This window comes from Cupressus sempervirens, chromosome 7, assembly GCF_028749045.1.
Source record: "Cupressus sempervirens isolate cs-2001-9-10 chromosome 7, ASM2874904v1, whole genome shotgun sequence".
Classification (NCBI taxonomy): domain Eukaryota; kingdom Viridiplantae; phylum Streptophyta; class Pinopsida; order Cupressales; family Cupressaceae; genus Cupressus; species Cupressus sempervirens.
Genome location: NC_143124.1, coordinates 389,902,653 through 389,974,741, shown reverse-complemented (window position 1 = coordinate 389,974,741; position 72,089 = coordinate 389,902,653). Strand labels below are relative to the sequence as shown.

Here is a 72,089-nt window from a genome sequence, read left to right as displayed (position 1 = left end):
GTTGTGTTACTTCTGCCTCTTTTTCTGTTCTTATTAATGGTCAACCTTCTCAACTATTTGGTTCTTCTAGAGGCCTCCGCCAGGGTGACCCTCTCTCCCCATATCTATTCATCATCATGGCTGAAGGCTTGGGCAGATTCATTAAGCATCAGGTGTCCCAAAATTCTATTCAAGGCTGGCGGTGGGGTAATGGCTTACCTTCTCTTTCCCATCTTCAATTTGTTGATGATTCTGCTCTTGTTGGTCTTGCTAGGATCAAGGAAGTTGAAGCCTTTCAACATGCTTTGGATGTTTAACTGGCAGCTTCAGGCCAGAAAGTTAATGAGCACAAATCTTCCATTTACTTTTTTAACACTCCTGATTCTATTTAGCACAGGATTGTTGGTATCCTACGATTTCAGATAGGATCACTTCCTTTGACTGATCTTGGCATCCCTATTGCTGTTTCCAGGAAGCCACGTCTCTTCTGGAAAAATTTGATTACCAAGCTTCAGGATAAGGTAAATCATTGGACTCATAGATGGCTTTCTACTGCTGCCCGGGTTACTCTTCTTCAAGCTATTATCCAAGCTCTTCCTACTTATCGAAGCATGGTTCACACTGCACCTATTTACTTTCTCAAGGAGTTTGATGCTCTTTCTCGACAATTCCTTTGGAGTGGTAATTTGCGTAGTACTAAATGGAGCTTGGTTAATTCGGCAACTGTTTGTAGGCCTAAAAAGGAGGGTGCTCTTGGTCTTCGATCTGCTCTATTGAGTAGTCAAGCTTTGGCTGCTAAACTTTATTGGTGATGGTGCTCTAGACAACATCAACTTTGGGCTAATATTATCACTCATAAATATTTTCATGGCGCTGATCCTTGCTCTGTTTCTCCACTTCCTCTTGAAGGTCGTGGCTCAATGGTTTGGCATACTTTGAAGACAGGTGTGATGTTGGTAAAGAGGGGTCTATTTTGGATATGTAAAGGAGGTTCTCAGGCTTTGTTTTGGTCTGATGCTTGGGATGGATTCCCTTCCATTTTATCCATATACCCTCATCTTCAGCCTCTTTGTGACTCTTTTCTTGCCACTGGATAGGATAAAGTGGCTCATTAAAAGACTCCTTATCAATTGGGACCTGTTGTTGGTTATAGATGGAAGCATTCTTCTGATTGGCCTCCTAGAGGTACAGACATGGATCGTCAGGAGCTTTCTCAAATTTTGGCCTCTAGAGAGTGTTCTTCTTTGCTTGGTCCCGATGTTTTGGCTTGGGGCGGTACCTTGTCTGGTAAATATCATGTCTTTGCTAGGTATTAGGAGATAACTAGACAATTATTTGGGGATGCTGAGGTCCCTTGGTGGAAGCAAGTTTGGAATAAAGTTTCTTGGTCCAAGTGCAATTTTTTCATGTAGCTAGTGGCTCACAACCGTTGTCTTACCTGGGATAATCTTTGTAAACGTGTATTTTAGGGCCCCTCTTATTGTGTTTTGTGTGGTAATGGAGAGGAGTTTGTCTCCCATCTGTTCTTCCATTTCTCTTATTCTACTCAAATATGGCACCTTTGGTGGTGCGCTTGGGGTTGCTCTTGTCAGCATGCTTCCTCTTTGCCTGAGTTCTAGGCCTGGTTGGGTACTATTCCCTCCAAGTCTTCTTTTCTCCATGCTGCTTGGATTGCTGGCCCATCTTTCATGCTTTGGCATATCTGGTTGGAGAGGAATCGTCGCATATTCCAAGATGTTCGGCTTGGTGTTTTGCATCTTTGGTGGAAAATATAACATTCTCTTCAGGAAACTATTCTTGTGAAGTGTGAGCTTGATGGGTGTATGGATCCATTGATCTTGCTATCTGTAATTGCCTCAATTTTCATCTGCAGGATGGGGCTACAACTCATAGGTTTCCTTCTATGTCCAGGCAGCTTCATCATTAGAGGAAGGGTCGGGTTAACCGGATGGGCACTAGACTCCTCCTCCCTGTGGAGTTTTGAAAATTAACATTGATGGTTCTTCCCGTGGGAATCCTGGTCCGGCTGGTATTGGCGGAGTGGCTCGTTGTAGTTCTGGGGATGTTAAATTTTTCTTCTCAGTTCATAAGGGTGATTATACTAATAATCTCATGGAAGCTCAGGCTATTTTATATGTTGTGGAACAGTGTTGCTTGCAGGAATGGAGTAAGATTATCTGTGAGTCTGATTCCCAAGTAGTGGTGAACATGCTTTCTTCGCAAGAGCTTGAGGATGTTAGTTGGTAGCTGGCTACTGTTGTTAAGAAATTTCTTTTCTTCTCTTCCTCTTTTCAGTTCATTAGGTTCACGTATATTCCTTGTGAATGGAATAGAACTGCTGATTGTTTAGCCAAATGGGCATCTAGTCATGATCTGGGTTGGAATATTAGGGATAGGAGGCAATTGTCCTTTGAGATGGTGCAAGAATTTGATGATCTTGTTGCTTAGGATCGAGCTCCTTGTTGAGCTCTCCTTGTTGTATTCCTTTCAGTCTTAATAAATTTTTACCCCTCTTTTGGCAAATTTTAACACATCTTTCATCCTTAAAGGGGAAGATATAAGAGGACTCTTAATCCACATATATGAATCCTTCCTTACATCACACCTTACTCATGATCAATGTTATGTTTAATATAATGTTTAGGTATCTTTAGGATTAAATATTTTGGGTTAGTGTAAATCTAGATTAAATATTTTAATTAGAATTTATATTTGTATTTTCTAGGGTTAAGAAGAGAGAATCATGTTGTAAACATTTATAGTTAGTATTCACATCATGGTTAGGCATAGGGATAACAAGGGTTAAAATGATATAACTTTAGGTTTAAAGGTTTATTTTTAGGGTCATACTAAAGTTACATCTAAATAATTATATAATTATGGTTATCGTATAGCCTACATGACTAAGATTAAATACTTGTAGGATTATGGAACTAATATTTAGATTTTATGGTTATGGTTAGAATCAAGATCAATTTTAGGTGAAGTTTATATTAGGGTTCATATCATGATCTAACCCATTGGAATTAATGTTAGGGTTAGCTCATTGAAATTATTATTAAGGGTAAGCTGAAGATTTAAACACACACATGTATATACATGAACTAAAATTATAATATATTACAAGTCCACATGTGTACATTAAAAATCTAAACATATATGTATATCCACAATATGTATGTATACATACATGTGTATGTGTATATATATATACACATATACATGTATGTATATGTACATATGTGCATGCATATCTATATATATATATATATATATATATATATAGAGAGAGAGAGAGAGAGAGAGAGACACACACACACACACACACACACACACACACACACACACACATATATGTACATGATATGCATATACATATATACATGTGATATATATACATACATACAAAAAACATATATAAAATAAAACTAAAACATATAAAATGAAACATAAAACATATAAAATGATATTAAAAACATACTAAATCAAACTAAAATAATTTAAAAAGAGTAAACAAAGGGGAAAATCATACCTTTTTTTATGTTTGATTATTTATGATCCTGCCTCTGATTGAATCTCTCTCTCTCTCTCTCTCTCTCTCTCTCTCTCTCTCTCTCTCTCTCTCTAGCTCAATTGTCAAAAATGACATGTGGGGTCACAAGAAATTCACTACATTTTGGTTTTTATTAGTTTCAATTGAAACTTTCTTTAATAGTTTTGATCAAAACTAGTAACCCTAAGACCAAGGTTAACAAACCTCGGTCAAGCTTGGTATTTTCAATCATTTTGATCAAAACTAAAAACTTAGTTTCAATGGAAACTACATGGCACTAATAATTTTGATAGAACCTAGTATTTCTTAGTTTCCATAGAAGCTTAATAGTTTCTATAAAAAAAATTAGAAAAACTTTTTACTAAAACTAGTAAATTGAAAATCAGAAGAAGTTGGTGATCAACATGATGAAGGAACAACATTTATAGATAGCTTTGGATAGCTACGAGTAGCTCCTAACTGAAATAGATAAATTGTAAAGAAACTATAAATAGCCAAAGAATTAATTTCTTGCAACTCTTGATAGCTCGAGATTAGTTTAAAATGTAGAGAGAATAGTAGCAACAATAGTGAAAATTAATACCCTACTCTAACTTCATTTCTACCAAAAAAGACCAATATTTTAATAGATATATACCTAGATGAAAGGAATGAAGAATATTTTGATGAATGTGTAAATTTTAAATTATTTTATCATAGTGATTTAATTTATTTTGAAGAAACTATGAAAGAAGAAAAATCGTGTAATGCCATGGATGAGGAAATAGATATAATAGAGAGAAATGAAACATGAGAGTTAACTAATTTATAGCTCAAGAAGTAAGTTATTGGAGTAAAATAGTTTTATAAGACCAGGTGAAATGATAAAGGAAAAATAGATAGGCATAAGGAAACATTATTGGTGAAAGGGTACAAACAACAATTTGGTCGACACTATGATGAGACATGTCCCTATTGTAAGAATAGAAATTGTACATAATGTCATAGAAATTATAGCCCAGCACAAACAAAAGGTGTTTGAGATGGATGTGAAGTCCACCTTCTTGAATGAATTGTTGAAAGAAGAGGTCCATGTGGAGCATCCACCTAGTTATGAAGATTTGGATGAAGAACACAAGGTTATAGGCTGAAAATAGATATTTATTGGCTGAAACAAGCTCCATTAGCATGGTGTAGAAGGATATACTCATATTTGATGAGGAATAATTTTAGCAAAAGTGATGGTGATATTACTCTTTACATTAAGGTAGTTGATGGTAAATTTTTTATTTATTGTCTTTTACGTAGATGATTTAATTTTTATTGGGAATGATCATTTCCCTATTGTTTATTTGAAAGAGGCTATAAAAATTTAATTTGAAATGATAGATGTGGGTCTCTTAAAGTATTTTCTAGGAATATAAGCAAAATAAATGCATGATATTATTTTTATCTCTCAAGAAAAGTGTGCAAGTCTGACCTTGGAGAGATTTAAAATGCAAAATAGTAAAATGTCCCCAACACCAATAGACATAGGTTTAAAGACGAGTAAGGAAGATTACAACAATAGTGTGAATCTAGGATTGTATTTGACAATAGCTCGTACGTATAAGTCCAAATTTTAGATTTATGGAAACTCCAAAACACCCCCACTAAAAAGAAGGAAGGAGGATCCTTAGGTATGTAAATGGTATTTAAGGATTTGGTATTTTATATACTACTAAAAATTATTTTGTGTTGGTTTCAAGTACATAGATAGTGATCGAGCTAGATGTTTGGATGATAGAAAGACCACTTATTATGTATTTCATATGGGTTCAAGTGCAATTTTGTGGACATCTAAGAAGAACATAATTATTGCTCAATCTAGAGTAGTGGCTAAATATATAATAGTAAATGCAGTAGAATGTCAAGCTATTTGGTTGAAAGGAGCTTTTCATGTTTAAAGGAAGAATAAGAGGATGCAACTACAATTTATTACAATAATACTTCCTTAATAACTTACACAAAAAATCTAGTATTTCATGGAAGAATCAAACACATTAAAATAATGTATCATGTCATTAGAGAGTTGGTAAAAAATGGTGAAATCAAAATAGTTTATTATAAGTATTAATAGTATCTAGCAGACATATTCACCAAGCCGTTGGACATAGCTAGTTTTGAGGACTTAAGAAGAAATATTGGCACAATTGTTTTGGAGCAACAATGATCTTGTTTCTTAAATTGGGACAAAGAGGGAATATTACAATTTTAAATTAATTTATTTTTGTCTCTTAATAAACTAACACCACCTACATATCAACAATTTCCAATAACTAGCAATAATCAAATTTTTTGGATAATGTAATCCCTAGATTTCTCTTCGTAGTATAGCCCCAAATGTCATGCATTTTATTTATGGTACATGTGATTTTGAATTATATTTTTTTTTGGAAAGGATTGGTAGCAATAATTAGATTTTTTGGATAATGTAATCCCTAGATTTCTCTTCGCAATACAGCCCCAAATGTCATGCATTTTATTTATGGTACATATGATTTTGAATTATATATTTTTTTGGAAAGGATTGGTAGATATAAAATAGAGAAAGGAAGAATAATATTATTTATGAGGAAGTCGGTGAATGAGTAGTAGCTGAAACAATATTAGAGTGTGTGGTAGCACTATGTGTTTTTCTATTTTTGGGATTGAAAATCTCCTTTGTTGAGTAGTCATTGCTCCAAAAAAATTATGAGATATTTAAGAATATTTAGGTAGTTTATATTTTTCCCTAAACTTCTACAAGTTTGCTTTGTGAAATACAATAGTAGTTTTAGCTTTGTTTTATGAAGATGTAATTTTAGTTTCCAAATTTATAGTTGTAATTTTTTTTTTTTAGAATTTAATAGAAGCAAGAAATAATGAGTCATGGACATCTCCAACTCTTGTTCTTTTTTTTTTAAGCGTCTCCATTCCATTCCCATATTTTTTGTGTAGTTGTTTGTTGAGAAAAATAGAGGTGGAATCCCAGTTCTCACTCTCTTATTGGAGACTTTCTTATTTCTTGTTTGAGTGGGTGTTGTAATGTGTAGTTGTTGAGATTTTTATGGATATAAATTAAACATTTTTAACAATTTGAAGTGTCATAAGGATACTTTTTAGGAAGAGTATTTTAATTTTGAATGATGTATTTCTATATTTTTAAGCATCATTTGTTTTGGTGGTGTTTTTTAAGGTTGTTTGTAGTGATTGAATTCTCTTCTCCTCTACTAATTAATGTAAGATGGCATTACTAGTCACTTTAATTGACATATCTTGCTGAGTATGTAACTCCAAGGCATTCAACTAATTGGGAGCTTATTGGTAGATATTATTAATTTTAACCTACTTCTTTGCATATCAAACCATGTGGTTTGAATAATTTAGTTATTGAAAGATTGATTTTATCTTCCATTCTGTGTATGTTGTGTGTCTTTTATTATGGATGGTGTTTATTGTCCTAGGCTGATGTGTGGACTTTTGTTATACAAGGTTTTGTTTGAATTATTGTTCAATATTTATTGTACTAAGGGAGATCTTTCCAATAGTTTGATCGGAGTACATTGATGTTGAATTATGCCTCTTTAGACATTGGTGTCTTTTATAGTTCAAAATGCTCATAAATATATGGTATGTTAAACTAAATAAGGGTTTAATCATGTTAAAAAATATAATTGCAGATTATTATTAATTTTAAAGCTTTTGTTTACTAGATTTTATGTAAAACAACCCTTCTACTAGTTGACATGTCTGTAAGATGATTATGTTGAAATGTCTATGAGATGAATGCTTTAGGGATCATTGTGATCTATTGTATTGAATGAGGGGTTAATGATCTTAAATTATATGATTGCAGATTATAATTTGTTTTTTTAGATATTATGTAAAAAGGACCTTCTACTTATCAACATGTTTATAAGATTAATGTATTGGGGATCATTGTTTATTCTAAGTTGATCCATAATCTGTGAGGAGTAGGAATCCAATTGGTCCCATCTTGGAAATTATATGAAAGGAGTAAAATATATGGGAAAAAAGTTGGAGAATTGATAGACTTGGGTGTAGATTTTTAGGAGAGTAGTGGGAACCATGTATTAATAGGTTTAAATATGTTATTGTATCATACAATGAATTTTTGACTCTATGGTTAATTGAAGCAAAAATTTCAGTTTCAGTTGAGGATTCATGGTTTGGAAGGTAACATTTGAAAAGAAGTAATACAAGCTGAAATATATAGTTTTTGTGGCTTTTGCAAGATAATATATGCTTTTGTAGATCAATTTTTAAGTCATTTTTACTTTTATATTTGTCATTCCATAAGGCTGCAATAATGTGTGATTAACTAGATTTATGAAAGTAACCATTTTACTTCAGAAGTGTTGCAAGAAGAACTTGATTGTTCATTTGAAAGATGTTTCTTAGCATTTAATTTGAACTCTGTGATATTAAATATATCAGGGTTTCTTTTTTGTTCAACTTCTAGAGATTTTTCATTAATACTTTTAGTCATACATTTTTGTTTCCACAACATGAGATACACACACACACACACACAATGCCTTCAAATACATAATCTTACTCAGCTTAATACACTATTAAAAGGTAGTGCACTTTTCTTGCAGGTTATATTTAGAAATTTAATTATGATTATTCATATCAATTTTCCCACAACCTTATTTTGATGTTTCTATGTGCAAATTGAATAGAAGCTCTCTAGAATCATGGATGATATTTTTTACTATAATACTATTGACACTCTGAACAATCAGGCTAATAGGATTAAGAGAAGTAATATTTCTTTGGAAGAATCATTTTTAGATGTTGCAACTCTTTAAAATTATTTTGCTTTGTTACTAGATTAATGATTATCCATGCATGTGTAGTTATAGAAGATTTTTTTTCTACTAAAATTATATTCATATTAATATTTTGATAATTTTATACTTCATTGTTAAATTATGAAAATAAAAACATTTTAAATATTGTCAAAAAAATGTATATTGTGATATAAACACCCAAAGGAACTATTGTTACAGTTTAAATACTTTAACAACCAACCATAAGGAAATTTATTAGTTTGTATGTGAACAGTGCAACACATTGTAAGCTAGTAATGTAATTTAAAAGTTTATTATGAATACCATGAAAATCTACAAATTGTAGACATTTGTTCAATTTCATAACTTCATACATCTACAACACAATTTTACCAAGTAATATTTAGGTATTTAGCAATAACCATTCATATTATTTTTGGCACAATTTTCTTTTACATTATCTCAAATATACAAGTGCATTCATTAATGTAGACTATGTTAAAGCTTTATTGTTATTAAACAACTAAAGAGGCTTGCTTCAAAATTTTGTAACCTTTATCTATTCTATTATATGGTATATAGTATTTTTGTACTTCTAATACCTTGCTCAATACTTATAATTTCTAGCAAGTTATATCTAGACATTTAATAATGATTATTAATATTAGTTTTGGCACAATCTTTTTTTGATGTTTCTGTGTACAGATTGAATAGAAGCTCTTTGGAATCATGGATGACAATTTTTACCATAATCCTATTAACACACTAAACCATCAGGTTATTAGGATTAAGAGAAGTCATAGTTTTTTTGGAAGAATCATTTCTAGATGTTGCAACTCTTACAAATTATTTTGTTTTGTTACTAGATTAATGACTATCCATGCATGTGTAGCTATAGAAGTTTTTTTTTTCTACTAAAATGATATTCATATTAGTGTTTTGATAATTTTATACTTCATGGTTAAATTATGAAAATAAAAACATGCTAAATATTGTCAAAAAAAAAAAAGTATATTGTGATATAAACTCTCAAATGAACTATTGTTACAATTGACATGCTTTAACAACAACCAACCATAAGGGCACTTCTTAGTTTGTACCTGAATAGTGCAGTATGTTGTAAGCTAGTAAGGAAATTTAAAAGTTTATGGTGAATACTATGAAAATCTACAAATTGTAGACATTTGTTCAATTTCGTAACTTCAAAAACTACAACACAATTGTACCAAGTAATATTTAGATATTTAGCAATAACTATTCATATTATTTTTTCTACAATCATCTTTTACATTATCTCAGTTATGTGCATTCACTAATGTAGACTATGTTAAATCTTTACTATTGTTAAACAACAAAAGAGGCTTACTTTAAAATCTTGTAACCTTTATCTATTCTATAATATTTTATATAATATTTTTGTACACCTAATACCTTTTTCAATACTTATAATTTTAACAATAGAATAGGGTAGATCTACTTTGGTTAAACTCATACATATCAAATAATCACTATGATTTCTAGTAAATAACAAGTTATAAATAATACCATCTTTTTCTTTACAATAAATTATTGCATTATTTTTAATTCTATCAAAAATTTCTCTATTTTGTTTATTGTCAAATTGATCTTCTTGTGTACTCTCTATCATAAACCATGTATATTGATAGTTCTTCCTAAAATTTCCAATTCAGTTTGTTGCGTTGATGGTGCACTTGGCTAAAATTATGAAAAATGAATAAACAACATCATACAAGCAGTTTTGGTAGACCTAATGTATATAGCCAAAATCATTTTCACAAAGTATATGTATGTATTGTGTCAAGAAATTTGGTACCATTGTACTGGTACTATATTAAATGTAAAAATGATTATCATTCATTAAACTCATCACATGACATACATTTGAAGGAATTAAATAAAATGTATACATATATTTGATTCCTATTTTAAATGTGTAAATGATTATCATTCATGAAACTTGTCGAATGACACACATATGAAGGCATTTGATAAACTTTAATTATATTATAGATGTTTGGAAATGATTCCAATTATTGTCTTATTGAAATTGCGCATCCTTATCTAAGCTTAAAATATAAATCAACAATAAATTCAAATCTCAATGTAATAGTACTAATGATATTGTCATTTCTCTAACTCTATTAAGATTAAAATTATTTCTTGAAGTCACTTATCACTAGTTGATCCTAACTAATGGCACAATCAAAGTTTCTCAAAAATATTACTTCTTATAAAAGTATTCCTAACTTAATTAAAAATAATCATTACAATAGTTTTACTTATCACTTGAGATTTATCATATTCTATTAAAGCTAATAATTTTTTTTATTGTAGTACACAATAACCATAAACTTATCATATATTAAAAAAGTATGAGATATTAGATATCGAATGACAAGTTTCCAACCATTGTGTTGCTTGGATATCCACCAACATATTTAGTGGAATGATTTATGAATTTTTAATAATGCCGGCAGCATATATAGTAGAATAATTTATGATTTTTAAAATAAATTTAATGACTCCGACATATTTGATATTTTCAAGAAAAGTTTGGATGCGGCCGATATTGTAGTTGGAATTATGTGTATTTAATGTTTACTCCAATTTTTCTTCAAAAATGGGATAAAAAAAATCGATTTATAGTCATTATAATTGGTGATTAATAATTTCAATGAATTTAATATATTTCTGCACAAACCTTACAAATATAGTTATATCTCCTTATATGTGCAGCTATATTCAGCTAAACGAGGAATGCAAACCCATTACAATGATACAATATTTCAAACTATTTTACTCTACATCGGGAATCAATCTTGGTGGAATGAATCTGCTCCACTTCCGCCCCCATATTCAGTAGAATAGGATCAATATGTTCTCAGGTAGTTTTGGAAACTAATATGCATATAGAAACTAAATTTGGATAAGCTTCTCAATTTAAGCGTTTGGCTCAGATCTACAGATTTTGTCATCTATATTAGGATTTTGGCTTAATATAATTTCTGTTGCAAACGTAAAGGGCATAGCAGGATTTGGTGAGTGTTGTTTTTCTAAATTGTTAATCTAAGTGGTATTTGGAATTACTATTGTGTTTGTATGTATTAATTATTAACATACAATTTGAATTTGTTTGATTTGCAGTATGTTTCTAGTGTAATTAGCACAAGATAGAAAAGACATAAAGTTAATAGTAGAAAATGTAGAAAAATTATTCTTCCTTAATTAGCAAAAGATTCTTAAATTTGGTTCAAACTTAGGTTCTTCTACAATGTAAAATAAAAGAATAAGATTAAAGAAATTTGTCAATTTTCAAAGATTGGCAGTAGTTCCCAGGTTTACCCTTGCCATGCTGGCCTTTCATTGAGTCCATTGCTAAAGCCCTTAGCAAAGTTGACACCAAGAAGCTTGAGAAATTTTTTAATGCCCACCCACAATGACGCGTTTGCGTAGAGGTGGATCTTTCCAAAGATCTAAAGGATTTTGTGAAATTTTAAATTGGGACTAAAACCTTCTCCCAGAAGGTGCTTTACTTGAACCTCCCCAACTCTTGTTATAGGTGCCAGTCCATGGAACACAAGATTAAGGACTATCCTCTAGCTACGCCTAGGGTCAAGCCCACACCTAAAAAGGCACCTGTCAAATAGACCAATAGGAAAAAAGAAGAATGGGTTACTATTGGGCATAAGAGCAAGGCTCCCTCAAATCCCTTGCCCCCTAAGCAGTCCTATGCTACGGTCGTCACAGTTCCTCCTATACCTATAGGAGTACCAACATAGGGACACAAGCGGCAAACAAAGGAACTACTTTGGGAGTTTCACAGATTTCAAACCTTGGTGGCATGCAAGGGATTAAAGCAGCCTCCAGGCTTTGACCTTGGCTGGGGTGCGTACTCCTCTTGTAGCTTCTTCCATAGCGCCACCAATGACGCAATGCTCTCATAGTCCTCCTGGACGTGTGAAGATACTAGAGTTGAAATGTCAAGTTGTATGTCCAGAGGGTTTTCTGTCTGACTTCAACCATGTTTCTACCTTCTTACAGAATAGCTACTCCTCTCTTGAGGACGAAGATGATATATAAGAGTTCTCATGAACTTCCTATCATGGAATGTTCGAGGTCTCATAGACCTCCCCAGAAAGTACTATGTTCGAGATGTTTATCATAGACTTAGTAATTTAGATTTTTTCTATCTATAAGAAGTTGAAATTTTGGGTTTCATGCTTTCTTCGGCATGCCACATAATTTGGCAGGATGGTGTGATGTTTTCTTCCTAGCACGAAGCTAGTTGAGGTGGTGTAGTTATACTCTCCTATCACCTTGCCTTCATCCTGCTATTATTTCACACAGTTTTGACCCCACGCATAGAATTATTTGGCTTTTTCTTTCCATTAACAATTATTCTTTTGGATTCATTAATGTTTATGCTTCCAATGATGTTGTCGAAAGATCCCAAATGTGGCCCTAGCTGGCTAACAATTTGCCTCCAGCTACTTGGATCATGTGTGGTGATTTTAATATGGTTGAAGTGGGCTCTGATAAAGATGACATTCTACCTCTTCGCTGGATAGTTGGGGAAAGACAAGCTTGTTATTACATGCATAATAAATTGGGCCTTTTTTTATCCCAATACCAACCATCACCAGGATAGTGAGGTTTGGCACACTTGGTCCAACTTTTGAACTAACTCTGACCGCATATTAAAACACCTCGATCGTGCTATGATCACTATGCAATCCTTTTTCTCTTTTTGTGAGAATCAAGATCTACCTATCATTCCCTTCCTAGATGTGATGTGAACTGACCACTATCCCATTAATTTTTTTATTTCTTGGCAAACAGCTATCCTGAAGGTGGCCAAGTCTCAGTTCTTCCTCAACACGTTTGTGTTGATGCATGCTTCCATCATCTTGCACATCCTACATGTCTAGAATTTGGAGCCATGTCCACGTTCTCAAAGGGGATGGATTCAATGGTGGAATGATGCTATTACTAGAACTGCCCAATTCTTATGCATTTATGGGCAACAATTGGCTATGTTCAGAAAATAATCGTATGAATGTTAGAATTCTTTAGAATAACTGAGAGGGGGGCATGAATCAGTTATCCAAGGTCCAAATGCCTTATTAATACTTTTTTACTACTTTTAATGAATCCATACACTTTTCATCCATCCAAACTTAAATCAATCATATAAGCAAGTTACAGTAAATCAATATGCAAAGATAAAACATCCAAGATCAACACATGACACAATGATTTACGTGGAAACCCAATTTGGGAAAAACCACTAGTAACATTCTACTTGATTCTCACTCTTCTGAAGTGATGCCCTATTAAAAGCCTTCCCTGTTAAAGGCTTACAACACAGTGTTAAATGTGACCCTGTTAGAGGATTTCACTAAACTGTTAGGAATGGGCCTGGTTAAAGGTCTTTAGAACATTCCCTTGGAATGTCACCCTGTTAAAGGATTTATCTTATGGCTATTAAACCAACCTAAGTCCATAGGATTTAAACTTACTGTTACAATTGCTAGAAAGTAACGATAATGGTCTTTTGATTTGATATAACTTACAACTTACTTTGCAGATTTCATATCACACTTTCAGTTCAATCCTTATGCTTGGCTTCAATCACTCTAGCTCTAACTGCTTGTCTTCCTCTCAAGCTTCGTCTCCTTGAGTCTTCTTACTCATTCTGCCAATGCAATCATCCTTGTGGTCATCTATCCAAACAGAGTTCCTATGCTTTCTTCTCCTTAGCACCTTCTTCAGTACTTCGTGCTTTTATGCTTGACCACCTCTCTCTCTCTTTTTTCATTAACTTATGTCTTCTTAAATAGAAATCTGATTTTCCTTTGCCACTTAATTCTCTCTCTCCAATTTTAGGGTTTCAAAATGGATTAGGTAGGATACAATGTATCTACCCCATATCTTGTTCTCTTCTAGAAACTTCGCTAGTTGTATCCTTAAATGTGTTCTACATGGTGTTCTATGCCACCAGCTCATCATTCTTATATTCCTTTAAATTCACAAATTGCTCAATAACAACCTTGTCAGCTTAGATCTGGCGAATCTTTGATTTCTAAAATAATGTAGCAACTCGGCATAATTGAGTTACTGGTGCTCGGCACCTCTGTATTACTCGACACCTATACTTGCTCGGCACTTGGTTAACTCTGTGTCACTTGGCATCTGAACTTGCTCGACATCTGAAGTTTACTTGGCATCTAAAGTTTACTCAACATTAACTAAGAATTTTCTTGGCTCTAACTAGCTTGCTCGGCTCCTTCTCTCTAATGAACTTAGTTTGAGCTTTACAAAAGACTTAGCTAAAACCTTAAATCTTTGATATGTTTAGTGTGCCCATTCTTTGTATCTTATAGTATGTCATCAAATACACTTTTTCATCAATGGCTTAGCAGATCCTTGTACTTCATTACAACATCATAACTTCAACCTTTCTCTAGGTGTTCTAGTTACATCTTATTGATTGCCTCCTCCTTGACAATCAACTAATTGATAGTATTTGGATCATTAAAGCAATTGTCATTCCCGTAAGTGGCAAGTTTGACATCAACGACAAAACAATGATTGAGGACATTCTTTACCAGTTCCATATATTATGCTAACAAATTTTCTTATGATCATTTCAATCATTTCCAACAATCTCCCTCTTTGGCATTGATGGCAAACCAAACTAATCAATTAATCAGCTTAGTTACCAACAAGATTGTATACATTGTCTTGCTGCATTTTTAATATTGATCTCATATATCTCCCTCTTTCATATATATCCCCCTCTTTCTTTGTATTGATCAGATTTCTACATATTTCTCCCTCTTTGACATAAATGCCAAAGATGTAGCATCTTTATTATGCAAAATATAAGCTTTGGCTTCTTGTTGATTTTCTCCCTCTTTCATCATGCTTGTGACTGATTTGGAATTTTTGCTCCTGCTATCATCCTTTGCATCAACCTATTAATATTTCAATGATTTATTCCCATTGATGCAGGACAGCTTCCTTGTTGCCTTAAACTACTTGAGTTAGGGGTATGACCCCCAACTTGCCTCTAAGATATTCATAGGTATCCTTGGGCAATGGTTTGGTGAAGATATCTACAGTTTGTTCCTTTGTGTGAATGTATTCCAACTTTACTTGTTTGTCTTCTACGAATTCTCTAACGTAATGATACTTGATTGCAATATGCTTGGTTTTTGCATGCATCACTAGATTTTTGGATATTTTTATGGCACTTGTATTATCATAATACAATATCACAGGTTTTGTTACTTCTTCTTTCATTCCATTCAATAGATGTGTGAGCCATACAATGTTTGTGCAATTGACTGCAACTACCACATATTCTAACTCTGCAGTGGACTGGGATGTACATGTTTGTTTCTTGCTAGTCCAGGTGACCAACCGTTTGCCTAGAAATAATGCACCTCCACTTGTGCTTTTTCTATCATCAATGTTTCCTCCCCAATCTGCATTTGTATATGCATTGAGCTCAAATTTTCTATATTTTTTGTAGTATAGACCAAAGTTATCAGTTCCTTTAAGATATCTCATTATTCTTTTTACTACTCTAAGATGATTTTCTTTAGGATTAGCAGAGAACCTAGCCACTATTCCAACCGCTAATGCTATGTCTAGTCTACTATGTACAACATATTGTAGTTTTCCAATCATGGATCTGTACATTGTTTGATTGACTTCAGCTGACTCATCATTTTTGGACAACTTATTTCCTGTTTCCATTGGTGTGCTAACTGGTTTGGATTCCTCCAATCCAAACATTTTAAGAATTTCTTTGATATATTTTGATTGTGTAACAAATAGTCCATGTTTGAGTTGATGTACGTACAACCCAACAAAAAATTTGATTTCTCCAAACATAGACATCTCAAATTCATGTTTCATTTTGTCAACAAAGCCTTTGCAAAGTACTTCCTTACCACCAAACACTATGTCATCCACAAAAATTTTGGATACAATAATATCTTTACCTTCTTCTGCTTTGATGTACATGTTGTTGTTATCCTTAGTTCTTTCAAATCCAATTTGCACTAGATGCTTGTGAAGTCTCTCATACCATGCTCTAGGTGCTTGTTTCAAACCATAGAGTGATTTATGTAGCTTACACACCATATCCCTGTTGTTTTCATCAAAAAATCCTTCTGGTTGTTCAATGTAGACTTCTTCTTCTAGTATACCATTTAAGAAGGCAGATTTTACATCCATCTGATAGACTTTAAAATCTTTGTAGGCAACATATGCAAGTAAAGTTCTTACTCCTTCCATTCTAGCAACAGGAGAAAATTTTTCCCCATAGTCTATTCCTTCTTCTTGAGCGTAACCCTTACATACTAGTCTAGCTTTGTTTCTGGTAATCTCACCATTCTCATCTAGTTTGTTTCTGAATACCCATTTGGTGCAAATCACATTCTTGTCAGTTGGTCTGGGAACCAAACTCCAAGTTTTGTTTTTTCTTATTTGATGAATTTCTTCTTCCATAGCTTTATACCAATCATCATCTTGTAATGCACCATATACTATCTTGGGTTTAGATTTACTGATCAGACATGATTCATGTCTTAGTCTGTTCCTTGTCATTGGTCTTGCATCTTTGTCACCAATTATCTATTCAACAGGGTGACGTCTTTTTACATATTTGGATAATCTTGGTTTTGTCCTTGTTTCCATGTTTGATCTTTCGAATTCAGGATCACTATGCACTTTGTTGTCAGGTTGTTTTTTATCATGCGTACTGTCTTCATAATCAGATTGTCCATTTCCTTCATTCTACAACTCAGCTTCTGAATGCAACTCGACATTCACTGGTTGTGACTTGGCTGAAACTGATACTTGTTGTTGATTTTCAATTTGATTGGCATCATCCTCATCAATAGCCATTCCTTCATAACAATACACAAAGGTTCTGTACTCTTCCATTTTCTTTGGTTCTTCAGCTTCAACTTCTGTGTGCTCATCAAAATTGACATTTGTAGTTTCCACAATTTTGTTAGTGTTAGTATTCAAGCACTTAGATGCCTTACTTCTAGTGGAATAACCAAGAAATATGCCTTCATCACTTTTTGCATCAAATTTTCCATTTCTAGCATCTTTAAGGATAAAGCATTTACAACCAAACACTTTGAATTTTTTTACATTGGGTGAGTAACCATACCATAATTCAAAAGGTGTTGTATTTGTACCTTTCTTGACTTGTACTCGGTTCAGTGTATGAACATCTACACTTACTGCTCTTTCTCTAGTATTTTAGAGCAACAGTCTTTTCCATCATTTGTGTTCTGGCATAGTCAATCACAGATCTGTTTCTTCTTTCAGCAATTCCATTCTGTGGGGGAGTTCTAGGAGCTGACATTTGTCTTTTGATTTCTTTATCATTACAGAATATCTCGAATTCATTTGATGTAAATTCACCACCTTTATTTGATCTTAGGCATTTCAAGCTTTTTCCAGTTTTGTTTTCAACTCCAGCCACATACCACTTAAACATTTGAAAAGCATCAAATTTTTGTTTTAAGAACATAACAGTCATCATCCTGGAATAGTCATCAACAAATAGCATTATGTATTTATCTCCTCTATAGCTTTGTATTTCCATTGGACCACATAAATTAGTGTGAACTAACTCAAGTATCTCTTTAGATGTATAGTTTTTGCTTTTAAAACTTGACTTTGTCATCTTTCCTAGCTGACATTGTTTTCATATGATATTATCAGGCTTCTTCAATTTTGGTAAACCTCTGAATTTCTTCATTTTACTGATGTTGACTAGATTGTCAAAGTTGACATGACATAATCTTTTATGCCATAACCATTCATCATCAAATTTTGCAAATAAACAAGAAACATCATCCATATCAAGGTAAAATTAATTACTCTTTGTTTGATCTCCTTTTCCTATCAGTTTACCATCAGTATCATAGATTTTTGCAGTATTGTTTCCAAATTCCACTTTGCAACCTATATTGCCTAACTATGAGACACTCAGTAAATTGTAGTTTAATCCTTCAACATAGTATGCATTGTCACATGAAATTTATTCTGTGAGCTTAATGGAACCTTTTCCTTTGATTTGACATGGAGCATCATTACCAAATCTAACACTATTTCCATCATACTGAGTAAAGTTAACAAACTTACTGTTGTCTCCTATCATGTGATGTGAGCATCCACTGTCTATAATCCATCTGTCATTCTTGTTTATACATGTTACCAGTGTTGTGGGCTCTTCTTCATGAGATTGGTCCTTCATGGCTACATAAACAACTTCAACATCATTGTCATCAGAATTTTCTTCAACAATATAACAATTCTTACCTTTTTCTTTGTAATCTCTCTTGAAATCATCTCTTCTATTCTTGTATTTGTTGCCTTCCTTGGAATCCTTTTTCTGTGGACACCTTGCAGCAATATGACCTACTTCATTGCAATTGAAACAAATGATAGGCATCTTACCTTTGAATTTTCCTTTACCCCTGTGAAATCTTCTAGTGAGCAATGCTTCCAATTGTTCCACATCTTCCTCATCAGTGCTACTATCACTGGATACATACTTCATTTTTCTTCATTTCTTTGATTTCACCTGTTCAACATCTTTCAGTGATAACTTGGCCTTAAAAGTAGATTCAACATTTTTGGGTCTGTAGTTGTCAAACTTAGATAACTCAAATGCAGTGAGTCTACCTATTATACCTTCAAAAATTAGATTATTTTCTAGTATACATCTTAGCTCTTGTATTGCTGATACTCTAATAGCATAGATAGGGAGAAAGGTTCTTAAGAACTTACTATTAACAATATCTTCATCCAGTTGATCACTTAAGCATCTTATTGCACTTACCACTTCCTTTATTCTTGCACCATACTGAGCAGCATTCTCATTTTCTTCCATTTTCATGTCATCAAACTTTCCTCTAAGACATTCTCTTTTTGCTCTTTGTACATTCTGATCTCCTCCATAGATGTCTGATAGGGCTTTCCACATTTTGAATGCAGTGTCACATCCTTTGATATCATCAAATTCAGCATAGCTAAGTGTAGAGGCAATTTCCAGCATTGTCTGATTGTGTTCTTGCTTGTTTTTCATGTCTTCTACAGTAGGAGCACCTGTTGGATCTACATGTTCAGTGACAATTGAATTTTGGGCATAATCTCCTATGGATCCAAGATGTAGCTTCATCAAACTTTGCCATGCAACAAAGTTGTCTTTGTTGAGCTTGGGAACTTCTCTCTTTGGCATTTTGATCTTTTCTGCTTGTAGTCCCTTTAAACTGAATCAACAGTCAAGCTCTAATACCAATTCTTAGAATTCTTTAGAATAACTGAGAGGGGGGGGGGAGGGGGGGTGAATCAGTTATCCAAGGTCCAAATGTATTATTAATACCTTTTTACTACTTTTAATGAATCCATACACTTTTCATCCATCCAAAATTAAATCAATCATATAAGCAAGTTACAGTAAATTAATATGCAAAGATAAAACATCCAAGATCAACACATGACACAATGATTTACGTGGAAACCCAATTTGGAAAAAACCACCAGTAACATGCTACTTGATTCTCACACTTCTGAACTGATGCCCTATTAAAAGCCTGCCCTGTTAAAGGCTTACAACACACTGTTAAATGTGACCCTGTTAGAGGATTTTACCAAACTATTAGGAATGGGCCTGGTTAAAGGTCTTTAGAAAATTCACTTGGAATGTCACCTTGTTAAAGGATTTATCTTATGGCTATTAAACCAACCTAAGTCCATACGATTTAAACTTACTGTTACAATTGCTAGAAAGTAACGATAATGGTCTTTTGATCTAATATAACTTACAACATACTTTGCAGATTTTAGATCACACTTTCAGTTCAATCCTTATGCTTGGCTTCAATCACTCTAGCTTTGACTGCTTGTCTTCCTCTCAAGCTTCATCTCCTTGAGTCTTCTTACTCATTCTACCAATGCAATTATCCTTGTGGTTGTCTATCCAAACACAGTTCCTGTGCTTTCTTCTCCTTAGCACCTTCTTTAGTACTTCATGCTTTTATGCTTGACCACCTCTCTCTCTCTCTCTTGTCATTAACTTATGTCTTCTTAAATAGAAATTTTATTTTCCTTTGCCGCTCAATTCTCCCTCTCCAATTTTAGGGTTTCAAAATGGATTAGGTAGGATACAATGTATCTACCCCATATCTTGTTCTCTTCTAGAAACTTTGCCAGTTGTATCCTTAAAAATGTTCTACATGGTGTTCTGTGTGACTAGCTCATCATTCTTATCTTCCTTTAAATTCACAAATTTCTAGATAACAACCTTGTTGGCTTAGATCTGGCAAATCTTTGATTTTCAAAATAATGCAGCAACTTAGCATTATTGAGTTACTAGTGCTCGACACCTCTGTGTTACTCGACACCTATACCTGCTTGACACTTGGTTAACTCTGTGTCACTCGGCATCTAAACTTGCTCGGCATTTGAAGTTTACTCGGCATCTGAAGTTTTTTTGGCATCTGAAGTTTACTCGACATTAACTAGGAATTTGCTCGGCACTTACTAGCTTGCTCAACTCCTTCTCTCTAATGAACTTAGTTTGAGCTTTACAAAAGACTTAGCTAAAACCTTAGATCTTTCATATGTTCAGTGTGCCCATTCTTTGTATCTTATAGTATGTCATCAAATACACTTTTTCATCAATGGCTTAGTGGATCCTTGTACTTCATTACAACATCATAACTTCAACCTTTCTCTAGGTGTTCTAGTTACATCTTATTGATTGCCTCCTTCTTGACAATCAACTAATTGATAGTATTTGGATCACTAAAGCAATTGTCATTCCTACAAGTAGCAAGTTTGACATCAATGACAAAACAATGATTGAGGACATTCTTTACCAGTTCCATATATTATGCTAACAACTTTTCTTATGATCATTTCAATCATTTCCAACAATGAAGCCAACACACTCTCCCTCAAAAAAGCCTCTGAAGCCCTCACCCTCAATCCCTTTGACGTGGACTTACAAATTGAGCTTGCAAAGCTTTTGCATGAAAAAAAAATTGCTGATAATTTTTTTTCTTGGGGAGCCCAAATCAAAGCCTATCTTCATTGGTTGGAGGTTGGCGACAAAGCCTCAAAGGAGTTTTTTCAAGCTCTTCACGCCTATCATACCAATGTTGGGATTAAAAAGATCAAACAACAAAATGTTGTTTTGTCTAGTCTCCCTGTCATTCTCCAAGCATTTTTCGTCACTATGAGAACGTGTTTTCTTTGCAAGAAAATTTGATTGCTCAAGAGGAAGCTCTAAGAAAGTGTATTTCTATTACTTCAAATTGCTTAGCAGTTGAGCAACGTGCTTTTTGTGAGCAACTTCTTTCCCTTCGAGATCATAAAGAGGCACTCTATTCCATGGCAGATGAGAAGTCCCCTGGATGTCATGGGTTTCCTTGTGAATTCTACAAACACCTCTAGGAGCATATAGGTCTTGATCTGCACAAATTTTATCTTGAAGCCTGTCATTCTAAAAGCTTAGGAGCCATTATAAACAAAGGAAATATAGAATTCATACCTAAAGTTGGTGATCTAGAGGATATATGCAATTGGAGACCCATTACCCTTCTGAATGTGTCCTATAAGATTATTGCTAAGGCACTCTCTCTCAAAATTAGGCACACATTTTCCTTAATTATGCGGCTAGAGAAAACTAGCTTCATGAAGTCCAGATGTATTCTTGATAACATAATTTCTATTTGGGAGGGAATGGAATGGGCTCACAAGTCCAATTAGAATTCCATCTTTTTAAAGATAGATTTTGCTAAAGCCTATGATCGCATTGAATGGCCCTTCATTTTGCTAAAGCCTATGATCGCATTGAATGGCCCTTCATTTTGCTAAAGCCTATGATCGCATTGAATGGCCCTTCATCTTGGCTATGCTCTAGGCTCTGGGTTTTGGCCCCAATTTTGTTCAGTCCATGCAGATGCTCTTTGTTGATCCTAATGCTTGTATTACCATCAAAAATTTGCAATCTAAGGCTTTTGGACTTTTTTGTTCCATCAGGAAAGGTTTCTCACTAGCTCCTACGCTTTATGTCCTTGCTGTGGAAGGCTTTGGCTATTTACTTGCACATTTTGTGTCCTTAGGATTGGTTTGTGGCATTTACTTGCCTGAATCATCCTCCCAATTAGTCAATAGACACTTTGCTAATGATTCCTTTCTTACTCGTTTAGAGGATGAAGAAAATATCAATAATGCATTAAGTTGCCTGGACACCTTTTGTTAAGCCTTTGGTTCTGTCATTCAATGTCATAAAATTATTTTCTTCTATCGGTCATTTTTGCTAGCTCCACCTTTTCTTAGCCACTTCAAGTGGAAATGGGTTACTCATAGGGAAATCTTCCACTTTCTCGGCATTCCTTTTGCATTCTAGGCATCGCCTGTGAAACTTTGGAATGTTGTGCTAGCCAAGATTAGCGAAAAGCTTGACTACTAGATCACAAAGCCGCTTTCCCTTGTTGCAAAATTCTAGTTTTTCTCAAAGATTCTGGTGGGTACTCATGTGTATTACTCCTCCTACTAGGCTCCTTCCAAAGCTTCTTACATGAAGTTGGGAAGATTGCTCAGGGATTTTCTTTGGGCCTCTAGTTCTTATTGCCATGGTTTTCATAGAGTGGCCTGGGATTTTTGTTATCTCCCAGAAGATTCTAGTGGTCTTGGCTTGCTTTCCACTTAGAAACAAGCCTTGATCTTTGTGCAAAATGGATTATTAGGCCTATTTTAGGAGATGAAGCTTGCAAGATTCTAGTTAGGCATTGCATTTCTTCCAGCGTTTCTATCAATAGGCCTACTTGGAAGGGGATTGGTTTCCAAACCCTTCTCATCATGCTTGAGCTAGTGGCCATTTTGGGCTCATTCATCATCAAGAGAATTTGGAAATCCTAGGAGGCTATTAAGCCCTAGCTTTGATGTGCTAGAGATGAATTCTACAATAGCCTCTCCTTGAATCAACAAAACATTTGGTGGTCTCCCCTGTTTGCCATTCAGGGTACTTCCTTCACCAAGACTCAAAAGGCCAATGCTCTACATTTTTTAAAATGTGGCATCAGAACTCCTAAGGACCAATTTTCAAGGGTCACCATGAGTTTTAGGACCTGGGAAGATATGCAGGTATAGTACCATCTTATCCATTTAGATTGGCAAACTTTTGACCTTCTACTTTCTTCGATCCCTATTCAATTAGTTCATAAAGTGGGCATTCAGTCTGTTCGCCCTTGGTGGCTTGATTGGAGCTGGTATCTTGCCACTCCTTTTTCTAATTACAAGCCAAATTTTGGCTACAAATGGCTTTCACCTCATCTTTCGATGGTGGATATGCTAAACCATAGATGGCATTTGCAATCTTCTCTTTTTCAATGGAGGAAACACTTTGATACCATTTGAAATGCTATAACTGAACCCAAGATTGTGCATTTTGCTTGGTGCCTAGCCTTCCAAGGTCTTACCCTAGGGCCTCAACTCAAACACATTAGGGTTCCTGATCCTAGATGCCCCTTTTGTAGACAACCAAAGTCTTTCTTGCATATTTTCTAGTTTTATGAGCATGCTCAAAATTATTGGCACTACATTCATGAATTTTTTAAGCCATTCAGACCTGAGTCTTTTTTTGGGCACATGATTTTGCTAGCTTACTCTCCTAGATTTCCTTGAAATTTTTCCCAAATTTGGCATACCTTTAGACTAGAAATTCTATTTTCTTTGTGGAAGGATAGGAATGTTTTTCTTTTCACACAATTTTTTGGATGTTAACATTGCTATGTACACTAAGGCATGCATTTCTAAAAATGTAAGTATGAAGATGTAGGTGCAAGCTAGCAAAGTTTCCCTTGAGGTAGCTCACCTACAAGAGCTACTGAATCACTGGGGCAATGCTCCCTACATTTTTTCTAGAGTTCCTTCTAATGCCTTAGCAGGGACCTCAATGCCTCATGGCCACTATCCTCGACACCACTCCTCTGGCTGCCACTCATACTCCCTGTGCTCCCAAGCTTCCTAACACCACTCTCCCAATGGTGGTGGTGGTAGATGGAGGCACCACTTAGCTTCCCCACCCCATGGTGGCTTTGGTTGGTACCCAGCTCCTCCTCTTGGTACTCATTGTGCACATTCTAGGAAGTGGCCTTGCCTAGACCTAGCGATCACTCCTCTATGGCTAGAGGTTAAAGATGCAGAGGCTACCACTGTTATTGCTACTACTAATGATTCATAGACTATTCCAAGCCCATCCCCCTATCCAAAAGATAATTGGGGTTTTCAAGACAAAGATGATCCACCACCCTCGGCTGGCACTACTTTAGCAGCCTAAGGTTGTCTTATATGTTTTTTTTTAATGAATAGTTTTTGTTTCTAGCTATAGCCATGTTTTTAGTCTGGCTTCAGCCATGTGAACTCATTCATGGGGTGATATTTTATCCCTTGACCCTTTTTTTGTGAATTTTAATCTAAGTATATTTTATTAATAGAAAGGACTATTCATCAAAAACAAGATTGGCAGTATTTATAGTTTTGTTATGTTGATTGCATATAGTTTTAACCCATTTGTATATTAATTATATGGTAATGGTAGTCAGTGTTCTATGTTGCCATGAGTTTATCATCTAGATTACTCTAAGTTGTTTTAAAAATTTTAAATCTATGGTTATTAACTAATCCACCATCTTTTCATTCTTTCTACATCTCAACTCTTGCTGATCTTAGAGAAAAAGAGCATAGTGTTGACTTAAAATAATCGAGAGTCCATCCCTTCCTATAAGTAGAGAGAGAAATAGAAAATGAAAAAACTATATGTTAAATGTCCAAAATTATGTTGTGTGATTGTGATTAAATTAAAGATTAATGACTTGCTCATTCTCATGTTTGGTACTTCCTAAAAATATTTGACAACATCCAAATCACTAATTTGATATCCTATAAAGTTCATAAGTGTCATAATTGTGCTGATTTCACTAAATTTAAAAGAAATAGGGTCAATGATTTGTAGACTCGGTGCATAATTTATTTGTGCTATTTGTAGATTCCACTAGATTGTACATAAATTTCTTGATAAAATTTCTAAATGAAATAGAATAGATGCTTGAAGGTCTATTGTTCTACCTACTTGTCTCAGCTTGGAAGTTCTATAGATTTGTGAAAATATATGTTTGTGTAGAGTTCCCTTACAAACATGTACACAAAATATTGTAGTTAGGAAAAAAGCCCACCTTTAGAAGGCTAAAGAGAGGAAAATTTAAGAATTCTAGGTCTCACATATATGTTATAAAATTATTTCATTTCTTCTTCTATTTTAAGAAATGGAAAATGTTCAAAACAATAACTTTACCTTTCTTTAAAAAAAATTTGATACAAGTACGAGAATGTGTTTCAATCATTGCTTTGTTACTGATGTCTAACTTGCTACTTTTTGGTAAGACAACTACTTAGTTCATTTTAGTAATATCATTTTTTTGATTAATTAGGAGGATTTGATCAAATGAGATAACAAAAGAACCTAGAAAAAAGATTGAGTTATGGTCTGAAATAGGAGTATAGTATCAATAAAGATAGTGATGACATAGTGCATTAATTATCTATTTAAGGTTGCAAAGGTTGGGTACAGTGAAAAAGTAAAAAAAATTGAGTCTATCAATGTTGACCAAGTAGCTAGTTGGTGCCAAGAAAAGTTAGTGCAAGCTAAGTAGAAAATTAGTTAGAGCTGAGAAAAGTCAAAGTTCAGTGTATGTCAAGTGATACAATGTAAGAGGAGTAAAGTTTAGATGATGGTAAGCACCAGTAAACTTTAGTGTTCATTGAGTGATCTATTTGAAGATAAGTGGAAGAACATTATGGATGTCGAGTGACAAAATATTGATTTTGAGTTTGAGTATTCATGTTAAAATGTGGCTTTGAGGAATTAGAGCCAACTATTTTGTTTTCTTGATTTTTTTGAAGAGTTTAGAAGATAACTATGATGAGTTAGTGGCACTAAATTCATGGTAAACCATTTTGAGGTGAATTCAAAGTGGTTTAAGGAAGAATTTTCTAGAAGGGATTAAATTAAAAAGATGGGTGAATCCTATCCAATCCCACCTAACCCTAAAATGGACAATTCAGGATGAATGACAAAAGTCTTAATTTTCTATTTATAGAGGTGATTGGTTAGAAGCAAGGTTGATCATTGTTTGAGAACCTAAGTTAGACAAGAGGTCTAAAGTATTGCTTCATTTAGATACCAAACATAAGATACTGCTATTGGAAAGAAAAGAAAGAAGGCTTAAGAGTATGAATGATTAAAGGGTGAACAAGCTATCAGAGCTCAAATGTGTGAAAGCCAAGCTAAATGGAAGACTAAAATAGAGATTTGTGATCTACAAGTGAGTTTTAATTTGTTATTAGATCAAGTCTTACTATTACTTTATAATCATTGTACTAGTCTAGGGTAAATTCTTTGGATTAAGGTTGACCTAAAAATTATTTGTAAACCCTTTAACTAGGTGACATTCCAAGTGAATGATCTAAAGTCCTCTAACAAGGCTCCCTCCTAATAGGGTGATTGAAATCCTCTAACAAAGTCACATTTAACAGTGTGTATTGTAACCTTTAACAAGGTTTGTGTTTCATAGGGCATCACTTCAAATGAGTAAGAGTGAGTAGCATATTACTGGTGGTCTTTTTCCAAATTGGGTTTTCACGTAAAATCATCATCTCAAATGTGTTATTAAATCCATTGTGTTTCATGCTTACGTTTTTGAAAAGTTGATTAATAGTAACCTACCAAGTTTAAATGATTGTATGATCTAATGGATGCATGCACACATATTCTTCATGGATATGGATTTAGTAAACTATGAAAATTATTATTTGTATATCTAGACCTTGGATAACAAATTCACCCTCCAATTATTCTAAATAATTCCAAAAATTGGTATCAGAGTCATATGCTTAAGAGGACTAGTTTGAAGGTACTAGAAGAAAAGGATCAAGATGTCAAAAATAGAGGTACCCAAGCTTAATAGGGACAACTTTCCTACATGGAAACGTATGATGAAGCTACACCTAGGAGGTCTTGGAGAACATGCACAATCTACCATCACCACTCATCATGTTGATCTTACTAGAACCCTAACTACTAAAAATCTTAAATAGAAGAAAGAACACAATCAGGCAACGTTTGAGATTACCTCTGCCCTAAGTTATGCTAAGTTTGATGACATAAATGGTTTTTAGTATGAATACTAATGATACTACATTGGAGGAGTATCCTAAGAATTGGAGAGTATTGATATGTTAGCATTCATGACAATATTTTTCATTGATATCAATATAGAAGTAATTCTATTAAGACTTAGAGAATAACAATCAATAATCTTAATATGCACAGAAGTTGAGGAAGTTCCAAATGATGTGCAGTTATGGACATGTTCCTTGTTAGAGTAAATAATTAATTACTAATTATTTATTCTATTTACTTAACCGTACTTAGGTAAATGCATTTCATTTATTAGTTGTAGTCTAGGAGTTTGTTATAATTTTTTGACAATACTAGAGTCTGTTCTCTCCTAAGTCATACTTATCCTCTCATCTTGTTCGAGGACTTTCCACCTTATGTGGATGTATGCTTAGTTGTCACACTTATCTCCTAGCATCTTCTAGCTTGTTCTAGGAGATTCCTGGAGCTATTTATATTTGGGCTCCCTCATTGTATTTTAACATCAATAACATCACATTCTTATTGTAAATACATATTTTCTTGTGTTGCAATATCTTCTTCTCTCTGATGTCCATTTAGAGTTTTTCCCTTGCTCCACGCTCTTCCTTCCTTGGCTTCTCTTTGACAGGCTTTCACATGCAGGTGATCTTGGGCATCTTCGAAGTTAGATTTTATCAACTCCAACATGGTATCAGAGCCTCCCTACTGCTACTTCATTAAAGAAATTTTGAAGCTGTGATTTGGAGTCACAAACCCTAGGTTTTTTATGCATTTTTTTTTCAAATTGGGGGAACAAAAAATTTTTGGAGTACATTGGGCCCAAACGGATGCTGCCATTGGATTCAGAAGGCGCTTTTTAGCTAGGATCCATATAAAATTTATTAATTTTAATCGCGTAAAATGCTGACATCAGCATGATGTCAGCACTACATCAGCACCTTCTTGCCTCTCCTTCAGGGTTATTTTGGACCTACCTTTAGGTTTTTTGCCATAACTTGAGCATACAGAGGTATTTTTCTAATCTGAAAGAAGTATTGAAAAGCTGGTTCCAAGACGGAGACATTGCTGTAGGTATTTTTAATTTTTGATGCATTTTTGTAGCTTATTTTTTCACTTTAAGTCTAAAGTTATATTTTTAACTCCGACAAGCATATCTTTTGCATCCCATGCCCAGTTTTTGAAAAATTTATATTTTTGGAAAGCTAGTTCTATCACCTTTTCAGAAATGTGGTCCTTTCTCTTAGTTTTTGGCCCATGCTCTTTCTATCATATTTTTGGTGTTTTTGCTATATGGTGGATATCTTGAGTGTTTTAGGCTTGAGATCATTTTCCTGGCATGGTTTCCTTTGTTTTGAGTTGTATTATATTTTTTTGTAGCTTGTTTTTAGTTTTGATCATTGTAGCTATCATTTTGAAGCACTTTTATGTATCGCACTGAGATAAAGTGCCACTCTTGCATCCCAGGGGTCATGAACATTGTTTTTGAGTCAGTTGTGCATGCACTATTTTCATAAAGCACCATGGGGGGGATAGTTGTCTACTATTTTAGGCCTTCTCCCTTTTTCAAGCAAGTGTCCCTTCCATGACATTAGCCCCATGCAACATCAGTGTGACTGTTTCTTTATAGGTATTTCTACCTCTTCCTCTCTCATCATTCTTGGTTCGTCTGCAAGAGACTTTTTCCCACCTTCTTAGTTGCCTGTCATCTCACCCCATCTACATTAAGGGGTAGTTATGATGTTGTTCTAATGCATCCATGGTTTGACAGTTCAATAATGTGAATCATGTATTCAGTAGTTGATCCTATATACAAGGCAATTGTAGTGGCTAGCTACCTATGCATTTCACTAAGATGGATCATCTACCATATAGACATGCTCAGCTCACGCCTTCTTCTTCCATGGAGGCTCTTCAGATTAGTAGTTTGGCAGATTTTGTAGCTTCTTCGTGCTTCAGTGATGCTTCTTCATGATCACTCCTTGTTCCTATTTTAGGGAACAATTTCCCTAGTTGGAGGCTTGTTCAGTTCTTCACTAGGTTACCTCTTTTTGGGGGAGGATTTTTCCCATGTGGTTTTCTCTCTTTCCCCATTTACATAGGTTGCATTCTTTTACATTGTTCATGGGTACCTAACATGGCCTTGTTGCTGGGACCTATTCTGCATTTTGTCTTAGTTTTGTGAGCTTAAGAAATTTCCCTAAGTTGCACTTAAGGGGGGTGTTACAGTAAATAATTAATAATTAATTATTTATTCTATTTACTTAAGCTTACTTAGGTAAATGCATTTCATTTATTAGTTTTAGTCTAGGAGTTTTTTATGAGTTGTTGACAATATAGGAGTTTTTTCTCTCCTAATTCATACTTATCCTCTCACCTTGTTCGAGGACTTTCCACCTTATGTGGATGTATGCTTAGTTGTCACACTTATCTCTTAGCATCTTCTAGCTTGTTCTAGGAGATTCCTAGAGCTTTTTATATTCAGGCTTTCTCATTGTATTTTAACATCAATAACATCACATTCTTATTGTAAATACATTTTTTTTTGTGTTGCAATATCTTCTTCTCTCTCATGTCTGTTTAGGGTTTTTCCCTTGCTCCATGCTCTTCCTTCCTTGGCTTCTCTTTGACAAGATTTTGCATGCAAGTCATCTTGGGCATCTTCGGAGTTGGATTTCATCAACTCCAACATTCTTGAGGTTGTCTTGATGACATGGTCTAAAGGACTAAGTTTGATTCAATGTTGTACAAAAGTTACACTTGATTTACTAGAAGTAGTGAAGAAATAGAACATTGGAAAATAGAGTTATGATGATTTATCACTATCTTTCATTTGAGATGTAATGAAGAGATGCACAGTCACATAGTGATAGAGGACAGTTGTATGATAATACTAGTGTGTACACAAGACATGGTTTCACATTTGTGAAGTTTTCTATAGACTATGAGTTGAAAATGTTGTTGTATTTGTGAATTAATTAATTATCTTATTTTAATTAATTGGGGGAGCATCAAGGTCGACTCAAGAAATTATTCTAACGATATAGTATAAAGGAAAGTTTTTTGTAAGTGAATCTTGATTTAGAAGATCAAGTGGAATGTGAAGTATTAGTGTTAGTGCAAGAAGGAGCAGAATGCTTGTTGAATACATGTAGGTGATCCAACATATCATTGGATGTGTGATATGAGATTTAGTTATAAGATCTGAAGGACAAGTACATTTCATTTCTACTATTCTACAAGTTGAATAATACAGAGATCATTTGGATAGTGGGATCTTTGATCTTAACCTTGAAGCTATTTAGGCAGTGGGTCTAGTAATCTTCTAGGTAAAAGCACAGATCTATGTCACTGTTTATGATATCAAAACCTATTTTGGTCAAATCTCATTTCTCTATCAAAACTCAATTTTTTTCAAAAACTAAAAATACCCTTTTATAGATCTTAGATTCAATATCATCATTATATAATTTTTTGAGTGTTTTGATTAGTTATAATATGTTATAATCTCAAAATATTATAAGTTGATATTTCAGCATTTCAGAAGATGCTCCCTCAAAAAAGGTAAAAAATAAAATAAATCATATCGAAAAAATTAAAAAATTAAATCTATCTCTAGAGGAGAGAATCCTCTTCACAAATATGTGATTTTTTTTCAAGAAGGTATAGATTTGATAGGGAAGTTTTGATGGGAGAAAAAAACTGTTGGATTCTAATAAGGTCAAACTTGAGTACTTATAACAAAGAAATATACATCAAAAATAATATGTTTTGTTTTGTTCACTAGCTATACAGGTCATCTATAGGATATTTTCAAATTAGAACAAAAAATATGATTTGCATATAATTGTTTGATGGGAACTACACCCTATATTTTTTACAATTAAAAAATAGACTTCAAAATAAAATAAAATGAATAAATTCTTACTCAAAAAAATTATAAAAATTATAGGCATAAAATTCATCCAATTCTATACATTTCATCAATTTACATCATCTTTATATTTTAAACAAAAATACCATTTTTTTTCATTAATGTTGAACTGTCACATTCTAATATCACATTTCTTTATAAAAGGTGACATAAGTTTGTGCTTTTACCCTTCCATAACTCCTAATAGGGTTGACACAACCCTTAACAGGGTTGGAATATCCTAACAAGGATTCAAAATCTCCTAAAAAGGACTCATATGTACTAAATATTGTAACAGACTCCTAATAGGGTTCACCCTCTAACAAGGAATATTTATATTAGTAGATCATCTTGTTGGTATCATCCCCACTAGGGTTTTCGTTTTGATCAAGGGTTTCCCTAGTTAACATATATAGCACATTATTTGTGTATAAGTATCTTGTTGTTGTTTTTGTTTATATTAATCATAGGGTTAAGTTTGTTTAAGGTTAATATTTGTGATGATAGTTGGATAACTGATTCACCTTCCCCTCCCCCCCGCCCCTCTCAATTATATTAGTAGACTATATATTATAAAAATTGGTATCAAAGCATCAAGTCCTTGAAGATAAGGCTTAACAGCTTTGGGGGATCAATGGTGAATATGTTCAAGAAAGATAGTTTGAGATTTGATTGAGGCAACTATGATAGTTGGAAGGAAAAGATGAAGACTCATTTTTTGTTCATGGGTCTAGGTTATTGGATCTTGACATAGAGTGAGAAGAAAATTGTGGAAGAAGGAAAGCTTGAAGAATGTAATGAAGTATAGAGAGAGTTGTTCATGTGTAACATGAGAGCCAGAGAAGCCCTACTATTAGTTCTTCTAGAGAATAAATACAATTAGCTAAAGACATGTCAAACTTATCATGAAATTTTCAAAGCATTAGAAGTTACTTTTGAAGATGATGATCATGCAAAAATAGTGAAATTGCAAAGTTGGATTTGCACATTTCAAGATGCTAAGATGATGGACAATGAATCCATCACAAATTATGTAGGAAGAATATGAGAAATTATTGCAGGTATTCAATCGCTTCGTGGAACTAAACAAGATTATGAGGTTATATGAAAGATTTTGAAAAGTTTATCACTAGCATTCAAGCAAATGGCTTAGATGATTCAACTAGTAATTCCCTACACTAAAGATTTCAAAAAAGAAACTTTGTTTTGAAGATTATAATTTGTAGATGTAGAAATGAATTAGTTTGGAGAATTAGCTAGAGTTGAGACAACTTTTGGTGCTATGAACATTCAACCTAATCTGTCAAGAAATACAAGCGCAAGAGAAGACTTTTCCAGAAGTAGCAGATCTGAAGAAGATAAGAAGATTGAGGAAGGAATAGCCCTTCTGGTAAGAAGATAAAAAGATGCTAAGAAAATCTTTAGGTGTTGGAGTTGTGATGAATATGGTCATTAGGCATCTAAATGTCCTAAAAGAGAGGAAAAAAATTAGAGGAAAATTATGCCTAGATGAGATAAGGATATAAATTATTTATATGCTAATGAGGATGAAGAATGTGATGAAAAGGATCAGAGTGAAAGTGATGATGTATTAATACTTGTGGAAATTAAGGAAGATAACCTTGATAGAGAAATTAGAGAAGAGAGAGCTCTAGCTACCCAAGTTGAGAAGAAATTAGATTGAATAATTGATATGGATGTTCACATCACATGACTAGTGATATGAAAAAAATTATTAAGCTCAAAAATAATGATGGAGGTATTGTTAGAATTGGTAACAATGCAACCTATCATATTATAGTGATTGGATCTATTACTCTTGATGGTAAAACTAACACTCGTGGTGTTTACTTTGTTTATGGTTTGAACCATAACTTGTTAAGTGTTGGATAGTTGGTAGATAAAGGATATCTATTGCAATTCATAGAAAAGACTTGCATTATCAAAGACAAATATAGTAAGCTAATAGGTATTGGAACTAGATCCAAAGGTAATATATTTTGGTTGAATCCTACTGAAATAACATGTTTGGTTGCAAAGGTTGATAATAGTTCGGTATGACATACAAGTTTTTCTCATATAAACTTTGATAATATTGTGAAAGTTAATAGTACATTTTTAGTGAGAGATTTGCCTAATATAATTCAGCCTACTAATGTTGTTTGCAAGGAATGTATTTTGGCTAAGTAGAGGAAAGTATCTTTTCCTAGAAAAAAAGTCCTCAACTATAGAGAAATTGGAGATTGTTTACACAAATCTGAGTGGTCCTACAAGAACTAGAGGATTCTATGGTGAAAGGTACTTTATTATTTTTTTTGATGATTTCACTAGGATGATGTGGGTAGAATTTCTTAAGGAAAAATCTAAAGCATTTGAGAAATTCAAAATATTCAAGAACAGAGTTGAAAATGAATCTAGCGTCAAGATTAAGTGTTTAAGATTAGATAGAGGAGGAGAGTTCACCTCTAGAGAGTTCAACATGTTCTATGAAGAGAATGGAATTAAAAGATAGTTATCTTCACCTAGAACACCTAAATAGAAAGGGATTTCTAAAAGAAGGAACAAGTTAGTAGCAGAAGAAGGAAGAGCAATCTTATTTGAAAATAATGTCTCAAGGATATTTTGGAGAGAAGCATTTAACAGTACAATATAAATAATGAATAGAGTATATATCAGATGGTCATTCACCATCAGTCAAGTATTTCAAAATATTTGGAAGTAAGTGTTACATAAAGAGAGATGATGATATTGGTAAGTTTGATCCTAGAAGAGATGAAGGTATGTTTCTTGGTTACTCATTGAAAAGAAAAGCATATAAATGTTTCAACTATAGAACTAAGACAATATTCGAGGATGCAAATTAAGGTTTGAAGAAAAGTTTGGTACTAAAGAGAAGATGGTAGATTATAATTCTGTTGAAGAAGAGGATAATTCTGGATTTGTTAGACAAAGCGTTGAAGTTCTTTTTGAGACTAATAATGATTTGTAGAAAGAAGTTTTTTTTTAGAATAGAGAAGATTAGATATCCAAACCTAGGAAAGAGATCAAAGTTGAGATGTCAACTCCTACTTCTAGTAGAAACATGAAAAAAAATCACCCTCTAGAGTAGATAATTAGAACGAAGGATAAAGATGTGATGAGAAGGACCAAAGTGAATGAAGAATTGTGTCTAATTTCTGAAGTGGAACCTAAGAGAACATATGAGGCATGTAAATATGATCACTAGATGCAAACTATGAAAGAATAACTAGATCAGATTGTGAAGAATGAAACATGGGAATTAGTCCCTAGACCTAAAGACAAGAATGTGATAGGAACCAAATGGGTATTTAGAAATAAGATGAATGAGAAAGGAGAATTTGTGAGAAACAAGGCCAAACTAGTTTGTAAAGCTTACTCACAACAACAAGGCATAGATTATGAAGAAACCTTTGCACCCATGGCAAGAATGCAAGAAGTAAGGATTTTCTTGGCTTATGCAACAAGCAATAATTTCAAGCTTTATAAGATGGATATCAAGTGAGCTTTTCTAAATGGAGAACTTGAAGAAGAAGTCTACATTGAGCAACCTGAAGGATTTCCTTTGGGAGAAGATAAAGATTTTGTATGTAGATTAAAGAAATCACTGTATGGTCTAAAGAAAGCACCTAGAACTTGGTATTCAAGGTTGGACATGTATTTATCAAATCTTAGATTTATCAAAGGTACATCAAATGGTAATTTGTATTTGAGGAAAATTGATTATGGTCTATTTATCATTGTAATATTTGTGGATGACATAATATTTGGATGAAATGATGAAGAAAGTGACAAGTTTGTTGAAGAGATGAAAAATGAATTTGAAATGAGCATGATAGGTGAAATGAAGTTTTTCCTAGGGGTGCGAAGTGCATAGAAAAACATGGGATATTTATTTCACAAACTAATTATCTAAAAGATTTATTGAAAAGATTTGGTTTGGAAAGTTACAAACTTGTTGGTAGACCCATTGTAACTAGTCACAAGTTATCTAATAAATATGAGACACCTATAGTTGAGAAGATGAAGAATAGATTTGTGATTGGAGGGTTGCAATATCTAACTCACACCAGACCAAATATACAAAATGTAGATGGGATTGTGGCAAGATTTCAAGCTAATCCAAAAGAGTATCATTGTGTAGTAGTAAAAAGGATATTAAAATATTTAATGGGTACATCTAATTATAGAATATGGTATGATAGGTCAAGTGATTTTACCTTGTGCACATATACTAATGTATATTGGGCAGAGAATATAGATGATAGAAAGAGAACCAATGGTGAAGCATTCCTTTTTGGAGGAGGATTAAATTTTTTTGGTTAAGAAAGAAACATGACTGTATATCTTAGAGTACAACCAAGGAAAATTATCTTGCAACAACAAATAACTATATTCATGTTATGTGGATGAAATAAATGTTGAAGGATATTGGAATTGATTTTACAAAAATTGTTATCATTTAATGTGATAACACAAGTACAATAAGTATGTCAAAGAATCCAATATTTCATTCTAAGACAAAGCACATATCCGTAAAGTATCATGTTTTGAGAAAGAAGGTAGTAGAGAAAGAAATAAGGTTGGAGTATGTAAGCATTAAAGATCAGATTTTAGATACCTTTATGAATCCTTTGCATAAAGATAATTTTGAGTACCTAAGAGGTATGCCAAGGGTTATGGCCCTACCTAGTTTAGATTAGATGATGCAAGGAATGCATCAATCAAGTGGTACAGAGCAATATGGTTAGACTAGATTGAATCTTAATGTTTTGTGTATGGGGGATTATCTAATATGCACTAAGTCATGAAGGAATCTTGGTAATTGGTACTTGGTATTGAATAGTTTCCCTTGACACTCATGATGGCTGATAATTTAAGAAGTTGATTAGCAATTGGTATATAACAATTTTTATTGTGATTGACACCTTTGACATTGATGTAAATGGGTGAGATAATGTACATGAAAAACGTATTGAATGAATGCACATAATCAAGAGAAGCACCTATTGAGATGGTGATGGGGGAGAATTATCTCTTTAGGGAGATTTAGAAAGATTCATGTAAGTGCATAGGAGAATTATGAAAGTGTGCAGATGGAAGTGTAAGAGCACATATGTAGGTAGAAAGTATTACAAGTTGTTTACTATGAATAACTACTGTCGATCCTAAAAGAAGAAGAAGAATAGTACGGTATTCTAAATATTCTAGAAGATTTGATTAATGAAGAGGATTTGAGAAGATGTTAGTAGCAGAGTACAATTTGGTATTGTTGGAACTTAGATGTTTTTCATCTATGTTTCCATCAATGGCAAGGAGGGAGATTTTTAGTATGAATTATGATGATACTACATTTGGGAAGTATCCTAACCATTGGAGAGTATTGATACATTTTATTCAAAACTATATTTGTCATTGATGTCAACATAGTAGTAATTCTATTAAGACTGGGAGAATAGTAGTTAGTAATCTTATATGCAAAGAAGCTAAGGAACTTTCAAATGATGCTCAATAAAGGATATGTTCTTAAGATTTCCCTAATGATGTGGTCTAAAGGACTAAGTCTGATTCAATTTTGTACAAAAGTTACACTTGATTTACTAGAAGCAATGTAGAAACAAAGCAATAGAAAATAGAGTTCTAATGATCTATCACCATCTTTCATCTGAGATGTAATGAAGAGATACACAATCACATAGTGATAAAGGATAGTTGTGTGATGATTCTAGCATGTGCACAAGACATGGTTTCACACATGTGAATTTTTGTATAGACTGTGATATGACAGTGTCTTTGTAATTGTCAATTAATTAATTATCTTATTTAGTTAATTGGGAAGCGTCAAGGATGACTCAAGGGATTATTATGAAGATACAGTATAAAGGAAAGTTGTTTGTAAGTAAATCTTGATTTAGAGGAACAAGTGGAGTGAGAAGTATTAGTGTGCAATTTAAGATGGAGTGGAATGCTTGTTGAATGCATGCAAAAAATCAAAGGGATCATTAGATGTGTAGTATGAGGTCTAGTTACAAGATTTGAAGGAGCATAAGTTTGGTTGACAGGATAGAGAAAAAGGAAGATGCAAGTTTCATTTCTATTATTTTGTAGGGAATAATATAGACATCATTTAGACAATGGGTTCTTTGATCTTAACCTTAAAGCTATTTGGACAATGGGTCCAACTATCTTCCACAACTCCTAACAAGGTTGGCACAACCCTTAATAGGGTTGGACTCTCCTAACAGGGATTCAAAGTATCATAATAAGGACTCATATGCACTAAATGTTGTAATAGACTCCTACCAGGGTCCATTCTCAAAGAAATAATATTTATATTAGTACATCATCTTGTGGGTACCATCTGCACTAGGTTTCTCCCATTGATCAAGGCTTTCCCTAGTTAACATATTTGGTGTTAATTGTGTATGAGTATCTTTTTGTGGTTTCAGTTTATATTAATCACATGGTTAAGTTTATTTAGTGTTAATTTTTGTGATGGTAGTTGTACAATTGATTCACCTGCCACCACCTGCCCCCCCCACCATTATATCAATGGACTATATATTTTAATAGTGATAGTGAAAAGAAGATGTGGGATGTTGGTTACACCATCTATGGACATAATACAAATGTTTTGAGAGATAAATTTGAAAGTCTTAAAGTTAAGTTTGACGAAATGAGGATGTAAGAAGATGAGAATGTTGCTCAATATTTCTCAAGGATAAAAGATGTTGCTAGTGCTATAAGAGGATTTATTCCATTTTTCCCTAATATGACTAAATTAATGATAAAATAAACTACTTAATATATTGCCAAATATACTACATTATATACTACCATATATACTACCAAATATATATACTACAATATATATACTACCAAATCAACTACAAAATATAATACAATATATATTACCCAAGAAACTATCTAATATACTACAAATATATTTCCAAATATACTACCGTATATACTACCCAAAAATATCAAATATACTACCAAATATATTACCAAATAAACTACCAAAATTACCAAATAAACTACTGTATAAACTACCAAGTAAAAACAATAAATGAATAAATCAATGACCTAATCAATGATTAAAATAGTTTAGTCATAAATTTGGTTGGGAGATAAATGTTTGATAATAAACTACCTTTGGTTACATGATCAAAATTAGTCACATATGTACAATTTTTAGTAATTTAGTTAGTATTATATTGTTGTTTTTGTACTAGTGTACGATAGATGATGAGACTATATTAAGGAAAGTTTTGAGAACACTATTTTCCATCAATGTTATTAGAGTTTCTATAATACAAGAACTGAGATGTGTACCCAGTTCTAATCTGACTCTTGAAGGTGTGCTAGGTAGCCTCACTGCTTTTTAGCTATCCAATTTTAACAACTTCAAATCTAACAATGTTGAACCTTCTTTCAATGGTAATGTTTCATTGAAGCAACCTAATAAGAAGAAGAAGAAAAAGCTAAAATATGTTTCCAGCGACAGTTCACATCATATGACTCGAGATAAAAGTAAGTCCAATATCTTGAATTATTATGATGGAAATAGTGTAGCATTTGGTAATGATGCACCCTATCTGATAAAAGGAAATGGTTTTATCAAACTCATAGGAAAGGATTTATGTGATAATGCTTATTATGTTGAAGGACTGAACTATAATTTATTTAGTGTGTCACAACTGAATATTTTAGGTTACAAGGTTGAGTTTGAGAACAAAATTGCTAAGATATATGACACTGATGGGAAACTAATGGGAAATGGTTATCAAACTAGAGGTAATCTATTGAATCTTTATATGGATGATGCTACTTGTTTGGTTGTAGAATTAAATGATGTCTGGCTATGGCACAAGAGGTTATGTCATGTTAATTTTGATAACTTGGTTAGTATCAGTAACATGAGAAGAGTCAGAGGTTTGCCAAAGTTGAAGAAACATAACAATATATTTTGCAAACAATGTTAGTTAGGAAAAATGTCAAAGTCTAGTTTTAAGTGTAAGACTCACACCTCTAAAGAAATTTTGGAGATTATTTATATTGACTTATATGGACCAATTGACATACAAATGATAAGTACATTATGCTATTTTTCATGATTATTCTAGGATAATGATAGTTATGTTTTTGAAATAGAAATATGATGCTTTGCAAACATTTAAGTGCTACTTAGCAAGAGTTGAAAATGAAATATGTAAAAGTATGAAATTTTTGAGATCTAAAAGAGGAGGAGAATTTACATCAAATGATTCTAAGATGTTTTGTAATGACAGAGGAATCAAAACACAAACATCTACTCTTAGAACCCCTACCGAAAATGGAATTTCTTAAAGGAGGAACAAATATGTAATGGATTGTTCTAAGACACTCATGATGGAGAAGAATGTTTCTTTGAAATACTAGAGAGGGGTTGTAAGTATAGTTTTCTATACCTTGAACTATGTGCAAGTTGAGAAAGGTACTCATTCAACACCCTTTGAGCTATGTTATGGATACTAACCAAATGTAAAATATTTTAATGTATTTGGAAGCAACTGTTATATTCTCAAAGATTTTAGGAATGGTAAATTAGATGAAAAAAGTGAAGAAGGTATATTGCTTGGCTATTCCACAAGAATCAAAGCTTATAAGTGTTTAAATACTAACACTAACAAAGTTGTGGAAAGTGCAAATGTGAAATTTGATGAATATACAAAAGTACATCAGGCTGAACCTATGAAGGAACTAGAGGAATAAATATCATTTGCATACTTTTGTGAGTGTATGTCTACTAATCAATATTTTGTAAATCAACTTGCAAATCAACATCAAGTTTCAGTAACTCTCGAGTCATATACAATGAATGTTAAGTTGTATTCAAGTACCAAACTATAGTTAGATGTTGAGTTACAAAATGAAGTTGATGCGCATTTTGATTCTGAGATTAGTGTATAAGAAAGAGATGTTGAATTACCTAACAAAGAAGTACATAGTGACTAAGAAGGTGATAGATCAAATGAGAAAAACTGAGAAGAACCAAGATTGTCAAAGTATGTCATAAAACATCACCCTGTTGCACAAATTATTGGAGATAAATATGTAAGACCAATGAAAAGAAATAGGTTGAGAAATAATACATGTTTTATTAGTGTGCATGAACCTAAGACAATGGAATATGCTTTAGAAGATGTTGACTATAGTAAAACTATGATAAAAGAGATTGAATAGATTGAGAAGAATAAGAGATTCACTCTAGTTCCTAGACTAGAAGATAAAAATGTGATTGGCACCAAGTGGGTGTAGAGAAACAAGTTAGATGAAAATGGTGAAGTCATAAGGAATAAGGAAATATTAGTTTGCAAGGGGTATGCACAAGAAGAAGGGAGAGATTATGGAGAAACATTCACTTATGCTACAAGATTGGAAGGAGTAAGAAGTCTTCTTTCTTACTCTACATAAGGTTTAAAAGTTTATCAAATGGATGTTAAATCTACATTTCTGAATGGCATATTGGAAGAGTAGGTCTATATAGAACAACCAAAATGATTTGTTGATTCTAACAACCAAAACATGATATGTAAACTACACAAAAAATTATATGGTTTGAAACAAGCAGCAAGAGCATGGTATGAAAGGCTTCACAATTATCTTGTGAAGATTGGATTTGTGAGGACTAGTGATAATATAAATATGTACTTGAATACAAAAAAAGGAAAATGTATTTTACTATCTAAAATTTTTGTTTATTATATCATATTTGGAGGTCAGGATACTTTATGTAAAGCTTTTACAAATGATTGAAGAAATAATTTCAGATGTTTATGTTTGGAGAGATCAAGTTCTTTGTGGGTTTGCTAGTACATTAGATGAAATATGGTATATATACATCACCCAGTCAAAATATGTAAAGGAGATACTGAAGTTTTTTGGATTGGAAGATTCCAAACCAGTAAGGACACCTATCATGATAGGACACAAATTGTCAAAGAATGATTATTCAGCTAAGGTGAATCTATAAGAATTTTCCTTAGGGAAAAATGACACCAAGATCAAGAAGCTCACAAACTTAGCACAATATGGACCAAATATGTATGATCATAATAACAATATGAAAATGAATAATTTATGTACACGTGTATGCCTAAAATGTGGGCACACTTCTATGAGTCATTATATTCAAGATATCTCAAAAATGAGGTCTCAAATGGTGACTCATAGCTCCCTATTCATAGAGTGCAAGGGTTTGTAATGGAGGCCCTCAGTCTGACCTAGTTTGTGCCCATGCAAGTACACCACGAAACAAGAGATTCAATGATCTAATATGAATACAAATGGAAATGAAAAACTAATCTAAATGATAACAATGCAAGAAATGAAATCGAATCTATGAAAAGAAATAACAATGCAGATCTAATCTATGAAAGAAAGATCTAATCTATCAATGCAAGATCTAAGCTAACATGAAAATCAAAGTATGAATCATGATGATGGAAGCCATGCATGCAAGAAAGAATGAGACAAGAAGATAGAAGTTCTCTACAAAAGCTTTAATATTCGAAACTCCTTCTTCAAAAATCACTCTCCAAACCTACAACATAACAATAGCATAATAATGGGTGTCTCAAAAATGAAGAGAGGGCTCTCCCTTATAAAGAAGATTGGACGATCTAGATTGAGAGGAAAAAGATTTAATCAAGGGTGGAGAAATAATGATCCATGTGAAATAAAGATCCACCAATGAGAAAAGTGGAGTGGTTGAGAAGAAGTGGAGAGAGGATGAAGATAAGTCCCATATTAAGTGTAGATAAAAGATTTATTTTATTTTTTATTTTTTTTAACTCCTTTTTCATCAAAAAGAAATTTAAGTGGGATATTTTATTTAATTAAAAGGGAGAAAGTTCTTTTAATTAAATAGGAAACATTTAATTAAATTAAAAGAGGGGTTTTTCTCTTAATTAATTAAATGTAGATGAATTATTTAATTAAAAGAGAGATTTTCTTTTAATTAAATGGAGACTTATTTTATTTAATTAAAAGAGAGCAAGTTCTTTTTTTTTTTGGAAATAAAGGGGGTAAAAACTTTATTCAAAATAGAAAACACTAATAAATAGAGATCAAGGACCAAAGGTCCCAAGAAAGAACAAAAGAATAGATCCAGACAAATGTAAAATGACCAAAATCATCATCTGTCACCATTCTCCACCCTATCCTCATCAAGAATGCTCCTTAAGTTTAGGCATAGCTCTTGAGGAACCAACTCCCATTCCTCAATTCTCCATCCATCAGCATGCTCAGAAGCCCATTTTGCCAAGCAATCAGCTGCCCTATTCCACTCCCTTGGAATATGTGCAAAAGTCACCATGTCCGTCAAAGAACTAATATGCAAAATTTGTTGCACAATCTTAGCCAATTGCCAATTAACATCAGTCACTCTCCGTTCATTAAGCAAGTTGATCAAAACTTGAGAGTCAGACTCGCAAACTAATTTTCTCCATCCTAAAGCAAAAGCTTTCTCAAGAGTAGCAAGAATAGCCAAACCCTCCACTAGGTTAATGGTCTGAATCCCATCATAGATGGAAAAGATAAAAATCACTGAACCCATAGCATCTCTACCAATCCCACCAATACCAGCTAGACCCGAATTACCCATTGAAGAACCATCAGTATTGATCTTCAAGATACCCATGGGGGGTAGCTGCCATCTACCAACCCTATCAATTTTTTGCTTCTCACGATGCCGCCTGTTAGCTTTGGTTAAGATCAAAGAAGAACCCAATGTCCCCAATCTCTCAACCAACTCTGTATCTTGTTTCCCCAAAGGAAAGTCCACTTCGCACTTAGCCTCCACTGTCTCTTTTGTATCATGCCTAATAACCTCTACCAAATTTTTTGTACAAGCCTTTGCTCTCCCCGAAAATTCCTACGATTGAGCTCCCACCAAATCTACCAAAATAAGAAGATAGGCCCCACAAACCACACCTCCTATACAAAAGGAGCCATAGAAGGGGGATGTCCCATCTTTTGCCAAAAATCAATCAAAGAGGATGCATGGACACACAGAACTGCCCAAACTCCCCACCAAAAATGCCAAAGTTGCAGAGCAAAGGAGTAACGAAAAAATAAATGAGAAGAATCCTCCTCATTCTCCCCACACCTGACACAAATAGAAGGGCTGTGAAACCCTCTCTTCCGAATATTATCCCAAGTCAAACACTTATTCCAAGCTATCATCTAGATAAAAAATTTGCATTTTGGCCAAGAAAGCTTGTTCCAGACCTTCTTCCACTACTGTACTTTAGGAAGAACCATCCTATGAGACACCAATCTGCTATATCCAAAGGCAACCGTATAGATCCCCTTAGAATTGGGAGACCAGGCAAGAACATCATCCTCCCAAAGAGCACAACATCTTCTACTGGAGAGGATAGTTTGCAGCATAGCACATTCCTCGTATAAATCAGCAATTGGCCATTCATCTGGAGACTTCCATTTAGCCATTTCCAACTGCCCACAAAGGAAAAAAAACTTAAAATCACTTACGCGAGACCACCCAGCATCCTGAAACCATTGAAAAAGATAACTTAGGTTGGGGAACTGAGAAATGAATGGGGGATAGTCATCCCAAGAGTCAGACCAGAATTTAGCCTCTGCCCCATTGTTGCAAATCCAAAACAATCCATCCTTAATAAGCTTGGCCCCTTTCTTTAGAGTATCCCAAATCACAGAGCCCTTCCCTCCAAGTGGGTACCTGGAAATATCAAGATGAGGAATCCTTGAAAGATACTTTTGAGAAAGAACCATCGCCCAGCTCTTATCCTACTCATTCCACCACCTCCAGTAAAGTTTGGCAGCCAACGCCTCACCAATCAGAGCTGACTACCTCAAACCTAATCCCCCATAGTGTTTCAGGCTGCACACCACTTCCCATCAAACCAGATTCCATTTGGAGGCTAGCCTTCCCAAAGAAATTGACGCATCACCGAATCAAGGTCCTTAAGAAAGCCCTTAGGAGAAACCTACAGCATGCATCTGTAAATGGGCAGAGCTTGCACAACTGACTTAATCAACTGAACACGACCAGCAAAGGATAACTAGCGGTGGGTCCAATGATTAACTTTCAACCCAAATTTGTCCAAAATAACCTGCCAAGACTCCCTAGGAAGCCTAATCACAGAGATGGGAATACCCGAATACTTCAAAGGAAGACTCCCAATCTGAAAGCTCAAAGTGTGGGCAATCCTCTGTTGAATAGAACCCGGAGTATTGAAGAAGTAGATGGAAGATTTTCCCTCATTAATCTGCTGACCTAAAGCAGCCAAGTACACATCAAAGACCCTATGAAGATTAGATGCCTCCTTCATTGTAGCCAAGCCCACCAAAGCAGTGTCATCCACAAATTGCAAGTGAGTCTGTGGGGGTAACGCTCCTCCCCACCTCCAGCCTTGAATAAAACTAGGCTCCACATTCTACTTAATCCATCTCCCTAGGCACTCTACCAAAAGAATAAACAAATAAGGGGAGAGAGGGTATCCCTAACGAAGTCCCCGTGAAGCCCCAAAAAGCTCAGAATGGCTCCCATTAATAAGCACCGAGAAAGAGACTGAAGTAACACAACTCCAAACCCATTTAATCCAATCTTCTGCAAAGCCAAAAGCACTAAGAGCCCGTCGTAGGAAGGACCACCTTAATCTGTCATATGCCTTCGCCATATCCAATTTGATAAACATTTTTTTTCTTTTGAACTAGCCATAAAATGGATGACCTCAGACGCAATAACAATCCCATCCAGAATTTATCTTCCAACCACAAAATCACTCTGCTCCTCAGAGATTAAATCAGCTAGCCCCTTCTTTAACCTATCTGCAATAAGTTTGGAAATGATTTTGTAGATAACATTGCATAATGAGATGGGTCAAAAATGACTCACCCTATCAACACCCTCTTGCTTGGGAATAAGAGCAAGGAAAGTAGCATTTAGAGCCTTTAACATCTGTTTATTATGTTGAGACTTGTGAACCATAGCCAAGAGATCAAATTTGATGATATCCCAAAACTCTTGGAAAAACTCTATAGGAAATCCATCTAGACTAGGTGCCTTCCCTCTCTTCATGTTAAAAAAAACCCCTTCAAGCTCCTCGAGCGAGATATCCCTCATGAGCTACTGATTCATATCCTCAGTCACAAGAGCAGGGATGCATGAAAGAACTTGCGCTTCCTCGGGAGACTTCCTTGCGAGTCCTCTCTAAAGAGGGATTCAAAGTACTAGATTACCTCCCTAAACATTTTAGGAGAGGAAGAAAGAAGCTCTCCCCTATCATTCACCAATCCCATGATAGAGTTATCATGTCTCCTGGCTTTCACAGAGTTGAAGAAAAAGGTTGTATTTTTGTCCCCTTCTTGGAGCCACTCAATTCATGCCTTCTACTTCAAGTACATTTCCTCATGCAGTTCCCATTCTTCAAGCAATTTCATAGCCTGAGCCTCATCCTAAAGTAATTCATCAGTTACCCCTTCCTCTCTTATCCTTCTAGTTATACCATCCAAATCTGCCTGAGCTCCTACCTTTTCATGAAATAAATTCCCAAAGTGCAAACGATTCCTTCATTTGAGCTCAAATTTAACATGTTGAAGCAGCTTGGCAAAAATATACATTGAAGTGTCATAGGCTGGTCTACCTTTCTTCCACCAATCAAAGACCAAATCATGCAAAGATGAGTCCCAAAGCCACATAAGTTGGAACCTAAAGGAAGGCTTCCATAGCACTCGAGATGATTCCAGAGTAAGTTTGATAGGCCAATGGTCAGATCCCCTCCACTCCAAAATCTTAGAGAAAGATGACCACATCCCACCAATCCAATAACAAGAAACCAAGAATCGATCTAACCTTTCTATAATACAAAACTCACCACTTCGTCGATTATTCCAAGTAAACTATCCATTATTCGGTTTAATATCCACAAGATTTAGGGATTTGACATTGGCTTGAAGTAGCAGTGCAGAAGGCTCCAATCTACCAATACCACCCCACTTCTCAATCATCTCACAGATAGCATTGAAATCTCCAGCCAAAATCCAAGGATGAAAGGGTAGCATACTACGAACCAGCCTGATGTGAGACCCCAAAGCATGTTTACCCTGGATATCTATAGGTGAATAGATATTGGAGAATAAAATGACCTCACCTGTCTCTAGGCCAGTAGCAACCATGGATAAAGAGGATTTGGAGGAAATCCACCAAAGGGGCTGGATTTTTCTAGGATTCCATAAGCAAGCCAAACCTCCAGAAGTACCATGGGCACCAATGCATTGGCACTCCCCACTTCTCCACACCCTATATTTCAGACCTTGCATACTCTCCACAGATAACTTGGTTTCCTACAAGAATAGAACGTCAGGACCTTGTCTTCTAACTAGCTCAAGAACAACTTTTTGTCTGGGGCCGCTATTCAAGCCCCTCACATTCCATGACAAAACAATCATTTCAAGGGGCTTGAATAAATAGCATCTAGGGGCTTAACTACCCCCGACTCCACCAAATTTTCACCAACCAATTTAATCTTTTCCACATCCTTTTTTCTACCAAGTTTACCCAATTTTTCTGTCCCACCCTTCTTAATATCTTTTTGCAAAATACCAAGCTTGGGAGGAGGCTTATTCTTCGTTGTTGAACATGAACCAATGTGATGTCCAAGAGCCAAAGAGTCCATACCTGCAGTGGAAACAATAGCCAGGGGTTCTTGCATCTCAGAAGTCCCCTTTTGCTGATCAACATCTAATTGTCGACACTCCTCCCTTGGAGGATCCATAGTATACTAAATAATAGGATCATCTTGAGCTAAGTCCACAAGCCCTTGGTCCAAATTGATCAAACCCAGATTCACTTCCTATTGGCTAAGCTCATCCAAAACCTCAAACCTGTTAAAGGTATCATCCTGCCTTTCTTTAAAGGACCTCTTCAGACCCCTGTTCCTATTATGAGCCCTGACCGGAATGAAGCCATCAGAAGCCCCTACCTCCGTAGAAGCAATGCGCTTCCCTTTATCTACCTCAGGAGGCTTGATCTCAGGCTGTGATGAATGGGATTCTCAAGGATAATTCCTTGGGCATCTTCCCTGCAAGTGACCATATTCTCGACAAAGGCAACAATGAAATAGAAGAGTTTCATAATCCAATTGCTGCACCCAAGAATAAGAACCCGCACACATCTCTATTGCATCTGGTAAGGGTCTACTAAAATCAATTTCAACACAAATGTGAGCAAAAGACATTACCTTTTTACCCAAGGTCTGTGAAGATGTCCCTACAAGTTTTCCAAGCACGGAGGCCAAAAGATGTAGCACATCCTCTCGACAACATTTAATCGGCAACCTCGATAGGTGAACCCATACTAGGACACAATTAGGTAGCTCCTCTGCAGGGTTGAAGCCAGCATGCCATGGCTTGATAAACAACCCGACCTTATTGTGGAAATAGGGACCTTCCTCAAACACCCTATTATGATCAGCAATATAGTTGAAAGTAACCATGAAATAACTATTCGCTAGCAACATTATTTCCATTTCCCCTTTCGGCTCCTAGGTCCTCGGAGCCCAAACCTCCAAGAATTGCAAGGACACCCTCATCCCTAAGAACTTACAATAAATGGAATGATGTGAGAAATATTCAACATCATCCACAATCATTTCAACCGGGACCACCAATTTTGGCCTCTCCTTGCACCTCTCAAAAAAACCCTTCAAAAATCACAAAAAAAATTATAATAAAAAATTTGATGATAGAAAATTCATAATATCAAATCTGAGAACTTCAAAATTAGCAAATTTAAAATAACAAGGTGGTTTTCAAAATTGTTAAGGTAAGTAGAAAAACATGCATTGAAAAGAGATGGGACCATTAAGAGATAATTACCTTTCTTGTTGGGTTTAGGTCATAGTATGCAATCTACTATGGTTTTTTCAAAATATTGCAACAATCTTACAGGTTATTACTAGTGATATATTTAACTATACATGCTTTTTGAACTATTTCTATAGGATAACGAGTTTGATTCTTTGATGTTTATATCCTCTTGAATGTCTTCAAGAGGTGCCAAATAGAGAACTAATTAGTTCTATCATGTGAAGAGACAATTTATTTTAAATTAGATACATATCTTATGTTAATGCATTTACCCTTGAGCATCCATCCTTCTATGTAACAAGTTTAGCCATTGAAATGTTAAAAGATTGTACTAAACTATTGCATTACCACTAAAAAAAATATCTAAGAAAACAAAAAGGAAATTTGTAAAATCATGTGTTCACATGAACACTATGTTCATGCAAACATATTAAGCATGTTTAAGTGAACATGCATTCACATGAACAGATGAGCCAAAAAAATCTAGTAATTAAAAAGTTATCTTAATGTGTTCACGTGAACATATAAAAAATATTAGGTATGTGATGACATCACCTCAAAATTGAGGACAAATGTTTGAAAGTGAAGCCGAATTTTATAAATTAAATAATTTTTTTTGAAGGTGATTAATTTTTTTTTGATTTTTTGATGGGAAAAAAGGAAAGGAAGACAAAATAAACACTCAAGGAAGATATCTCATGAAGCAGAAAAAAGAAATCTTCAGAAAACTTTGTCACTTTATCATCTTGAAATAAACAAGGTATATATATATATATGAAATTTATTTATTTTAATGGTCTTGAATTTAATTATGTATCAATCTTAATTTTTATCTAATTTGATTCATTTATAAACATGTTGTAGACAATCAACAAGGTGAGGGTGAAGAAAATGTTGAAGGAGGTTCAATAGAAGTAGAAGAAGTACATATGGGAGAAGGGTCAAGATCTCTCACTATGGTATCTCAAACAATAAATGTTGACATAGGTTGAAGATCACTCCTTATAGAAGTTCAAGTGATAGAAGTTGAAGAAGAGTTAGAATGTTGGAGAAGGCTCAAGATCACTCCTTGTATAAATTCAAGTAATAGAAGTCACAGAAGGGTCTGGATCAGCTGTAAGAACTGGTATGAACAAACTCACAAATATTGCTCAATTTGTAAAGAATGAAATTTCTCATAAAAAGTTAGATCATTTACTTAAAATGGATGTCGATCAATTGAGAACACTTGCAACTATTGTTCATCCCTTAAGTCTTTCTAAGAAAAGGTCAATGAATAAGAGGATAAGAGAAATAATGACTAAATTTGATAACACAGAAATACTTGAATAAGCTTAGTTGCTTTCACTTTTTCTTACACAAAATAAGTTGCAAGAGCCATTGAAATTATTAGGTTTAGATATAACATCAAAGAAGAGAAGATTTTCTAACATTTAAAATGATGTGATTGAAAATGTGAAACAAATTTTGAGAAATATAAGAAAATAGTCTCGAACTAAAGATAAGTCGATAGAAAGAAAAGTGACATTGATGTCTATTGTAAATAAGAATATGACCCAAAATAGAAAAATATCTTCAATTTTATCTAAAATTTGTTTTAGTAAGAAAACAATGAGATAATATGTTAAGAGTGTTAGTGTAGTTTTTTATTTTTCCTATTTTGCCAAGTTTTTCCTACACTTTTAATAATCTCGCTTAGGTTAATAAAGCATGTCTTATTAGGCGAATGGTTGTGAGGTGTCACCTTCCTACATGTGAGCATCCATTAGCTATCTTGGGAAGATACTTTTCTATCTTTAGTTTGATAGATGGTTGCTCCTCATTGGTTGGTGTCGCCACCTCCTCCCTCTTCCTAGCCTATATAAACATGCTACCTGGCTTGTATTTGGATCTCTTGTTTTTCCATCCTCTTAATGCTATTTTGCTTCCAGCATTTGCATTACTCTCTTGGAGACTAACTCTATGATGCTATTTTGATTTTGTATCATTTGCATTCATAGTTTAGATGTTTATTCTTTTCATTAGTTTTCTGGGTTATTAATCTTATCAGATTCTAATATGGTATCAGAGTTTTTCTATGTGCAAGAGTAAATTTTAGTTTCCTTATTTGAGAGATTCGGGGGGGGGGGGGGGGGGCAAATAAACTTTATTGTGGTTTTTTGAAAAATGAAGTATGCTCTTCTCTTGCATCTTTGGATGATCTTGAGAATCAAAACATTTTTGACAAAAATGATTTTTCTCTGGGGTTTCAATCTCAAATCTGACAACCAACTTGCATATTTGGAGTTTTCAATTAGTTTTGCAGGTTCCAGCATGCCATTGATGGACTTAGGAAGCTGATCCAACATTTCCATGTCATATTCTAGTTGTTGGGGTCATTTTTTGATTTTTGGAGCCATTTTTTACTATTAAAAGCATTTGATTTACACTACAGCAACATCTTCTGTACATCAGCAAGAAAAATGCTTTTTGGGTTTTGTTTGCAGCCCCGAAAAACCATCTGGGTATCTTTTAGATTTTTCATGCAAGCTGTATATTTTTCAGAATTGAGCATGAAAGGCTACAGCCATAGCCCTCTCCATTAGCAGTCGCAGATTTGAACGCAGTTTTCAAATGTCTCATTCTTGCTCATACGGACTTCTATTTTGATGATTCTTGTTATGAACTTGGCTATTGTTTTGTGCTCTACCCACTAGTGGAGTTTTTATTTTATTTTCATGCATGAATTCTTCAGAAATTGCAGATTCTCAGCCGTGACTGTGCACAGTTCTTGTTTTGGAAACTTCGGAGGATCATAACTTTCTCATATGACCTCGTATCGAGCTGATTCTTTTTTTGAAAGTGCATGATTTTTTGAGTAGATCACAGTGGTACTATTTGTTTCCTTGATTATTGTGCCCAAGTTTCACTTTTAGCATATGCTCTTCATGAGGAGGCCCTGTCGGTTTTTCTTCCGTAACTTGAGCATACAGATGTATTTTTTTTATTTGAAAAATGTGTCGAAAAGCTGGTTCTAGGACGAAGATGATGGTACAAGTTTTTTAAATTTTTTCTATAGTTGGGTTGCTTGTTTTGGCAGTCAAAGCCAAATGTTCTATTTTGCCTTCTAGGAGCCATATCTCGCTCATTCGGACTCTTTTCTGGGCTCGCCAGATATTGTTGGAAAGCTGGTTCTATGAGTTATTTAGCTGCAAAGGTCTTTTATCCAGATTCTGCTCCAGGTGCTTTCTCCTTTGAGTTTTGCACTTTCGCACTCTGGCGGATTACTTGGATTCTATAGGTCCTGGAATCTCTTCTTCTGTTCTTTTGGCTCACTCTTCTTTTTGACTTCTGATCATTGTATGCTTCTATTCTGTTGCATTCCTTTTTCTGTAAACACACTGAGATAAAGTGCCTGCTTTTGCATATCTGAGATCTTGTACACCTTGTGTTTGTTTGTACTTGCACTCAGTTATAAAGTGCCATGGGGGGTCATGATGTTTTGCCATTTTATTCTCATCCACCTTTGTCAAGTGAATTTTTCTTCCATGAAATTAGCCCATGCAGTGTGTCGGTGACACCGCCCTTTATCTTGTGCTTGTACTTCTATTGCACTATTGGTGTTCCTCATTCTTCTTCTTACAAATGTTTTTGGCATTGCATTTCAGTGTTCTTGTCACCCCTCTCCCTGTTCAGCATTATGGGGGGGGTTCACCTATTGGCTCTATTGCTTCCTTGGTTTGGTTGAGTGATCTACGTATTTAGTTTTTGTTCCTATGTACTAGGCGGATGCAGTGGCTAGGAACCTATGCATTTCGGTGAGATGGTTCATCTACTATATAGACACTCATTCATTCCTACATTTGGAGGTCACCTCTTCGATTGATCAGCTCTTCAGACTTTGTCTTCTCTACCTGGTCATGCACTATTTCAGTGGGGGTTCCAGCAGTTTCTTCTGACAGTGTTTGCAGGTTCATGCTTCGGAGATGCTTCATGATCTTTTTTGTTCCTCTCTTTGGGACATTTCCTAGATTGGAGGCTTAGTTTCCTTCATCTAGTTCTTTTTCTTGTATTGGGTACCTGATCAGGCCTTGTTGTCGAGACCCATTTTCCTACTTTCATAGCTTTGCTAGGTTAGCATCCACCTAAGCTTCGCTTATGGGGTGTGTTAGTGTAGTTTTTTATTTTTCCTATTTTGCTAGGTTTTTCCTACACTTTTAATAATCTCGCTTAGGTTAATAAAGCATGTCTTATTAGGTGAATGGTTGTGAGGTGTCACCTTCCTACATGTGAGCATCCATTAGCTATCTTGGGAAGATACTTTGCTATCTTTAGTCCGATAGATGGTTGCTCCTCATTGGTTGGTGTTGCCACCTCCTCCGTCTTCCTAGCCTATATAAGCATGCTACCTGGCTTGTATTTGGATCTCTTGTTTTTGCATCCTCTTAGTGCTATTTTGCTTCCAGCATTTGCATTAATCTCTTGGAGACTAACTCTATGATGCTATTTTGATTTTGTATCATTTGCATTCATAGTTTAGATATTTATTCTTTGCACTAGTTTTTTGGGTTATTAATCTTATCAGATTCTAACAAAGAGAAGATTAATTTTGGATGACTGTACTATGGAGGGCAATTGGACAATCATGTTTAGAGTACCTCATTTTGATAGGATTGATGAGGGATTCAAAATTTAGTCATATCATTTTGGATTGATAACACTTTTCCTTCATCAATCGGTAGAGATGTCATCAAGCATAGGATTGCATCTAGTCAATATGAACATCATACAAAATATTGGTTGGACACAACACAACATGAGTTATATGTGTCATTTTGTAGTGAACATCTTAATGTAAAAATTGGGAAAATGTTGTTTGAAAGATTGAAGCCATAATTTGTGAGGTCAAACAAAGTGTTTGAAACATGTTATTGTCATTATCATATTGAGTTTGATCTCTACTATCAGATATTTTGAAAGTTTTTTGAGCACACATATGGTTTTCAAATTGCTCCTCCTAGTTGCTAAAGTGAGTTTAAATGTTCCATTTTATGTGACAAAATAGATGATCTAGTTGGTCAAATAAATTGCATCAAATGAATATATGAAATATGTGGTAAATTGGTTCTATTTCCTTTGAAAATTAAAATATCAATGTAACAAAAAATGTGAATTGTAAAAGTTACATATATGTGAAGAATGAAACAAAGTTGGCAAAAGAGACTAAAAAGTTGGAATATGTTGAAGAGGATTTACCTATTGTAACATTTATGGAAAAATTTAATGATGTAGCCTAAACCCTTTGAAAATAATTCTTAGAAAATATTAACATAGATTATTCATTAAACTTCTCCAACTCTATTCTACCTTATAATGAAAGAAAACGCCTACTTATGACAATTCTAAAAATTACCATGATAGCCAGATTTTTGATAAAAATAAATAGAATTTTTCATTTTTGGTAATTTTCAAAACCCATGCTATGAATCCTATTTTTTCCTAAGAAAAGCCCACAACTAAGGAAAGATCAATTGCCAACTAATCTACAAAATCAAGAATATGATTTTGGATTTATTACAAAAAAAAATTTCTAAAAAATTGGAAACAAAACACAAAAACTCAATTTCAGAGGCCAAGACGATATTTCAAGCTCCTAGAAAAATGTCAAAACAACCCCATATCCAAGTCAAAAGTTACAACTCCTGGAAGTTGATGCATCATTTAAGAATTTTATTCAACCTAATATTTTTCACACATTTTTTACAAAGTGGAATGCGCAATAGTTTCAAACTTTGAGAGATAATTTCCTACTTGGAATGATTATATTAGCCTCGATTTTGTAGAAAACTATTCATTTGTTCATCAAAAAGAAATTCAATCACAATATTTCTTTTCTAAGTAGGTTAGTATTATGGTACCTATTTGTTATAGACGTGCATATTTAGATTTAATATGTGTTTAGAACACACTTGAAGCATGAGTCATTAAAAATGAATATCAATTTTATATATGTGATAATAAAGATCATGATATTCACTATGTAGAACATCGCTTCAATATATATTTTTCTTATTTGAAAGAAAGAGACATAAATGTTGATAAACATGATGTCTCATCTTATAAATGTGTTGCATAGTTCAAATCATCTACAACATTTTATGCATTATTTAGATATCATCATAATGAGGATATAAAACACATATATGAGTTTCTTTGAGAGCGGGCATGGAAAAGGTGAACATCATGGTGTTGGAGCTTGCATCAAACATTCTCTATGAAAGTATTAAATGAATTATAAGGGAGTTCATATAAGACACATTTTGCATTAGATAAGGTTGGGACATCATCAAGAATTAGTCAAAAGGTACCATATAGAGTCTTTTGGGAGATAACAGGTATGGATGTGCACATTTGTTTAAATTTTATATAATTGAGTTTTAAAATTTATCTTGATTCATTGAAGTTGAATTTTACTTTGTCCATATTTTTGTCGTAAACTTTCAAATGTTAATAGAAAAATATGCATCATTTCAAGAGGATAAAAAAGATATGTTCCTTACATTCCATCATGACTACAGATAATTGCAATTGGATATTGAAGACAAGAGAATGCTCTTTTTGTTTGTGACAGTTGCATTGATGAAAACTATAAAAAATGCATCAATTTAACATGTGAATATATAGATGCATGGATTTCAGTACCACTTGATGTTACTAATACATTTGATAAAGATGATGAAAATTTTGATGATATTCCATTGATTTTTGATGATTATAATCATATCTTTGGATTGGTAAAAGCAGGTGAATATCATAAAAATTAATCTCAACTTGTGAATTAATCTCAACTTGTTATTTAATTATCAATGAACTGTCTTATATATTGTACATTTATGTATACTTGTTTTGTAAGAGATGTCTTTGTAGTGATTGTTGAGCCTCAAAATCATGAAGGTGTCGGTTATTATTTATTTCGATGTACTGTAGAGAGGACAAAGTTATATGATCCTAAAGAGAGTGATGAAATGTTGTTCCCCATAGGTACTAGCTTATATATACCTTTATATATATTACGCTGAGAGTAATCATTCTCGAGGCACCTATATACCTCTATATATATTATGCTGAGAGTAATCATTCTCGAGGCACCTATTTTCATTTAATCCCAAGGTTATTTTAATCATAGTTGGGATTTATGAAAATGAAAATAGGCGCCTCGAGAATGATTACTCTCGGCGTAATATATATAGAGGTATATATAAGCTAGTGGCAATCGTGGAACAATAGGAAAAGTATTTTCAGATTTTTTTAATTTTTTTTTAAAAGATTAGTGCTGAATTATTTATTTCTTTTTAAATACAATTGTATAAACTTAATATAAAAATGTAATAGTGTAAACTTACTATAAAATTATTCTTGAATATATATATATATATATTGAATTCTATATATGGTGTTTATTTGCATCACTTTAATTCAATTTTATTTTAAACATATTGTTACGTAAAATGTTATATTGAAGAGTAGAGTTATAGTTAGGGTTAGGGTCAGTGTTTGGGTTGGGGCTATTGTTAGGGTTTGAGTTATGGATAGGGTTAGAGTTATGGTTAGGAATAGAGTTACAATTAGAGTAGGATTAGCATTAAGGTTAGGGCTAGGCTTATTTTTAGTATTACGAATCTTGTTAGGGTTATAGTTAGGGTTAGGTTTAGAATTAGAGTTAGAGTTAATGTTAGGATTAGGGTTAGAATTTGGGTTACAAATATAGTTAGGGTTAGAATTAGAGTTAGGGTTAGAGTTAAGGAAAGGGCGAGGTTAAGAATAAGGGTTTAGGTTAAAAATATAGTTAGGGTTAGGATTAGAATTAGAGTTAGAGTCCAATTATGGTAGAGTTAGATTTAGGGTTAGAGTTAAGGGTTAGAGTTATGCTCATGCTTAAGGTTAGGGTTAGGGTTAGGGTTATTATAGGGCTTGAGTTAGGGTTATTGTAGGGATAGGGTTAGGGTTTGAGTCAGGGTTAAGGTTAGATTTAGGATTAGGGTTAGGATTTTAGTTAGGATTAAAGTTCGGGTTAGGGTTAGGGTTAGAGTCTAGTTATGGTAGAGTTAGATTTAGGGTTAGAGTTAGGGATACAGTTATGTTTATGGTTAAGTTTAGGGTTAGAGTTATGCTCATGGTTAAGGTTAGGGTTAGGCTTATGGTTATGGTTAGGGTTAGGGTTATAGTAGGGCTAGGGTTAGGGTTAGGGTTAAGGTTAGGGCTTGAGTAAGGGTGAAGGTTCTAGAGTTATGGTTAGGGAAAAGTTTTGAGCCAAGATTAAAGTTAGTGTTAGGGTTATGGTTAGAGTCCAAGTATGGTAGAGTTAGATTTAGGGCTAGAGTTAGGGACAAATGAATGTTTATGGTTAAGGTTAGTGTTAAGGTTAGAGTTAGGGTTAGAGTTAGAGTTAAGGTTAGGGTTAAGGTTAGAATTAAGGTTAGGGTTAGTGTTAAGGTTAGGGTTAGGGTTAGAGTTAGTGTTAGAGTTAGGGTTAGCATTAGGATGAAATTAGGGTAAGGGATAGGGTTTGAATTAGAATTAGGGTTCTTGTTAGGGTTAGGTTTACAATTAGAGCTAGAGTTAGGGTTAGGGTTTGAGTTACAGTCAGGGTTAGGTTAGAGTTAGGGTTAGGGTTAGGTTTAAAATTAGAGTTAGAGTTGGGATTAGGGTTAGGGTTAGAATTAGGGATAGAAATATAGTTAGGATTAGAGATAGAGTTAGGGTGAGGGTGAGGATAAGAATTAGGGTGAGGGTTAGACTAAGGGTTACAAATATAGTTAGGGTTAGAAAAAGAATTAGGGTTAGGGTTAAAGATAGAGTTAGAATTAGAGTTTGAATAAGGGTTGGAGTTGGAGTTAGAGTTAGAGTTAGAGTTAGGGTTAGAATTAGGGTTAGGGTTAGGGTTAGGGTTAGATTTAGAGGTAGGATTTGAGCTAGAGTTAGAATTAGAATTAGAACAAGAGTTGGAGTTAGAGGTAGGGTTAGAATTAGGGCTAGGATTATGGTTAGCATAAGGGTTAGGGTTAGAGTTAGGGTTAGCATTAGGGTTAGGGTTATAATTAGTGTTAGTTTTAGTGTTAATGTTACTGTTATTGTTAGGGTTAGAATTGGGGCTAGAATTGAGGCTAGGGCTAGGGTTAGGGTTAGGGTTAGAATTAGAGTTAGAGTTAGGGATCAAGTTAGAGTTAAAGTTGGAGATAGAGTTGGGGTTAGGGTAAGATTTAGGGTTAGGGTTGGAGTTAGGGTTAGATTTAGGGTTAGATTTAGGTTTAGAGTTAGAGTTAGGGTTAGAATTAGGATTGGGTTTATGATTAAAATTAGGGTTAGGATTAGAGTTAGAGTTACATATAGTGTTAGGGTTAGGATTAGCATTATATATAGTGTTAGGATTAGGATTATAGGTAGGGTTAGGGTTAGAGTTAGGGTTACAATTAGGGTTAGTGTTAGGGTTACAATTAGAGTTAGAGTTATAATTATAGTTAGGGTTAGGGTTAGAATTAGGGGTAGGGGTATGGTTAGGGTTAGAGATAGAATTGGAGCTAGAGTTAGGGTTAGATTTAAAATATGGGTTAAAATTAGGGTTAGATTTAGGGTTAGAATTAACATTAGAGTTAGAATTAGAGTTAGGATTAGAGTTATAGTAAGGCTTAGGGATAGGGCTAGAATTAGGGTTAGGGATAGAATTAGCATTAGATTTAGGATTGTAAAGGGTTAAGGTTAGGGTTAGGGGGAGAATTAAAGTTAGAGATAGAGTTAGAGTGAGAGTTAGGGTTAGGGTTAGGGTTGGGGTTAGGGTTAAAATTAGAATTATCTAGTTAGAGTTATAGTTAGAGTTAGGGTTTGTGTTATTATTGCAGTTAAGATAATATTTGGGTTATTAATCATATTATAGCTAATGTTAGTGCTATTATTACACTTTACCTTGGTGTTAGGATAACTGACAGGTTAAATTTTAATTTGGGTTAGTTCTATTATAGTGCCCATGATTAGTGCTATTGTGATACAATTTATTAACCTTTTTAATAATGTAATCCTTTCCCTCCTCTCACTCTCCCCTCTCTCTCCCTCTCTCTCTCTCTCTCTCTCTCTAACTACACCCATTAATATCTCCCCCCACTATCTAAATATGCCCTCTCTCTCTCTCTAGTCTCTACTAATGCCCCCCTAATCTATCTCTCTAATCTCTAGATACACCCACTTATCTCTCCCATCCTACTTTCTAGATACTCCTCCTAATTTCTCTCTCCCTTTATGCTTTCTAGATACACCCCTAATCTCTCTCTCTCTCTCTCTCTCTCTCTCTCTCTGTGTGTGTGTGTGTGTGTGTGTGTGTGTGTGTGTGTGTGCCTACTCTCTAGATACACCTCATAATCTCTTTTTCTCTCTCTCTACATAAAACATGCCTCTATATGAAACATAATATGAGCTCCTTCTTGTCTACAAATATGCTCTCTCTCTCTCTCTCTCTCTTTGGGTGTGTGTATACACATATTATCACTTATAAAAAATAATATTATTATTTTTAGTTACTTGTACATAGAAGGTTAGGCTAAGGTATATAATTTACTAAATTATTAGTACAATCATATATAGAGTAAGAGTTAAAGTTAGGATCCAAGGTTTACAATTTCATTTATATGACACTCAATGTTATGGTTAGGGTTAATAAGTGGTAAAATGTTACACTAAAATAAGGGATAGGGTTAAGGGAAGTATGAGATTTAGGTGTAGTTTTGGAGTATTTGAAGTACAACTATGGTCAAATTTGGGATAGATGTTACACAAATGACTCGAATAGTGGAAAAATTAATTCATGAAAGGGAAGTTATAAGTCCCAACACAACAATTCAGATGATGTTAAAAGTGTGAAAGAATATATAACAGTCAATTTTATGAAAATTATTTCTCCATGATGATGTGAGAACATTATATATTATTGAATTTTTAATAATGCTAATGTAATTTTTATTGCAATGATTAAGAATTGTAATCAATAAATCTCCCTATCATTAAGGAATCTATTTAGACTTATGATTTTCTTTCTTAATTAATATATTTAGTAGCCACATTCATTGAAGAAATTTTTCATACAACAATAAATTTATTTTTTCTTGTTCTCTTCTCCATGAAAGTTACATTGAAAAATGGGGAAATAAAATTGCCAATAAAACTAATTAGAAGTAAAAATTTGAAACCAGAGACAAGAATGAACTATATACAAAAAATATATCTGTGATGGTGTAAATACATGTCACATTCTTCAATGATTAGGATTCTTTTGTGACCTTTATTTGAACAATGATTGTGAAATACATCTTTCATCATTGAAGGAAACCCATCCACTTTTGTAGATGTGTCACACGGGATATTTTATGCATCTTCCATATGGATTTCTTCCATTTTCTCAACATAGTCAATTGGAAATATTGCTTCTCTACAACTTTAATTATAGTTGTGTGTGCCTCTTTAATTATTTTTAGGAATTTTTCAAACTCAATCTCAAAGAAATCATTTGAGATCATTGAAGTAGTTAGGCTCTAGTATCCAATAATGTTTGATTCTCTATTCAAGGTATCCATAACTCAAATAGTAACTTGCAAACTTATAAACAAAAATCAACATATGGAAATAATCATAATGAAAAAGTATTAATAGTTAACATAAATTCTTTCAAATGAATAATGTTCAAAATAACATAAATAAAAATCAAAACTATTTCAAATGAAATAGTTAGATTGTAATGTTTGAAATATGGTGGCATTGTCTTCCACTTTTCAAACATTAAAAACATAAATATTAATAAAAATCTATATATAGTATGAAAAATATTTAAATAAAACACATATATAATCTAATTAAATAATGACAAAATATAAACTAAATATATGATTTGTTTATTTTAAATTAATCACTAACTTTAATAAAATACAAATTTTATTGATAAGGTGACCTTGTTGTCCACATCAATGATTAAATTTAATTACGAAACATTAAAAATATAAATATTTTGAAACATGCAAATATAAAACTATTATGAAACATACAAATCTAAAACATGGAAACCAAAAGTATTTTTAAATATGCAAATCTAAAACTAATGTAAAACATGGAAATGTAAAACTAAATTGAAACATGCACATTAAAAATCTGCAAAAGAAATTTATTATCAAATATCTATATCAAATAGTTTTTAAATCCTAAATCTAAATCAAACATAAAAGGCTAAACTATATGGAACTTTAATCTACTCTTGTTCAAACACTCTAATTGCTCCAATAATCTCCGTCTCTTCCTCCCTGCAAAAACACAAAATGAAAAATGAAATGAGGAGCATTTTTTTAATAATTTATGAGAGAACCCTCATATCCCCCAATAGATGTCTTTTGACATTCCACGAATTTGTTTCAACTTCCCCCACTCCTCACAAAAAATAAGCATGAATGTGCATGCAAAAATATATTTAACAAAAATAAAATGTTTTATATTTAAAATTTTAATTAAGTTATTTCAACCCTGCTTTCTTGGGTTCCATTTTTTTGGCCTCATTTTTTCAGGTGCTATTATTTCGGCATCCATTTGGCTTAATATTATTTTGGCTAGCTATTATTTTGAGAATTTTATTTTATTTTATAATTCAATAATGATAAAATATATACTAAATATATGATTTATCTACTTTAAATAAATCATTAACTTTAATAAAATATAAATTGTATTGATATGGTGGCATTCTCTTCCAGATTAATGATAAAATTATGCTTTGAAACGTGAAAATATAAATACTTAGAAACATACAAATGTAAAACTATTGTGAAACATTCAAATCTAAAACATGCAAACCAAAACTATTTTGAAATATGCAAATCTAAAACTAATATGAAACATGCAAATATAAAACTAATTTGAAACATGCACTTTTAAATATGTAAATGAAAAGTATTATAAAATATATAAATCAAATAGATTTTGAATACAAATCTAAAACTAAATCAAACATGCAAGACTAAACAATTAAATGCAAGCCTGAATAGTTATGAAAAGAATTCTAAATCTAAATGAAATTAATTAAAATTAAAATCTAAATCAAAGCAGAATATTATAACTAATTTTGAATTTTAACTTACATCTACATCTAAATCTAAATGAAATTGTACATAAAAAATAGAAATCTCACCTGCAAAAATGTTACTCCAAAACTTCAATCTACTCCTATTCAAAAACTCCAATCTAATCCTCCAATAACCTCCACCTCTTCCTTCCTACAAAAACATAAAATGAAAATGAAATGAGGAGCCTTGGTTTTATAACTTCTAAGAGGCTCCTCATATCCCTCAACATACGTCTCTTCACATTCCATGAATTTGTTTCAAATTCCCCCACTCCCCACAAAAAAAAAGCATGAACGTGCATGCAAAATTATATTTAACAAAAAAAAAAATCATATTGAAATTATTTCACCCCTATTTTTTCGAGCCCTATTTTTTGGTCCCTACTTTTTTGGGTCCTACTTTTTTTAGCCCTATTTTTTCGGTCCCTATTATATCAGGCCTATTATTTTGGGAATTTTTTTTTAATATTTAATTTGGAAGTTTATAACTGCTCCCAATTCTTTTTTATTGACGAAGAATATTTTTTGGCATATTCTCGTGCTGGGTATTTGTGCTATGATTGTATAGAATGCCTCTTGATGTAATTATACATACATGTGCACACACACACAATTTTATATCTATCAAATTTTAAAATATTTAAATTTGTGGTGCAAGTTCTGTTGTGATATAGAGAACATATTGAAGCAAGAAAAAATATTCCAACATGGAATACACTTTGTTGATTATCAACTTGACAACAACGTTTTACAACACAACCACCTGGTTGTTTCCACTAGGCTTTCTCTACATGTAATCAAATTTAAGCATGTATGTCACAAGTGGAAACTAGATAATGAAAATCATGAGAAGATATTACATGTTATAAGTGTACATCATGGTTGAACTAGGCTTTGAGAAGGTCTAATTTATTTTAAATCAAATGTTAGGACCTTTAAATGTAGACATTTTGTTATTATTAATTGATTTAACAATTAGAAGGGATGCATGTTATACTAATTTAAGAATATAATATTATAGATATTTGTTCTTTTTAAGATTTATTTTATAATAATTTGAATTATTTTAAAGTTGTTTGGGTTGATATATCAAATTTTGGGACCTTTAAATGTATACATTTTAATAATATTAATTACCATGGATGAAGGTTTTTAAGAATATTATATTTTGTAAAAGTTTTTAAAAATAATGGATTGGCTTACCTACTAGCATATTTTAATCCACATAAAACAAATATGTATCTTTAGTCCTATGAATTGATTTAACAATTATAACAAATGTCATGTTATATTAATTTAATAATATTATCTTATCTATTACTTCTTCTTAAGATTTATTTTATAATAATTTTAATTAATTTAAAGTTGTTTGGCTTGAAATATATAATGGGAACTTCTAAAAATTCAACTATTGAATTAGGTGAAGAGAGATTAACTTGATTATTTTATAATGATTATAAATAAATATAATGTTTTAAATCTATAATCTAATTCATTTGGGTTAATTTACTAGTTTTAAGTGCCTATATTAATATACTTGGCATGAAAAATAATTCAATCACTTAGATAAAATGGGCATACAATTTGAACATAAGCTAATGATGATAATAATACAACATTAATTAGATGCAATTAATAAAGAAAAAGTAATGAATTCAATTAAATCACCCTTTTTTCTTTCTTAAATATAAATTAGATTCATAGATCAATTTGGAGCTTCTTCATATTTAACCATTGAAATAGGTAAAGAGAAGTTAATTTGATTATTTTATAATGATCACAAAAAATCTAAAGTTTAAAATATATAATCTAATTCATGAAGAATGTTCTATTAAAATAAAAATATATACATGTACATCTCAAGATTGAACATCTAGATCTAATATCTATACTGAAATGCATGTATGCAAACTGTGAACAAAAAATACATGTAAGTCTCGAATAAACATGGATACACAAAATATCAATAGTGAAATACTTGTCATCTAGCTACTAAAGTACTAAATAGTAAAATAAATATTGAAATGTACATGTCATCGAGGTACTGAAATACATGTATGTAAGTCTTCAGAATAGGTAAACATGTATACAAAGTCTTGAATATATAAATGTGTCAAAATATACATAAATCTAGTACTACTGGAGGGACCCCTCACGACACATATGAACAGAATGACTCTCTGACTGAGTCTCCTATACATCCTATAGTCGAGTTGTAGCAACCAAGTAATGCAAATATATATACATTATAACTATCTAAATATACACACACACACACACACATGTGTACATGAATATGAGTGTATATATTTTGAAACATAAATAAATTTACAAATTATTTAAAATTTGTACCCAAGCACTACTAGGTGTCTTAGTAGAATCCTCTCTCCGACATACCTTCCCTAACCCAACACTAGATCTAATAATGAGATGAGTGACATGTGCCTGCACAATTTATTTCATTTTATTTTTATATATCTATCTAACCTATTTTTAAATCTCATATATTTAAGTTAAAAAATATTATACATGTACTTGGGTTTCAGGAGCTAGAGGATGATCATCAGACTCCCTCATATCATCTATCAATGCATCTCTAGTACTAGTGTCAACATCCCATCCTAATACAATAACAACATCTTGTCAAGCTCCAACACCTACTGAAGCATTGTCAATGCCACAATCTCTTAAAGCTCCCTTAGCATCACAACCTACAATTGCTAGTAATGATGAGTGAAGTGGTGTGTGTAACTAGCCAAATAATGGTGTAGAATCAGTGCCAGGTTGAAATAACATGTCCGTGCATGATGAAAATCACATGTGCTAACTAGCATCAATCTCAAATAGCCCTCATAACTACTCGCCAAAATCATCAAGGTCATTAGCTGTGATCCTGACATCTCCAACTTGTATGCTCAAGTCATCTATAGAGTGTCATGAGCATGGTGTAGAATGTTGTGAGCTATGTTGTGTGGCAACTATCACTAGTGTGGTTTGTGCCTCTGGAACTATGGGGCCATGATGTAGTCTAATGGTGTCCATCACTGAGTGAACTAGTATCCCTTGTATATCAAAAATAGTATTGATACACTGTAATAGGTCCTACAAAAAAAGATAGCACTATATCCATATGTGTGTGTTGTCAACAAAGAGCACAAACATCACCTGGTACTGGTAGTCCAAAAAATCTATATGCCCCATCAAGGGAGGTCCCTGAATTGCTACTTGATGCCTCTGAAGATGCTCAACCTAGAAGACTCTAGTTAGTGTCAATATAGAGACCAAGAGAGTTAGATGTGATACTAGTAGACGCCTATGTAATGTGTCCAATACTAGCAATTGCTCCCCTTTGGGAAGTAATCACAACTCTATTGGCAATAGGAGCTAGTGTTGGAGTGACTAAAGGAAGTCTCCTCCCAATGAACTATCTGACATCTGGAGGTGGTAGATATTGTGCACTACAATACTGGTCATGATATATGATCTGAGGATGCTCCTATCCACAATAATCTAAAATATTTACATAGTTGACATTGAGCCCCATAGAACTCAACATACAACTATTGTGCAAAATATAGAGGTATCTAATCATTATTAAGATAATGACCATGTGTGGCTAAGAAACGAGGATAGATCATACTAGTGAAAATAGGATCTATGCAACATGTCACTCGATAGCCCCTCCGCCTTCCTTAGGTACCCTAATATGATGGAAAAAAATCTCATTTGATGACATCTTTGGGGGCCACCTGCTTGACCTCATTAAAAGATGCATCTCTCAAATTCTTAGCTCTATGCTCCCTAGATATGGAAACTAATACATCAAAGGAAAATGAATGATGTGCTCTAAATTTTGGAATCAAATCCTATAAACTCCAAGATATGGTTGCATAGATGTCTCTATATAAACAATTATCGAAAGACACTATAGAGTGCTCTAATCTAATAACCTCCTTTGCAAATGCAAATAGTACAACAATATTGATACATGTTGGTGTCATAGCAAGACCTATAGTTGGAGCCATATCAGGAGCAACACTAGGACCTACAACAAGAGCCGCACTAGGAACCACACTAGGACCTAGAGCAGAAGTCATACTAGGAGATGCCACAAAATCCCCACCACAAGCTGCAACACAAGGCCTACTAGGAGTCACACCATGAGCCCCAGTACTAGCTGCACCACAAACCCCACTACAAGTAGCACCGTGAACTATACTACGAGATGCAATAGGAGCCATAATAGGAGCTGCAATAGGAGCACAACAAGAGCTACAACAAGAGCCACAACATAAGTCGCAACAAGAGTCACACTAGTAGGAGTCACAACAAGAGCCTCATCATCCTTAGGGTGATGACCAAGCTGATCGTGTGAATTCATATGTACAATGATCAAAATAATATTTATTGTAAATACACATATACATACATTTAGTCTAGTACACAAATTTATATTTAAAAGATACAAATCGTACATCATCTAATCTACACATCAATATATCATACATGAGAAAGAGAGCTCCTTAGGGTTATAGTTTGAGTTGGATTAGGGTTAGAGTAAGGATTTGAGTTAGGGTTTGTGTTAGAGATAGAATTAGAGTTAGGGATGGATTAGAGATAAAGTTAGGGTTAGGGTTTGGGTTAGATTATGGTTAGAGTTATTGTTTGAGTTTGAGTTAGAATTAGTTAGACTTAGTGTTTGCCTTAGGGTTAGGGTTAAGAACTAGAATTAGATTTCCAATGTTAGGGTTCGATTAGGGTTTGAGTTTGAGTTAGGGTTAGATTAGGGTTTGGGTTTGAGTTAGGATTAGATTAGGGTTTGGGTTAGAGTTAGATTAGGGTTTGAGTTAGAGTTAGAGTTAGTTCAAGTTAGGGTTTGGATTAAAGATAGAGTTAGGGTTAAAGTTACAATTATAGTTAGATTAAGGTGTGAGTTAAGGTTTGAGTTTGACTTCTAGAGCTAGAGATAGAGTTAGGATTTGGCTTAGGGTTAGGTTTAGGGTTAATAATTAGAACTATAATTCTAGGGTCAACAATAAGAGTATAGTTAAAGTTTAGGTTAGCTTTACAATTAGGGTTACAATTATAGTTATATAATTAGGGTTTGAGTTACAGTAAGAGCTAGTTAGGGTTCAATTTATCTAATTAGCATTATAGAACTATGGTTATATATAGCCCATTAGGGTTTGATTATGAGTGAAATCAAAGTTAGGGTTACAGTTAGAGATAGAGTTAGGGTTAGGGATAGATTAGTTTTAGAGTTAGGGTTTGAGATTGTGTTAGAGTTAGTTAGAGTTAGGGATTGGCTTAAGGTCAGGGTTAAGAATTAGAATCAAAGTTCTAGGGTTAAGGTTAGGGTTTGAGTATGAGTTAGGTTTAGAGTAGGGTTTGAGTTTAGGTTAGCGTTAGATTAGAGTTTGATTTTGGGTTAGGGTTAGGATTAGATTAGGGTTTTAGTTAGAGTTAGAGTTAGTTAAAGTTAGGGTTTGGCTAAGGGATAGGGTTAAGAATTAGAATTAGAGTTCTAGGATTAACAATAGGGGTATAGTTAAATTTTGGGTTAGCACATTAGGGTTATTATTATGTAATTACAACTTTATAATTATAGCTACAAAACTACCTAGGTTATATATAGGGTCAACTAGGGTTAGGGTTAGGGGTGGAATAAGAGATGGGATTACAATTATGGTTATGATTAAAGATAAAGTTAGGACTAGGGTCAAGGTTAGGGTTAGGGTTATAATTAAAGGTTTATCTAGTTAGGGTTTGAGTTTGAGTTGTAATTAAAGTTATGATTAGGATTAGAATTAGGGTTAGGGTTAGGGTTAGATTATGGTTTGAGTTTGAGTTGGAGCTAGAGTTATAGTTAGGGCTTGGCTTAGGCCTAGGGTTAAGATTATAATTAGAGTTTTAGGGATAAAAATAGAGTTATAGTTAAAGTTTGGGTTAGAAAATCAAGGTTATTGTTATGTAATTAAAACTTTATAATTAGGGTTACAGAACTACCTAGGTTATATATAGGTTGAACTAGGGATAGGGTTAGGTTTGGAATTAGAGATAGGATTTTGATTAGGGTTACGACTAGAGATAGATTTAGGACTAGGTTTAGGGTTAGGGTTAGAATTAAAGGGTTATCTAGTTAAAGTTTTAGTTAGAGTTCGAATTAGAATTGGGGTTACAGTTAGAATTGGAGTCAGGGTTAGGGTTAGATTATGGTTTGAGTTGAGTTATGGCTAGATTAGTGTTTGAGTTTGAGTTATGGTTAGATTAGGGATCTAAATTGCATTAGGGTTAGATAAGGCTTACATTTAGGGTTAGATTAGAGCTAGATTTCAAGTCTGAGTGTGAGTTAGAGCTACAGTTAGAGTTAGGGTTTTTGAAATAAAAAGTGACCAACAATAAGGGGTCAGCACTTACAAACCAAAAGTTGGTAACTAATGCATTACCAACAGTAACCAACAACAAACAAAAGACTAACTAAAACTTCATAAAACCACCGAACAACTAAACTAAAATAAAAGCCCAGAAGATTTAACACTATAGAAGTTCAACAAAATAACTATTGGCATAACAAGCCAACCCAAGTCTTAGTTACAACTAGAAACTAGTAAAACTAGAAACAAAAAATAACAAAAAAAGGTATTGGATCCGAGGATCCCATTAAACTGAAAAAAGTAAATTTTCTATTTTCTCCTTATCTTTTGTAGCTAGAAGAATCTGAGACCAATCTTCAGCAAGGAATTTTAAGAGGAGCTTATGATCCTCCATATCCATCCCAATATCTTCCTTTTACTATGCCAGCAACTGGAGGGTGGTGGCCATGGTGTGGGTGACTTTGAGGGAAAATTTAGAGAAGGTAAAGAACCCTTCCTCTGAGATTGTAACCCTCTTATCCAAATTGGCATACACCTTCACCTACTCCTTGGTCTCTTAAGGTTTTGCTTAGAGTTATGCTTAAGATTAGAACAAAGTTTATATATAGGGTTAGGATTAGGGTTAGAATTTTTAACTTATTATTTTATGTTTTCTAATGTTAAATATTTTTTTTTTCTAAATTTATTTTTTAATATTAAATTAATAATTTTCTAATATTCTAGAACAATATTTTTTGAATATTCTTTTTTATATTTTTCTAATATTTTTCTAATAAGACTAATATTTTCTAAATTTTTCTCATAATTTGTTATCCTTATATTTTTCTAATATTAGTAATTAATATTTTTATAATTTTTTGTAATATTTTGTAATATTCTATAATATTTTTTTAATATTTTAAAAAATTTTCCTAATATTTTCTTCTTAAATTTGTTTTGCAATGTTATACTAATGTTTTTCTAATATTCTAAATTAATAATATTTTAATGCTTTTAATATCTATACTATTTCTTTTAATATTTTGTAATGTTTTTCTAATATTTGGTAATGTTTTTCTAATATTTTCTAATATTTTTCTAGTAATTTCTAATTTTCTAGACTTTTTTTTCTTAATATTTTCTAATATTTTTATAATATTTGAAAATATTTTTTCTAATATTTTAAAATATTTTTCTAATATATTTCCAATAAGAGTAATATTTTTCTTTTAAAATATCATAATGTTATACTAATATTTTTCTAATATTCTAGGCTAATATATTTTTAATACTTTCTAATGTCTTTCTAATATTTTCTACTACATTTTCTAATAGCCCTAATATATAATTAATGAATACAAAGAAATTATAAATGGTAAATTAATATAATTAACCAACATTAATAAACAATAAAAACATTAAATTAACATGAAAATATTCTTTGGAAACATAAAATATATAAAACAAAAGATTCAAATAATCACATATGAACACACTTAAATAGCACAATGACCAAAATCTAGAGGAAAATGATGGGAAATGATGCAACTCACTCAGCACTCTGATACGTTCACTCCAATATCCAAAAAAAATCTACCACTGCGTAATAATGAACAATAAATATGAAAAACTTGGGTTTTAAATTGTAAATCATCATAAAATTATGTTTGAGTGAAGATGTATTGTGGTTATGTTTGTGCAAACATGACCTATTTTACACAAATATGTTCATGCAAACATATCACTCTAATATGTTCATGTGAAAATTTAATATATATGCTCACACAAACATATGTAAAATGAAAATTGTATTTTTTCCAGTATTTTCTAAATTTTTTCATGTGACAAATGTGGCACCTACTATAGTGGGAGCACCCTACAGTGAATTGTACTAATGTGGTATGGATCAAATAGTTACTTACATGTATAAAAGATGAAACCATTGAACCTATGATAATATACTCTAACAATACAAGTGTTATGAACCTTTTTTAAAATCCTCTGATGCATACAAAGACAAAGAACATATCAATCAAATATCATTATTTCAGAGAATTGGTTCAAGATAAAGAAGTGAGAATGGAATATGTGAATACTAAGGAACATATATATGATTATTGACAAAGGCTTTACCTAGGGATGCACATGAATATCTAAGAGGTAACCTAGGGGTGATACCCCTATCTCAAGCTACTTGAAGGAGTTTGAGTAGTTCTCTACATCAACTAAATTAAATGTCATATTTTACAACTTGGTGTAATGGATCTTACTTTCAGATATGCATAAAGTAATAAATGAGCTAAAATAGAAGATTTATAGTCACAAGTAAGGTGACAGAGGGAGAACATAAATTTATAATATATGCATGTTGAGATGACAAGTCCTTGGAAATGTTGTCAAAGAGGGAGATATACATTGGTATCTACATGGAAGTCTTAAGAGGAAGAGGGAAAAATAAATTTAAGATTGAAAGAGGGAGTATATGTTGATAGAAGTTAGAAATGGATACATTGAAGGAGATTGAAAAAAATTACATTGTCCTATATAGAGGAAGGACACATACTAGTAGAGGGGGAGTTTCAAAGGTATTAAGTTTCTTTTTGGTATTGTTTTGTCATCAATGCCAAAGAGGGATATTGTTGAAAAGAGATTGGTTGTAGTGTGGAACCTACCATGGAGCAATCATTACTTTTTCAGTGATGTCAAACATGCTACTTGCTAGTAAGAAAACTTCCTTTTGGCTAGAATTCTATCATTTGATTGATTGATGAAGAATATTTGGAAAGATAGGATGACAAGAGTACCTAGAGAAAGGTTGAGTTATATGGAATATAAAATGACAACTAAGACAATGTAAGACATTGATGATATGATGAACTCTTGATCTACTTAAGGATAAAGTCAATGGTTACTTAAGCTAAGTCAAGAAGAAGTGTTTACAAAATAAGTGTATGTGAAGCCTTGTCAAGAAAATAGTGCAAGCCAAGAAAATTTAATGAAGGCTAAGTAGAGCTCACCATCTGTCAAGTATCAAAAAATTAGTAGCTGTCGAGTGTCAGTAAAATATAGTAAGTTTCGAGCATTAGGGAAATAACATTGGTGTCTAATCAAGGAAGACTTAGTTGATGTCAAGTAACCTAGTATTAGCTAAGAAACATAAGACTATTATTGTCAAGTAAATAGTGTGGATGCCGAGTGACAAAAAAGATAGTTTAATTAAATATTTGTTGAATCTTACTTGACAAAGTTAATTTCTTGAGTTGTGTGAAGCATGTTGAAGATAAGTATGATGAGATGGTGGGATGAATTCAAGATAAACCATTTTGAAGTGAACCTAAGGAAGATTATAACAAAAGTTTCTAGAGGGAACCTAATAGAAAGAGGGAGGATTTGATGAATCTACCCTAACCCTAAGATGGATGATTTTGATTAAGTAGAAAAATATCACAATTCTCTTTATAAGGGGTTACAAGGCTAGAAGAAAATAAGAGAGTAAGTGAAGAAGAAGAAGAAGCTAGAGGTGTTGCTTCATATTGTGGTTGAAGGAATGAATCTACAATTAGCATACTGAACAAAAAGGATTAAAGAGTTGAAGGCTTGATTGGTGAACAAGCAATCAGAGATGAAGAGTACAAATTCCTAGGGGAATGGAGGAGTAAACCAAATGTCTGTAATCTGCGAGTTGTGTTTCTTTATCAAATCTATTCTTGCTAGTACTTTCTAACCATTGTACTAGTCTGGATAGATTTTTTGGATTAAGGTTGACCTAACAGTCATTCGTAAATCCTTTAACTAGGTGGAATTATAATGAAAATTTCTAAATTCATCTACCAAGGCTCACTCCTAACATGTTGATTAAAATATTTTAATCAAAGTCACATTTAATAGTGTGCATTGTAACCTTTAACAGGGTTGCCTCCTCACTGGGCTCACTTCATAAGAGTGTAAATTGGTAGCACGTTACTGGTGGTTTCTCCCAAACTGGGTACATTAAAACCTTTTGTCAAATTTTTTGAATGATTTTGTGGAGTTTCATGTTTATATTACTGTGAAGTTTTTTTTACCTAGGACAATAATCTACTAACTTATCAAGTTATTGGAAGATCTAGTTAATGCATACACTTATATGTTTGGTGAGAACTAAAAAAATTT

The 72,089-nt window shown here is 33.3% G+C and overlaps 1 protein-coding gene across 1 annotated transcript; it reads right to left on the bottom strand.

The window, feature by feature from the left end:
• Positions 1–42,741: 42,741 nt before the first annotated feature.
• Positions 42,742–45,268, bottom strand: LOC149547145 (uncharacterized). The gene is made up of 5 exons (XM_089794110.1): positions 45,097–45,268; positions 44,702–45,000; positions 44,423–44,514; positions 43,854–44,307; positions 42,742–43,479 (listed from the first exon to the last, which is right to left on the bottom strand). The coding sequence occupies exons 1-5, from the start codon at positions 45,266–45,268 to the stop codon at positions 42,742–42,744; spliced, it is 1,755 nt and encodes a 584-aa protein (XP_089650236.1).
• Positions 45,269–72,089: the final 26,821 nt, after the last annotated feature.

Coding starts and splice junctions, on each gene's coding strand:
- LOC149547145 (XM_089794110.1), bottom strand. CDS start 45,268: ATGGCGAAGGCATATGACAGATTAAGGTGGTCCTTCCTACGACGGGCT. Junction 44,515..44,701: donor TTCCTAGGGAGTCTTGGCAG/GTTATTTTGGAC, acceptor TTCTTTGGGAAG/GCTAGCCTCCAAATGGAATC. Junction 44,308..44,422: donor GAGGTAGTCAGCTCTGATTG/GTGAGGCGTTGG, acceptor TGATATTTCCAG/GTACCCACTTGGAGGGAAGG.